We start from the raw sequence: 71,386 nt of genomic DNA, 5'->3' as shown, positions 1-71,386 counted from the left end.
GCAGGGACTTCAGCTCTACCATATATTACCTGGCTTCTCAGGGCTTCTTTTGAAATCTGGGTGGAAGCCACCATTATTGGAGACCAAGTGGTAGAGGGTTAAGTTGCTGGACACAGAGACTTATGGCTGGGTTGGAAAAGAGCATATGCATGGTGCTCTGAAGTCAAGATAGGGGCTGGGGATTTAGCTCAGTGGCACAGCACCTGCCTGGCAAGTACAAGGTTGTGAGTTCAATTCCTGCTACCAGAAAAAAAAAAAGTTTAAAGTCAAGATAACCCCACAGCTGAGGCAGCCAAGGACATGGGCTGTTGACACCCCTTATTCCAGAGCAATAAAGCTACCAATCTCAGAGATAAGACAGTTCTCTCAATTAGTAAAATTGACTGCCTTTGATACAGCTCCTCTGGCTTTGGGCTTTTGTACCCTCCTCTTCCCACACCCCCTAAATCTGTGGAATAAATATGGGGTGTCTGGAGAAGCTCCTTGTCTTTGTTCCTGGAGAGTCTTTACTCCTGAGCAAGAGTTCTGACCTTCCTGGAGCCCCCACACTGTATGATTTGTCTCTCTTTAAGCTGTTTGCCGTACACTTGTTTAGGAGGTTGTGGGCCCGATCAGTCCATGATACCCATGATCCCACAAAACTTTCACATCCTAGAACCTGCCACGGGGGCGGAGCGGGTCTGGCCAATTCCTGAGTTGTTCTCAAGGCATCTTTCCTATTGCTCTGGTGCAATGTACTGGGCTTCTTCCTAAGGGCGCTAACCTCTTCAGCAACTACACCTTCTGCGACCTCAGCTTTATATGTGTTCCTGTTCTGGACAAACTGCAAGTTTTTCAAATCCTTCTGATACGTATTTCTTTTTTTTTTTTTGTTTTGTTTTGTTTTGTTTTGTTTTTCTCCGGTACCGGGAACTGAACTCACGACCTTGCGCTTGCCAGGCAGGCGCTTTTGCCGCTGAGCTAAATCCCCAGCCCCCTGATACGTATTTCACTCCTGAGTTTCATTGTATATCTGGCTAAGGGCAACCAGCAACACCTATGTCCACAGCTGAATGATGTGCTGCCCCGAAATTTCCTCTGCTATATTAACTAGTCTGTTACCTTTGAACTCAGCCTCTACAAAACCTCAGGGCATAGACAAAATTTAGACAAGTCCTCTTTCGAAATGTAACACAAAGGGCCTCCTTGCCGGTAGAGTCTTCCTTCCCATCTGAGACCTCATGAGGACGGTCCACATTTCTATCTGCATTCTGGTTTTCTGAGCTCCTACCAGAATCACCCATTAGTCTGCTCGTACAATATTCTAGGGCTTCTCCAGCCTGCACTTCCAAATCTTTCCACAAACCAATTCCAATGGCTTCTTACCCACATGATCAGGTGTATTCAGAGCAGCACCACCCCAACACTCCTCAGTACCAATTTTCTGTGTTAGAGGTCTGTCACTGTGACAGAATACCTGGGGGGAGATTTAAAGATGGAAAGATGTAGTTGGTTCGTGGCTTCCAAACTTTTAGTCCTTAGTCGGCCCCACTGTTTTTGGGCCCAGAAGGGTGTGGTCGAACAAAGCTGCTCACCTCACAGAGAACAGAAGGAGACAGAAAGAGGGGAAAGGTTGAGGGACAAAATATACCCTCAAGGGTAAAACTGGTGACTCTCCTTTTCCAATCAGCCACCTCTTAGAGCCACCTCATCACCTGCCAATAGAACAATCAGAAGGGAACCAAGGGCTGGGGATTTAGCTCAGCGGCACAGCGCCTGCCTGCCAAGTGCAACTTCATGAGTTCGATTCCTGGAACTGGAAAAAATAAATAAATAAATAAAAATTAAAAAAAAAAAAGAAGGGAACCAAGCCTTTGTAGGACACTGCAAATCCAAACTGTAACACAGTGAAGAAGGAGAAAGATGAGAAGAGCTGCAGACGCATGTGCATTCGCTCCCCGGCCAGGTGATGCCCTGCACAACCTCGGTACTCTGCCAACAAGACCATATCCAGATGTGGCCCCTCAGCCTCGGATCAGAACCACGTGCCGAAATAAACCCGTGTTCTTTGTAGCTTACCGATCTGTGACACTGTGCTACTGGCAACAGAAAATGGACATGTACACAACCAATCCATGCAGGTAATCTGGGAGTAAATTATAAGGTGGAAGCTTGGACTTCCATACTCCAAAAGCCTTATAGATATTCTTAAGAATTTAAAAACTTTCCATCTTAATTTATTTCACCCTCCACTCCAGTTATATTTCATTTTGAAATCTATATTTCAACTTCTTCCTTTTTCTTACAAGCATGATGTTAACATCTTTGATGAATGCTGCCTGCCAATTGATGGCTTAATAGTCAAGGTTTTTGAGAAAAATTTATCTTTTAGCAAAAAAGCAATTAGTTCCACGTGTAGATGTTCAGCTATCCAGTTATGACCACTGAACTTTCTGTATCTGCAAAGCTTTACGTGTGCAAGCCTCAGAATGTCAAGTTTGAAGGATTAACTTCTAAGAAAAAGTCATCACACTGTGAAGACACGAAATTTTTCTTTATATTAAATAGAAATTTTGAAGCACTTGGAGAAATGTTACTGTTAAGGTAGATGCGGCAAAACTGGAACTTTGGTTATCACTTTTTTCTAAGTAAAAGACAACAGACAATTCCAGATGAAGGCAGTGAAGCTTCTTGTTTAATTCAATTCCACAAGTTCCTGCTGAATATGTACCTGCTGCTTGAGTGGCTTGTGTCCTTCCTCCTAGCGCGGCATTCAAAGCCCTCACCTTCATGCTCAGCCTGTTGTAGACTCCTCTGCAGCCACATCCACTATGCCTGACAGGCCTGGAAGGTGGTCCAGAAGGAGTCTCCTGCTCTGCCCCTTTGTGTTAGCTGAACAGGGTCCCTCTGTCTTGCCTTCTCTGCACAGGGGACTGCTGTTGACATGTCCGGTTTCTGCGTCAACTGTGGGCCTGCCCTCTGTCCCCAGCAATGGTGTCTGTCTTCTTCTCCAACACCAGACACAAACTCCCTGCAGTTTTTGATAACTGTTCTCTCCCACTACTTATAAGGCCACAAGGTGTGAGTTGTGTCCTTCAAGTTGTACAGAGCACGGCTGGAAGGTATAACACAGTCTGTGAATGAACAAATGAAAGATCTAGAAAGCACTTTATAGTTTGCAAAATCTTTTCACAGGATAGGCACCTGACCTATGCAGTAGAATGGTAACCATTCTATTGCAGCAGAATACGGTCTACTATACCACAATTTACCGGTATAAAACTGTCCAGACATTTATAGACTTTTGGTTTCCACCCTGAGACACAAAAATGGAGAGTTTACAAACCAGTCTAGAAGTTTACAAACCAGTGAGGGAAACAGTGATATTACAAGCACCTGACCTTAAATAAGATCCTACAGGATCAGATTTTGGGGACCAAGAAATAAAAGAGATGAATTTCAATTGAAGGGGAAAGTAAGTATTCACGTTACCTGCCCAGGAATGAAAAGTGCTAGCAATAACGTGAATACACCACACGGGGGCAGGAGAGGCCTATCATAATCAAGGCGGAGGGTTACTCTCAGGTTGGTGCTTGCTCCTACACAGGATGGAGACACAAGGAAATATGTTAGCTTACGCAGATGAGAGAGTTCATCCTCTGGTGCAGTTCACCTTGTAGGAACTTCTTACCTGCTTCCCCTCCCTCTCCCTTCCTTTGACCCCCATCCTCAGCCCCACTGTGCTGTGACTTGTCCAACATCACACACCTGGCCAGCAAAAATCTGGGATGTGAACTCATCAGATCTCAGAGCCCACTGTTTCATTTACATCCATCCTATTTTCACACCTTCCAAATTACACAAATGCAAGAATACAGTCTTGCCGCTAACAGACATTAGAGAAAAACATGTCGCTGTGACTCCCAGCCAACACCTCCAGCATATCAAAGGCTCAAGTCACCGCAGTGTGTCCTTTCCCGGTCTGGTCCAAGCAACTACAAATATACAGCCATTTATTTAAACCAACAGAGGTCACACTGAACTATCTCACTGCTGTGATATACTTGCTGACTTAAAGCATATCATAAAGTGACATTTTGTTTGAAATTCAAAGAAGCATATTATTTGTTGCAAAATATCCCACTAGGGTGGATGAACTAGGTATGAATAGATGAAACAGAAGGAACCTGTGGTAACCATTCTATTGCAGCAGGATATGGTCTATTATACCACAACTTACCAGTATAAAAACTGTGCAGACATTTATAGACTTTTGGTTTCCACCCTGAGATACAAAAATGGAGAGTAGTGTTTTCACCTTTAGCCCAAACTATAGCCCAAACAACTTTTTTTGAGCCCTTAAGAAAGCTAAGAAGCCAGGACAACCGACCTGAACTCCAAGGAAAGACAATGGCCTCAAGAAGAGACAGAAAGTGCCCATAAATGTCCCCAGATCCCAGTAAGAAAAAGTCAGCTAATTTCTACAGACAAATAGAGGCAGGCCAGCAGAGGCAGATTTGCTGGGAGTCAAAGACACAAAGGGATCTGCTCCTGCTAGCCAGATGTGCTCCAGCGCATTCCCTTGGAGAGAAGGATCGAGAAGGGGTGCACAAAAGTGATTTGAGAAAGGAAGAAACACCGCTCAGACCCTGTCCTCTGTATCTCCTAAAGAATAAATGCCTTAGGCCACTGTGGTAGGGCAATTACCTGTCACCTTGCGACCCGTAAAAACCATTCTAGCTAGGGGGAGAGGGCAGAAAATACCTCCCCTGCCCTTGGGGAAGGTGTGAGAACACTGTCCCTTGACCGAGATCTACAGTGGGAGGCAGGCAGCATCCCGAGAGGGCCCATCTCTGACACCAGGGACTGGGCTCCAGCTTCCACTGAGACTCAAGAGACCAAGTTCTGCCCAGCCCCCCCGGAAGCGATGATTCCATGGGAATGCCCCGGGCCCAGCTCGGAAGGGTCCTGCACTTGGGGTAATGTTCTGCTGCTGCCATCCTGAACTTTTTAAAAATACTTTTTGAGCAGGGGGACCTGCATTTTCATTTTTCAATTGCAAATGCATCCCTCCAACAGGCTACGACAGTGTCCACTAACAACAGGGAACAGCAGTCTACAGAAGGGACAGAGGCAGGGCGGGGAGAGAGGTCCCTCCCATCCCCTCTCCCCTCCTGGTATGATGCAAAGGAAAAGCTGAAGATGAAGGTACAGCAGACATTGATTTTAAAAACATTATAAAATCAGCTTTGATGCTAAACATTACTTCATTGGTGAATTCTCCTAAACATTCAAGGAAGAAATTCTATCAGTTATATACAGGCTTTTCCAAGAAACAGAACAGGAGCAAAATCTTCTCACTTCCTTTCGTGAGGTCAGCACCACCTGCATATCAAATCCACCCAGCTGCCATTTCAAAGACGTTGAAAGAAACTAGAGATGAATTTTATGCACAGACAAAACCATAGAATTTGTCAGCAAAATACTAGCAAATTGTACTATATACTGCATATACATACAGAGAGATAATACGTTAGCATTAGGTGGAGTTTGCTGCAGAAATTTAGGTCATTTCAATACTAAAAATCAATCAGTGCAATTAATCAAGTAGACTAAAAATGAAAAAAAGCATTATCTGAATGCATGCAGGACAATTACTCAATTAAATTCGACATCCCTTCATGATAGTACATGGAAAGGTACTTTCTTAACACAAGGAAAAATACCTGCCAAAAATGAAGGTTGCAGTTAACATCAAACTTAATGATGGAAGGATGAATTCTTTTCCCCACAGAGAAGGAACAAGGCCAGGATGTTCCCTCTCCCCATTCTTACTCAACATGATACTGGGTATCTCAGCTAATTTAATAAAGAAAAGAAAAGGCATAATAAGAAAAAGGTCTGTGTTTGCGGACAGTGTGAATTTCTATATAGAAAAGCCCAAGAATCCTTTTTAAAGCTATCAGAAATAGTCGCTTTTACACGGCCATAGGAGTAAAGGCCAACACACAAAACTTAATCACATGTCTCTATACTACAAATGAACAAATGGAACTTAGAATAAAAAAAAAAACAGCACTTTTAAAGTAGCATCAAAAGAATAAAATGGAGGCTGGGAATATAGCTCAGTGGCACAGTGCCTATCTGGCAAGCTTCAGGTCCTGAGTTTGATTCCTGGTACTCCCCTAAAAGTATAAAATAGATAAAAATCTCACAAAATATGTGCGAGATGTATATGTTGACAATTACACACAGTTAATGAAATTTCCCACAGCCAAAGCCCCACTTACGGCCACATCACACACCCGTAATGAAAACAATAAAATAGAATTTATTTATTGTTTTTGTTTTTTTGAGACAGAGTCTCACTATGCAGTTCAAGCTGGTGTTGAGCTCACTTTGTAGCCCAGGCTGGTCTCAAACTCGCAAAGATTCTCCTGCCTCAGCCCCCGGATGCTGAGGTTACAGGCGTGCGCCACCATGCCTGGCTAATAAAATTTAAATAAATGAAAATATATACCCTGTTCATGGATTAGACGACTTAATATTATTGAAATACTGATTCTCATCAAACATTTGTAGATTTAGTAGAATTCTAATCAAATGTTCAGTAGAATTTTTATTTTTTGTAGAAATTAACAAGGTGATTCTAAAATATACAAAATTAAAATAGAACAGGAGCTGGAGGTGTAGCTCAGCAGTAGAACACATGCTTGTCATGTATAAAGACCTGCGTTCCATATGCAACATGAAAAAAAAAGACAGAAATAACTAGAATGGCAAAACAAATTGAAAGAAAAGAGAAAATATGAAAGACTCACATTATTAAATTTTCAAAGAGTATAAAGCTTGTACAGTTTGCTATTAAAGAACTGAAAAAAATGGAAATAGAGCTTTTTCAGAGGGGAAGGGAATTAAGAGTTGGAAGGGTCAGGGGAAGATGCGGGTAAAGGACAAAGAAAGATTTACAGTCTGTTATGTACATGAACAAACTCCCCTTGATAAACGTAGTCAGTATGTACTGCAAAAGATTGCCTTAATAAAAAAGAAAGCATCCACATACAGATTGATGGGGAAGACTAGAACATCTGCAATACACCAATGTGTATACAGTCATTTGATTTTTGATGAAATTGCACAGGCAATTTAATAGAGAAATGAACTTGAACAATTGGATATCCCTATGTAAATAAATGGACGTCAAACCATACCTCACACAAAATACAGAAAATTCAAAATAGATCATAGGCTTAAATGTAAAACTTAAAATCACAATTCTTCAAGGAAAAATGGGAGAAACTCTTTATTAGCTTAGATTAGGAGAAGATTTCTTAGATACATCAAATGTGTGATCCATGAAAGATAGTACGACAAATAGGGCCTCATCGAAGTAAAAACTTCTTCTCTTTGAAAGATACTGTCACGCGATGAGAAGACTGGGAAAAAAATGTTTGCATATCACATGTCAGAGAAAAGACTTCTTTCCAACACACAAAGAATGTTCAAACTCAACAAATAAAACAATTTAAAGAGAGACAAAATGATTTAAACACAGAAAAGATATGCAAATGGAAAATAAGCACATAGAAGGATGCTCAACATCTTTATCAGCAGAGAAGGGAACATCTGAACTAACGTGAGATGAAACCCCATACTCTTGCAATGACTTTTTAGAAAAGCAAACCTAACAATAAACGGCAAGCTTGGGCAAAGATATGAAGCAAGGGGAACTGTCTTGCCTTGCTTTGGGGAATGAAAAATGTTTCAGCTAGGTGATAGTTTGGTATTTTCTCATAAAGTTAAACATGTTCTTATGTACAAGATAGCCATCCTTCTCCAAGGTACTTATTAAAATGGAAATTACATTCACACAGAAACTGTATGTGAATGATATCACCAGGGATGGTGAAGTGAGGGCCTTACATAATAAATTTCCACCCCACTTACACAAACAGAGCATCTGCAGAGAAGATGAACTAGGAACAAGAAGGCCTGAATGACACCGTATGGCAACTATGTCTGTCACTGAGGAAGACAAATGTCCGTAGAACCCTCCACCCCACAGAGCAAATTATCTCAAGGGTACCTGGAACATTCTCCAGGACAGATCACAAGTTAGGCTATCGAAGAAGTTTAACAAATTAAACAGAATTGAAATCATATAGTTACTTCCTCTAGTTGCAATGGAATGAAATAAAAAAATCAGTAGAGGGAAGAAATTTGGGAAATTCACAAATACTGGAATGTGAAATACTACATCTTTAGATAATTAGTGAGTAACAGAAGAAATGGCAAAGAGAACTAGGGGATATTTTGAGAGGAATGAAAACACAACATACTAAAATTTGTAAAATGCAGATAAAACAGTGTAAAGAAGGAAATTTATAGCTCTGACACGCCCAATAAGAAAGAAAGAACCCCAAAACAGTAACCCAATCTTCCACCTTCAGACTCAAAAGGACTGAGGAAGAAATAGTAAAGATCAGTATGGAAGTCAATGAAATAAAGAATATTTTTAAAAATTGAGGAAAATTATTTTTATTCTTTAAAAAGATTAACAAAATCAGCCAAGAAAGAAGATTCAAAGTACTAAAATCAGAAATGAAGAGGGAACATTATTGCTGGAAAATAAGAGTTATAAAGGCATACTATGAATATGCCAACAAATTAGTGAAGTCTTCATGACCTTAAATTAGGCAACAGCTTCTTAGATATGATTACAAAAGCACTAGCAACAAAGAAAAATAGTATAAAAATTAAGAACTACTGTGCTATAAATGATATTAAGAAATGATATTAATGATATTAAGAACGTTAAAACCCATGGAATACATGCAAGTCATGGATCTGATAAGAAGCTTGTACCTGGAATGCATAAAGAACACTTGTCATCCAAAAATAAAATGACCAGCACCCCAATTTAAAAATCAGTAAATGATCTAGGTGTGGTGGTACACGCCTATAATCCCAATACTATGGGAGGCTGAGGTAAGGTGATCACAAATTCAAATCAAGCCTGGGCAACTTAGCAAGACTTTGTCTCAAAATAAAACATAAAATGGGCAGGGGATGCAGCTCAGTGGAAAGGCCCTGCATTTATTCCTCAGTACTGGAAAAAAATGGCATAAATTTTGAACAGACATTTCTCTGATTAAAATATGCAAAAGACAAATTCATACATCAGATGATTAACACTGTTAGCCCTTAATTAAATATCAGTCATGATGGGACAACATTTCACATCTGTTAAAAGAGCCAGACTCAATAAAACAGATAACAACTGTTGGTTAGGATGTGGAGAAACTGGAATTCTCATATATTGTTGGGGGAAATATAAAACGGTGAGCCGTGTTGGAAAATAACATGATAGTTCCAAAATATAAACATTAAACGATCATATGAACAATTCTACTCAGATACTTGAAATCATATATTCATATATAAAATGTACATACAAATTCACACAAAATTGTTCACAGTAGCTAAAAAGTGAAGACAACACAAATACTTATCAGTTGATGGATAGTTAAACAAAATGTGTACTCATGCAGAGGAATTCATGAAGAGCTGCACATCCCCAGCCCCAAAATTCAAAATCTGAAATGTTCAAAAATCTGAAACTTTTGAACACTGAGATGATACTACAAGTGGAAGAGTCCAGATGTGACCTAAAGCAGTCAAAATAAATAGTGTGGGAATACAGGCTACAAATATCAATGAACTTTAAACACACTAAAACAGAAAAAAAATTTGCTCCCAGACAGGAGCCCCATGCCCTTCAGTAAGCCTCTTTCCGCCCTTCAGTAAACCCCTGGCTCTTAAGTTTCTGTTTCCCCGGAATGATGTAACCTTTTGTCCCTGTTTCCCTCCCGTATGAACAGAAGGCGCAACTCGGTGTAACTTTCTGTCCAGTCAACTAACGGCGGGCGCCTTGATTTTGTACTTCCCACTTACTTGTCAACCCAATAAAAATCCTGCTCACAGAGGGAGCGAGGCCTAGCTCTTTGGTGAGCGATTCGAGCCAGTCCCTTCAGAAATAAAGCTGTACACCTGCCTCCAAACCTCGGGTGCTGTTCAGTTCCTGGTCTCAGATTGCAGCTCTTGTGGTGACCTGTAACACTGACAGCTGTAGACTTCCTGCAACAACACCAGCAAGTCAGACAGAAAGGCCACATACTTCTTAGCCCGTTTATATGATACACCCTGTTGAGCAGTTTCTTTCCCTTTCACAAGATCTATTGTACCTTTTGGATTTATTTACTCCTTCGGTTTCTTACACTAGGGAGACAATACGATGTTTACACATGTGGGTCTGATTTATTTCACTTATGAGTATGGTCTCTAGTTGCATCTATTTATCTCTAAAAGCCTCGAGTAAAGGAAAGAACAACTGGGATAAGGGAAATGAGAAAAGAAAGAAAGAAGGAAGGGAAAAAATATATATATGATAGCTGAGATAATTGTACTACTAATTTCTATTGGTTTATTGAAAGAACAGTTAATGCCTAATTGTTTGATCAGTTTTGCATGCCCACATGTGGTAATCTGAACAATTACTCTGAAGATAACAATATGCAATATAACAACCATTGTTGGTTTCCTATCATCGTGTTTTGAAATTCTGCATTGTTTTTAATGTTTTTTTAAAATTTTTATTCTCTGTTAAATGATACACGCTGAATAGGAAAATCAATAAGGACAGAAAACAGATTGGTGGAGGCCCTGGGCTGAAAGGAGGAAGAAATCTGGAATAGCAGATTCCAGAATCTGGGTAAATAGCTGCATGTGTCTATTAGAATCTGGCTAATAGACGTGGGGTTTCTTATCAACGTGATAAGCATGTGCTAGAACGGGTGGTAATGTCTGTGCAATTCTGTGAAATATACTGTATTAAAAACTGCAGCATGATATACTTTAAAAGGGTGAATTTTAAAGTAGTGGATTTATACCTCAATTTTAAGAAACTATTATAATACCTTATTTGTACAGCTAAGGGGGATGGGGAGCAGGAACGGAGGAAGGAGAGAAAAAATTTCTAGTTGCTCAGGTGAGGAATAGGTTAAAAAGAAAAGCCTGGCGCATTCATACAGGAGATGAGCCTCAGCAGCAAAGGAAAGAAAGAAGTACAGAAACACATCACCAGGTCGCATCTCAGATGCATTCCACTGAGCGAAAGCTGCCAGGCAAGAGGCTGTGCCCCGCGCAGTTCCGTGTCTATGCTCTTCTTGCAAAGACAAAAATCACAGGCACAGGCTACAAGTCTGTGGCAGCATGTGGCTGAGGAGAGGGTGGATTACAAGGCACACGGGTCATTTGGAGGATGACAGAATTCTCTTAAATCCTGGTGAGGTGGAGGTGGGAGCTACACAACTGCTTGTGCTTGTCAAAACTTAGAACCGGACACTCCAAAGGGCCAATTTTACTCTGGGTATCGTACCTTAATTTAAAAAATACATGCAATTTTCTCTGATGTCTTGCGTTTGTATACATCAGTAGGTAAGTATGACTCATTTTCAGAGTGCTACATAGATGCTACATCAGAGATAGATTTTAGTTTATTTCTCCATTTCTTAATGAGTCTTGCTAAGGTTCTTTTTCTTTCTTTTCCTTTCCATTTCTTGCTAGTTCAGCATTGCTTCAGTAAATGGTCCCGGACCTGCCCTCTCACTTTATAAGATATCTATCTACAAATTGAACATCCGGGGTGAGTCTTACCCTAAATATGGCTGAGTCTCTGGGAATTCTGCCCAGTGGCATCGTGGACGGTCCGGCTGTAGCTGAGCGTGCGTGGAACCCAGGACAATACTGCTTCGTTGTTAAGAATTAGACACTTTTTGATTCAGAGGCTTGTCTCTAGCACCACTGCCCCCTTTGGCAGATTGAATTAGCTGATATGTATAACCCTTCTGTGGCTCCTTTATGTTATTTCCCAGAATTCCTCCCTTCCGAGAGGCAGCTGAGAAATGTGATTTTAAAGTTACATAGGGGGGCTGGGGATTTAGCTTAGCGGCACAGCGCCTGCTTGGCAAGCGTAAGGTCATGAGTTCGATTCCCAGTACTGGAAAAAAACAAACAAACAAAAATAATAAAATAAAGTTACATAGCATTTCTTTGGAAGCCATAGCAATATTTTTAAAAACAAGGCTAGACAACCTTAGTTACCATCTTTGTTACCCACAGTAATGCTACGATGCATCCCCTATATCCATAAAGGAAGAAACCATGGATAAAGTGTTCATTGTAGTATTCTCAGTGCCTGGCAGTTCCCGGCATGAAATAGATAAGCAGGGAATATTAAATAAACAATCCTCCCACATCATTCAGTCTGAGCCAGCCAGTCTGTTTGAGTGTTTTTACTCACAGTTGTTTAGAATTGGCCGGTCACAGGCTGTACCCTGACAACTCCCTCATCTCTCTCCAACACAGGGTTCTCTTCTGAGCTCTAGAACTGCGTGAGTGCCCATCAGGCATCTCCTCCGGGCTGGCCCGTCTATATACCTGCCACAGGCATGGCCATTAAACAAAGAATAATAATAGGCTATTTACAGAGTATGTCCTACATGCAAGCACGGGGACAAGCACTTTCCTGGAATCACCTCATTTAATTGTCATGACAATCCAGTGACCCGCTATCATTGCTCCCACTTTGTGAGTGAGGGAACTCTGGGTTCCACATCCTCAAATATTTTCACCCCAGCACCCACAGTTGGGCATCCTGTGCCCTGTACCGAATCTCAACCCACTGGGTGTATAGAATATGGAAAATTCTATGTGTCTTTGGGCATTCCTCTTCAACAAGAGAACTTTCCCGTTACCTTTGTGCCAGGTACACAGACACCCCCCCAACAGACATATGAACACTTTAAATGTCATATAAAAAAGCAAATCAAATCCAGGTCTGAGTTCATCTTATAAAAGTGCCCAAGCACTGGCGGGCTCTTTCTCACCTCTCTCAGTTACTAGACACCCCGTAAATTTGGGCAGATACCTGCTGTCTCCTTTGAGGCCCTCATGGTCACTATCCCTGTCCCCAGCAACTGTATGGGACAGAGCCCATGCATTGTCCACTCCGGGAACAGGCATAATTGGCCTTTTTCCCAGTTCAGGGTCACCCCATACCCTCCTTTAACGATCATAAGTAAACAAGTCCCTTTTTTATGAGAAGATCCAGCTTACTCATAATCAAAAATGTTACTACATCTTCTGTGAGGTCACCAGCCTCCAAATTAGAACTGAAGGCCTGGCTGTACATCCCACGGGGCTGTGGAGAGGACTGAGATGTTTTCACTTTGCCTGAAGAAGCCAGACATCAGTTAATTTCTCAGACCTGCGTCTGTCACTTCTGTTTGATCTGCCAGGCTTCTTCGAACAAACTGTACCACAACTAAAAGTAAAACAGTCAAAAACCTCAGGCTTGCAGTTTGGATTGTACAGATGAGAGGCTGAAAGCCACCCCAAAGTCCGGGTCTGAGCTCTCTGAGAAGCTCTTCAGAGTTTCAGATGTCGCCCAGGGCTGAAGGTGTAGCTCGGGAGCACAGCGCTCACTTAGCATGTTCTTGGCACAGGTTTAACCCGCAGTGCCGCAAAGGATGAAGGAGGAAAAGGACAAGGATGAAGAGCAGAGAGGACAAGGAGGAGGGGTATGTGCGATCCAACTGTGATGTCAGCAACTTCAGGTTCAAAAGCACAACAATGGCTAGATCTTATTGTATAAGCATAAATCTCACTTAAAAAAAAAAGCGAAGAAAGGTTTCTTGGAAAAATGACTGGTGCCCAAGCCAGGGCCCAAAAAAGCACAATATAGGTTTATATATCTAATGATGCCTCAAAAAAATATGTGCTCAGAAAAGATACTGGGAACCTATTGAGGACACTAAAAGCAACTTGAGTCCATTGGAACGGGTTGCCAAAGGTCAAATCTAAGACAATGTGAATGTAAAAATACTGATAGGTACTGAACTGGTTGTGTCTCCCTTCAAATCTTATGCTGAAACCACAACTCTTTATCATCATCATCTTTAGACATGGGGTTTAAAGAGGCATTGGATTTAGATGAAGTTGTGAGGGCAGGGTTGCTGTGATGGGATTAATGCCTTTGTAAGAAAAGACACCAGAAATCCCACCCCTCCTCCGTGTAATAGAAGACACAGGAAGGAAGTGGCCATCTGTAACACAAGGAAAGAGCCCTCAATGTAACCCAACCATGCTGCCATCTCGACCTTACACTTCCAGCCTCAAAAACTATGAGGAGTAAATTTCTGATGTTCAAGCCACCAAGTCTATGATATTTTCTTACGACAACCTGAGCTAGGTCAATAGTAACTTGATTGTTATCCACTGAATAAAATAAGGATCTGAGAATCCAGGCAGACATGAGGAAACCAAGAAGCAAGTAGAGGAGAAGGGAAACCGCTTCCTTACAGTGGAGGTAGAAAGAAAGGTGAAATTAGCAATTAGCCATTGGCCATTTTGCAACCATCATAGAAACACCTTAACCAGGCAAGGATACTTGCTGAGTGCTATCTCTGAGGAGGAGCAAGACACATTAATCAAAGCATCTCCTCAAAACTGCGTATTTACTCGGAAGGAGAAATGGTAGCTTTGCAGTGAGGAAAGCTGTGAGGTATCACCTTAGCCAAGTGTTAAATAATAGGATCAATAAGCCCATCAATAATGGGATAAACCAAGCACACTTGCTCGGAGGCAACACAACCCCGCTTGTGGGGTCACCTGTCAAAAATGTATGCCCTGCAGCCAATGGTATGGGAGCATCAGACAAGCCCAGCTAAGACACACATTCTGTACAACAAAAATGCCACAAAAATCAAGGAAACTAATGAACCCTTCCAGATTAAAGGAGATCGGGGCCATGGTAATTAAACACAATGCTTAACTCCAAGAGTGCATCACCGATTAGAATAAAATGGCCTTAAAAGACATTGTAGAACAATTGGTGAAATTTGAATAGTTTCTATACAATAGATAATAGTAGCATATTAATATTAAATTGTCTAATTTCGATACTCATATTGCAAGATGAAAATCCTTGTCAAAAATATGCAATAACTGGGAAGAGATGCATGATCTCTTCCCCCCCTCCAGTCTCAAGGGTTTAGAAAAAATAATTTGGATATGCATATATAAAGAGAATTATAAATCAAATGCAGAAAAATGTTATTAATTGATGAATCTGGGGCAAGTGAACATGGGAGTTCTTTGTACTATTTGTGCAGCATTTTGATGTTTGAAATGATATCAAAATGAAGAGCAACCTAGTAAAATCCAAAGATAATTATATTCAGCCAATCACACCCCATCTGTAGGGGGAAAAAGCTAAATATAGTCAAAGAGTGAAGGTTTCCACACCTAAGTAACTAAGTAGGTCTGCATTTCTGTTGGGTTTCCAGAGCTACAGAAACAGAAGTTGGTGCTGGTGGTTTGTCATGTCATTGTCAAGGAGAAAGAATGTCGAGAAGCAAATCCTAACCAACATTCCCAGTGCTCCCAAATCCCAGTCACCCTCACCCCAAGAATCAACTTGAGTTCACAGTTCTTTCAGCTGCAAAGGGCAGAAATTCAATTTACACCAGCTTTGCAAAAGAGACTCATTGGTTTACTTAGTGGCCAGTTCCAGGGTCCAGAGTTCCGGGATGCAGAGATGTGTGACACATCTCTGCCGCTCGTCTTCTGCTTGGAAGTCTTTGCTTTCAGGCAGGCTCTCCCACATCAGGAGCCAGATGCCCAGCAGCTCCACAATTGCCTTCTACCAGCTTCATAAAAAGAGTGCTTTTTTCCCCAAGTAGCTCCAGTTAAAGTGGCAATGGACCCTTCTTGGAAATAAATGTCCACTGCTAGGAGATTGTGACATGTGATCACCGATAGCCCGGGTTTGGGCAGGTCAGTAACCTCACAGTAGCTGAGAAGTTGGGAGGCAGAGGAGTTGTCAGGCTGGCCTCAGCATGCTTGTGGTCACTGGGAAGGTCTGTTCTCGAGGGAAAGGGAGCTAAAGCAGAAAGGCCAGGAGGGATGTTAAGCAGGAAAAACAGCAGATGCCAACCATGTCCTACCCTCACGCCACAGTCCTCCCGGGCCCTGCAAAGTCCCTGCAGCCAACACAGTGTGACAGAGCCAGGCACAATCAACACCGCCCCACCCCAAAACACAGACAGCCTAAGATCTGTGCGGACGCAGATCCAAAGCTTTATCCAGGAGGATTTCATTAACTTCTCCTACATCTGAATGGTCCAGAAACAAATGACTGAAAGATAAATGAACTCCCTGCCTAACACACTCTTGTACAACAACAGAAGAGGGAAAACAGAACAGTGGTAACAAAATTCCCCTGGGAAAGAGGGGAACAGCAGGAGACTGTCTCTTCACATTGCATGACAGCAGGGGCTCCCTTCTGGCAATGTGAGCTCCTGCTTGGCCACTGTGGACTGCCCTGCTTCTGCCTCCAGGGAGACAGCTCCGTCCGATTGTCAGGAAGGTCAGGCCTTATGCTTCAGCCTTCCATCACTGCAACAAATACCTGAGATCATCGACCTCCAGGGAAAAGCTTCTTTCGGCTCACAGCTTTGGGGTTTCTAGTCCGTGACCGAGTGGCCCCATCACAGCCGGCCTATGGTGAGACAGTTTGTCATGGTGGAAATGCAGAGCCAAGCTGCTCACCTCATGGGCAGGAAGCAGTGGAAGAGGAGAGAGACGAAGGGGTAGACAGGAGCCCCATAGCCCTCTTCCAGGGCAAGCCCTCGATTATCTAAAATCTCCCATGTGGTCCTACCTCTTAAAAGTTTTCACCTCCTCCCAATTATACCACTTTAGGGATCAGCATGGGTGGTGCTATGGGGCCATAACATGGGCGTTTGGATCCAGATCTAAACTGTAGCAGTGCCTCAGAAGCCACATGTCTTTGGCAATGCAATTCCTGTTGATGTAGGTTCCAGGCTTCATGGCTGTCTCCAGGACTCTGCAACTCTGGCTTTTAGCTTCCCAACGTTGAAATTTCTTTTCTTTTCTTTCTTTCTTTCTTTCTTTCTTTCTTTCTTTCTTTCTTTCTTTCTTTCTTTTTTTTTTTTTTTAAGAGAATAGTAAATGAGAAACAAACAAACTGTCTTGGTTACTTTTCTCTCATTGCTGGGACAAAATACCTGATGCCCAAAATTAAGGAAGGAAAGGTTTATTTTGCTTACAGTTTGTAGAGTTTTCAGTCCATACTTGGCAAGTTAGAAGGCAGACTGGCACATGGCAGAGGGCTACAGCTCCTGGTGTCCGAACACAGCAAAAGCAACAACACAAAAAGGGAGGAATGGGGGAGGAATGGCCTCAAGCAGCTTCTTCCTCTCCCTTACATATGCAAACTATCCATCCCAGGGCGGGTGTAGCTCTCACACCCATAATCAATCAAACTAAAAACCTGCCCCATGGCCGCATGAGGCTTTGGGGGGACACACAGACACAAACCATAACACAAACAAAGAAATAGAATCTGAAAATTCTTTTACAAACCCATTAAGATTCTGGTCTGTTTCAGGAAAACTCCTTGGACCAGCATCTGAAGCCAGGTCCCTGTTTGTAGTAGTGTCCTCGCATGCAGGCCATGGCTTGGGGAATTCCACAGGTGAGAACCGGGCCTCTCTGTTCTCTGGGCATCCAAATTACCACTCCACCCCTTTGCCTCTATTTTGGCTGGTAATCTAACAAACAAAGGGTAGAGAGGTGAGTGCGCATGTCTGCTCTATGTTCAGGCCAAATTCCAGTGATGTCTCTTTATATGGGACAACTCTCACCTTTATATATTCAGGACCAAAGGTGACATTTGAGAGGGATTCTGGAAAGTGAGAGGATGTCACACATTTCCAAAATCCTTACCTTCTTTGCTTTATATGGGACAACTCTCACCTTTATATATTCAGGACCAAAGGTGACATTTGAGAGGGATTCTGGAAAGTGAGAGGATGTCACACATTTCCAAAATCCTTACCTTCTTTGTTTCTGTCCCCCAAATTAACTTGATTCAGGGACAGATCTGGCATTTCTAATTCTGCTCAAAGAAAGATGGCCTGACACACAATGAACTTGGATTTTTAGGCCTCCCTTAGGAAAGCCAGATGCTATTCTCTTGTCACTGGGATGGGCCAGCTCCCACTAAAGCTCATCTCTTTCTGGTAGGAATTTATTGAAGTCTGCAAGCAGCAGCCATCAGGCTCCACTGTTCTTTTTCCTGCCGTGTCCCTTAAAGTTCAACACAGGCAGATCCACAGCCCCATCGCAGGACAGGCAAACAGCCCACAGCCAGCTGACTCTTTCCTCTGTAACAGAGACCAGCAACCTTCCAGCTGCACATGGGGAAACTCTCCTCGCTCCACTCCCTTCGCCAGTCAGCTGATTCTTCCAGGTGTTATCACTTGCAGTGCTCCACTTCTGCTACCGGATTTAGTATCAAGTCAGATCTGGTTGTAGAAACAGAACTCTTACTTTTTCTGGCAATTGAAGAGTCTAGGGTGGGTTGCCTTCAGGCTCCGTGGGATCCAGGTGTTCCAACAATGCCACTGGGAACTTTCTTTCTCCAGCTTTCAGCTCTGCTTCCCTATAGGTTCGCTTTGGCAGGAAGAAGGCTCCTTGCCGCCCCTAATTCACATTCTGCCACCTTAGCAATGCTGCAGAATGACAGATTCTCTTTCCAGACAAAAGGCTAGGGCTAACTTATTTGGCTACCTCAGGACTGAATCAAACCCCCACAGTGGTGGGGGATAGGACCAGCTTTCGCTCAGCCCACAGGCAGCTGAGGTGGGGAAATGGGGATGTTACTGGAGTGAGGAGAAGGGACCTTCAGGGACACAAACAGCACACATTGTAAGTTAACCAGCAGCTCTCCATGAAGAGCACAAAGCAGGAGGAAATGAACAGTTCTTGAACAACTGCTGTCTTCCGTCTGCTTATTTTTTCAGTCCCAATTTTTGAAAAATGTTACAAATAAAAACAGCTGATTCTCATAGCTTGTATGACTTCTGGGACTCCCAACTATGAATTCATCTGACACTCACAACTTTACAAAGTACTGTAATTGTAAGGAAACCAAAGCACAGGAAATAGGTCAGTCGCTCTGGATTGTACAGCACCTACATTTCATTTCCTTGGGCTTCTGTAACAGAGAATCACGAACTGTGTAGCTTCAAACAGCAGAAATTTGACCTCTGTACTTCTGGAAGCTTGAAGTCCAAAATCAAGGTGTCCTGAGAGCGGCATCCCCGACACCCTGGACAGGCTCCTCTCTTGCCCCCTCGGTTGCTGGCCAGCAAACCTGGGTGGTCAGATGTATCACTCTAGTCTGCTTTCCTCCTCACCTGTCTGTGCCTTAGCTCCTCTTATAAGGACACCAATTCTATTGGATTGGGGCCCAGTGGAATGATCTTATTTTAATGTGATTCCATATGCAAGACTCTTTTATTACTGACTCTCCCATCCCTGGGACAAAATGCTTGACACTGTAACTTACAGGAAGAGAGGTTTATTTTGGTTCACAGTGTCAATGGGTTCAGACCATGGTTGCCTGGTTCCACAGCAGAAGAGGCATGGTACAAGGGCACGGCAGTAAAAAGCTGCGCCCCTCAGGAAACAGAGCGTGAAGCGGGGAGCTTCGAAAAAGAATGCAGGCTTCCAGGTCACAGCCCCAGTGACCCACCTCTACCCAGGCCCCGCCTCCTAGCAGCGTAATCTGCCAACAAACTAACAAATGGATGAGTCCATGCTGAGTGCATGGTGCACCTTCCAAACACTGCTCCTTGCAGGAGCAGTTTTGATCTAAACCGTAACAACCCTACCTGCAGGTAAGGTTGCATTTACAAGAACTGCAGTTGTACACTCAGAGGTGTCTTCTTGGAGAATATGAAAGCATCCCAAAAAGGTCTGGTTCTGAGTCCTTCTTACATCCAGCCCAAGGTCTAGAAGTCAGCCTAGCCTCCCTGTGGTGAGGGAGCCAGGAGTGTCTGCCAGGGACCTCCCATGGTGGGAGACATACTCAGAGTGGTAGCAATCCATCTGCTCAGCCCCTGGAGGAGAGGACTCTCCGCCAGGCTGTGAAGAGTGAGGAGGATGAAGCAGAGCAGGCAGGAGGGGAGAGGGTGCTCCTCCCCAGGGAGAGGGAGCAGAGCTGTGCGATGGGTGCAATCATCTCAAAGAGAAACCCAAGAGGGAAAAGCCAAAGAGAAAGCTGAGGGTGTGGTGCGGGGCAGAAGCCGGAGGGTTATAAGAGCCATGCTGGGGAATGCAGACGTCAGGACGTCATGCCACATGCTCACTCGTCCTGATGTCATGAGAAGCCAGTGGAGAGCGAGTGAAGGGCTCAAACGGAGGTGCTGGTGCTTTGGTCAAACCCTCCCTGACCTGTGGTCCGCGCTATCAGCCCCATTTTGTGCCCCAGTGCACAAGAGAAACTGAGGCTTCCAGAGTTTGCGTGGGCTAGGCAGAGGCAGAGCAGAATCTTGGCCAGGCTGTCCCCTGAAGGTATCCCAAGGACTCACCTTTTGGGGCAGGGGGGGGGGTCTGTGGCAGCAGCATGACAGATGCTAGGCCAGGGCCTGGGGTTCAGTCCCCCACTGTCGCTCATTAGCTCTGCGACTTTGGGGAAGGTGCACGGGTCCTCTGGGGAGTGAGCAAAAGGCAGGCGAAGGGGCTTGAGAAAAGCATGCAGGAAAACAGGAGCGGCTTGGAGACCCCGTGCGCACTGTCATTGTAACTGTCACGTTGTTATTACTTCGAGATGATGGACACAGCTGCCCTGGTCAGACAGAGCTGCGAGAAGAAGACTCCTCCAGCGATCTCCCTGCCTCACCACTGGCCGCCCTCCCCGGGCAGAGTGGCCTGTTCCCTATCGTTCCTCCCAGTGCAATCAGTGCTTTAATTAGAATGACTTCATCAGATTCTTCAGAGGCGCAGCCAACAAAGGCATCAGAAACAGCAATTACTTTCCGAGGATGGAGCCTGGAAACCTGGAAGTTTCCAATGAAGGGAAGTGAGTGGGGGAGGCATTGGGGATCGAGGCGGGGACTGGGAGAGAGGGCTGCTTTCTGTGTGTGGGAGACACTGGCAGACACCCAGCCTGGGTTTCTGCGGGGATGTGGGATTTCTGAGGGAAACCATGGCTGGGTTTGCAGTGCCTCTCGGTTTGGTCAACCTGGGAAACAGGGCCTCATTTTGGTCAGAACTGCCTGCCTGAGACTGGCCCCCTTGCTGTAGCCCCTTTCTGTCTTCCTCCTGTTCACACACCTGCCCTGCACCTGCCATCCAGGAAGCCACTGCCCCGCCCAGACCCTGAGCACCCACTTCCGGCCTCCTGCTCCTACTTCCATGTTCCAGCTGGGCAGTCTGCACTGCGCTTGACCCTAGTGGTCTTCCATGGAGATGGAATACAAGCCACGGACACCTCTCAACATGGTTTAGAAGCTATGTTTTTTAAAAAGTAAAAAGAAACATGAAATTTTAATAATAGATTTGACCTAGCCTAATATATGCAAAAGATTGTCATCTCAGCACGTAATCAATATTTAAATTCATTATGGCTTTACATCATTAAGTCTCCAAAGTCCAGTGCGCATTCTATATGTCCATCTCAGCTCAGAGAGACTGTCTTTCTATTGCTCAGGAGCCACCTGCGGCTGGCACGCTGGACAGCACTGCTCTGCAGGTTAGGCAATGGCCTGATTTCCATGTACTAACTGGGTACATTACACCCTGACTTCCATTTACTAACTGAGTACATTACACCCTGACTTCCATTTACTAACTGGGTACATTACACTCTGAGGAGCTGTGGCCCAGGAGGAGGTATTTCCCCTCCAGGGAGCCTGATATGGTGCCTGACACTCGATAGAGCTCAGTTTTGGAGTGAATGAGTGCTTGCATGTAAGAATCCCTGTGTGCTCATGCAAAGAAATAGTCGGAGAGATGAAGTCTCTCATTCTTGGGCAGTGGCAATGCCCAGGAATCCTGTTCTAAGTTCCCTTCTCTTTCCTATGCTGCAGAAATCCTGCACCAAAAAGGAAAGAGAAGATCCAACAGGTCATTTTCTGTCCATCTGGCATTTAGTCTTTCTTTGCCAGTATCAGCCCTGGTATGTGTGGGGTGGGGGCGCGGCAGACAAAGCAGACAAGGCAATCAGGGGACCCAGGGAATTACTTCATTTCCTGTACGCTCCTGGTTATTTTGTCCATTCATTTATTCAACCATAAATGCTTATTAGTTCATTCATTTTCTCAGTCACAGAACATCCCCAGGACACTCTATCTATGCCCGGCATCTGCAGAGCACCGCTGCATTCTGTGGTAAGTGGGAAGCTGCTCTCCTCTTGCTCCGCAGCCCTCTGACACACCTGTTCTGGTGGGACTCTTGGAAAACTGGAAGAAGCCTAGGCACACGAGTGGTCTCTGTGTAAAACAAGCTCCTTCCTTTTCCCCGGATTCTAACCTTCCTCCCCACTTCCCTGGCACCTAGTGGGTGCTCAGAGCTCTATACTGAAGAGATGAGTAGGATACTTGTTGAATTAAAGAATAAACAGGTGAATGAACGAGTTCATTCTTTCTTGCTTTATAATTACTAATGTTTTGGCATTTTTGAGACAAGGTCTCGTTATGCAGTTCAGGCTGACCTTGAGCTCACTTGGTAGCCCAGGCTGGCCTCGAACTCGCAATGATCCTCCTGCCTCAGCCTCCCAAGTGCTGGGATTACAGGCATGTGCCACCATGCCCGGCCTTAATTACTAATGTTTTGGAATGGCCTGACTAAAATAGAGGTTCCTTATGATAGGGGACTGTAGCATAGAAGACATTTGGACTTTGGAATCATCTAGACCTGGATTCAAAACTGGCGCTGTGAATATTTGCTGAGAGCCCTGGGCAAGGTTAACCTCTCTGAGCCTCTTTATTGTGGTTTAGATGCAACCTACACAAGATGAGTGGGTGCTCAGTGAATACCTGTTCAACTGAATTGGAGTGAGCTGTGACTTCACAGCAGAGTCCTGGGAGCCCAGAGGAGGGAAGGCTTAATTTGGTTGGGAAAAGCTGGCACGAAAACCCGGAGAGGAGATGCCATCGCTGAGTCAGCTTGGGGAGGACTCTGAATCTTAACACGGATACAGCAGCCCGGTCTCTTTTTCAAAAGCACTGAAAGAGACCCTGCTGTGAACAGGCAGAAAAAAGCATCTCAGCGAATGAGTCCACAGAGAAGGGAGTGTTGGGGTCCGGCCTCCAAGGCCAGCAGGAGTTCCTGTGTGCTTAGCTGCTCTGATGGCCTCATTTTTCCCTGCCTGTTAGAAACGGATGGGCCCAGGCCACATGCAACCCATGACGATGTGGCTTGAATAATTTATCAGGTCACTCAGCAAGGAGCTCATGAATGCTTAAACCCTTCAGGGCTTTCCAGGGAGGACCAGCATCTACCCCAAGACCTCAGGGGCTCCCTGCCGTCTTCATCTGGGCCCCAGATGGGGCTGGCGGACAAGGCCGTGGCCCCCTGCCGTGACCTTCAAGGCTTAGAGCCTTTTTAAGGAACACCATGTTTCTTATCTCTGCCTGCCGAGTTCTGGGCACACATGAATTATGTATCCAGCACTTGGCAGAGCCGCAGTGTCCCTGAACCCAATGCCCATCCCTCACCCAGCCCCATGCCATACCATCTGGGTGGACAGCAGCCAGGCAGGCTCTGATCTCTCCCCTCTCAGCTCCCTGAGACTGAATTAAGTCACCTGGCTGCTACCGGCTTCGGTATAATCCAGTCTCTTGCCAATCTCCTGCTGATAGGTAGGAGCTGGACAGGAGAGAGTATGGGTTAGGCAGCCAGCAGTGTCTCGCACAGATCCAGGGTCCCTGTTGCTCTGAACACTTCCTCTCACATACGTACATTAGCGGCAGGGTTGACACCAGCCTGGGATAGGTGTTGCACACGGCGTGGACTACATTACAAGTTTCAACACTTTGAGACAGACAGGTGAGCCAGTCTGCTCATTGTCCAGGGGGAGATGTGACCTCATCTTCTTACAAACCATAAACAACATGCTATGGTAGAGCTACTTCAGCTAAAGTGAGCAGGGAGCACCTCCTGGCAGAGGTGGCTTTCAAAGAAAGATCTGGAAAAAGAGATTTCTGAGCAGAAGGGCAGCGAGACTGATTCCCAGAGAGAAACACACTCCTCCAGGTGTACTCCTGGGACAGAAAGAAGCCATGTGGCTGGAGCAGTGAGGAAGAGGGATGGGGGGGCTGAGAATGAGGGAGGGACAGAGAAGACCGAGGGATGACTCCCAGATCTAACACCCTACTCGGGGACTTAGCAAAAGCACCCCTTCTTCTGGGCAGATGTAGACCCGCATCTGGCCACAGGAAGGGGCATGGGTGGATTATAGCACCCACTCACTTCCCCAGCAGGGACCCCTGTGCAGTGTGCAACCTGTAGAACTGTCCTTGGAGAACCGGGGCAGGACTATCATCTACTTGAGTCAGGTGGAGACACAGCTCAGTGCTGGCCAGGTTAACTGAGAGAGTATGAGCCACTCCAGAGGCTGCTGAGCAGGCAGCTGGATGTGCCCTTCCTGAGCTCAGGACAGAGCTCTGGACGTGCTCAATGGGTCATTTTACATGTCTGGGTGAGGGACTCGAGTAGTAGAGGAAAGTGATCTGCTATTGCCAGCATTTACTAGGAAGGTGCTTGTCAGCAGTGAGGGTCCAGCAAGTGCCTGGAATCGAAATTTAAGGAGGCAATTGCTGTTAGCATCCTGCAAATATGGGGTTGGAACTAAGCGTGAATGCCACCTTAAATGTTGCACCTGCTTATATCCAGCCCTGGTCCTGTTCTCAAGTGAGAGAACAGTCATTAAACAAACATGCTTGTTTAACTGGACATCCTTTTGGGAAAGAAAAAAGAACTTCAGCCATTAATTTGCATCCTATATAAAAACAAAACCAGATCATAGCCCTAAGCATTAAAGCTATAACTATAAAACTTTTTAATAAAAAAGATGAAAAATGTCATGACCTTGAGGTAGGAAAAAAATCAACAGGATTTTACCAAAGGTAGAAACGTCTCTTTGAAAAACACCCCTACAAAATGAAATTAAAAAAAAGAAAAGAGAAGAAAAGAAAAAGAAAAAGAAAAAGAAAGCTACAGATGGGAACAGACTGGTGTTGCCAAGAATGTGGAGACAGAGGGGCGTGGACCGGCCAGGGAAGGTAGACTGGTACAGCTGCGGGAGTAAACAGTGCGGAGGCTCCTAAAGAAATTAAAACTGGAGCTGCCACGGGGTCCAGCCACGGCTCCCTTGGGGACATCCGTAACGATGGCAATATGAGATGGCCTCCTCTGCAAGGTCTCTGCACCTGCACGCTCACTGCAGCAGTGTCACCGGACCAGGACAGGGCACAACTGACAAATGAACTGGTGGGGAAATGTGAGGAGTGTCTTGCAATATTCTGCAGCTGAAGAAGAAGGGGTTCCCACCATGTGCCAAGCATAGAGGACACTATGGTATGCGGAAGAATTCAAAACTCCCGAAGAGAAAGAGGATGATCTTTCTAGAAAGCTACCAGTGAAAAACTGGATGTCTAGAAACAGCAAACACAACTGTGGTTCCTTCAGGTGGGGGAAGCAGGGGGCATACAGTCCAAGGAGCACGGAGGTGCAGTTATATAGGATGAGAAAGCCGGAGATATAATGCATAGCACAAGACTGTAGCCAATAACACTGTATCATACACTGGGAATGTGCTAAGAGAGGGTCTTAGGTACTCACACCACAAAAAAAAGGAAGGAAGAAGGAAGGAAAGAAGGAAAGGAGGGAGGGAGGGAGGGAGGAGGGAACGCAGGCAGGCAGAGAACTACATGAGATGAGATGTTAATTAGCTTGACTATAGTAATTATTTCACTATGTACATCAAGATAAATATATCAAAATATCATATATACCTTAAATATATACAGTTGAAGTTCAAAATTAACTAAATAAAATTTTTAAGTTTAAAAGAGAAAAAAATATTTTCAGCACATATCTCAGACACTGGACTTCTATTTAAAATACATCAAGGACGTTTACAACTCAGTAATAAAATGACAAGCAATCCAACATTTTAAAAAGTGGGCAAAAGATCTGAACTGACCATTCACAAAAGAAAACAAATAAATGGCCAGTAAACAAGAGCTGATGACCAATATCATCAGTCACCAGAAAAACACAAATTTACATCAGAATACTGCTTTACATCCAGGAGAACGGGTAAATTAGAAGCAATGAAAATAGTGAGTGTTGCTGAGAAAGCGAAGCTGCTGGGATTCTCATACACTGTTGGTGGGAATATAAAATATGCAAACACTTTGTAAAACCGATGAGCAGTTCCCAATAATCATACAACTAGACAAATGCCGTGTCTGTACAAAGGTTTATACACAAATATTCATAATTACCGAAGGCTTGGAAATACCACTGTACAAGAGGAGGAACAAAACCATCCATACATCAGAATACTCCTCCACAGTAAAAGCGGAACTACTGATATATACAACATGCAACGATTCTCCAAACCTTCATCAATGATGAGCGATATGGGAGTGATTGTATATGATTCCATCTATGGAAAAACCTAGGAAGGAAAATCTAGCCATGTGATAGAAGGTTGGTCCTGTTGTCTGAGGCCGCGCCAGGGATGGGGCTGGGGACTGACTGCACAGAAACAAGAGGGAACTTTTGTGGGGATTAACGTGTTCTGAATCCTGATTATTGTGCTGGTTATGTACCAAGAGTCGCCAAGCTATATATGTAAAATTCATTAATGTAAATGAGACATCAATGGAGTGACTAAAAATCCTCAGGATTCATCTTTTGTTGAATCCTCTGGGCCTCTTATTACTATGAATGTGGATGCTTTATTTCTTCCAAAGCATGATTAAAAAGTTATGTTTACTGGTAGGACATGGTGAACGTTAGAAATTAATTCAACATTGGTGGGGTCAAATCTGCTCCTTTACAAGGTGAAAGATCAGGTCCTGGAGAAGGAAGGACTTGTCCAGGGACACAAGGCGATGCAGATACTGACCACAGGGTGCTTTGAGCCTGTAGAACTGAAAACAAATGAGCAGCCAGCTTGCCTTCTACCAGTCCCTCTTTTTTTCCCCAAGCTGGATCATGAGAGATCTGAGTTGCTACTGAGTGAGGCCAAAACAGAGGACAGGGAGCTACAGGTGCACTGGGTCTGACGTGCCTTCTAGCTGAGACATCCGGCCCAGGAGTGCAGCCCTTGGCAACCGTGAGGGTCCTGAGAGCTGCCCACAGCTCAACTCTCTCCATCCTCATGGTGGTCCTTCCCGCCTCCCTGGTCCTCGGGGGAATGACTGAAATCACAGCTGTCTGTGCTCCCCACTAGGACTTATGGTGTTGGAAGTTCCAGCCAGCACAATAAAGCAAAGCAAGGAAATAAAGAGTAGTAAGATTAGAAAGGAAGCAATAAAGAGACTCCAATTTGCAGATGATAGTCTACATAGAAAATCCCAAAAATTCTACCAAAAAAAAAATTCCAAGGACTAATAAGTTCTAGGTCACAGTATACAGGATAAATGTACAGAATCAATGATTTGAATATAAGCATCCTTGCAAAACTGCTAGAACTCAGACCCCAGGAGATAGAATTAAGAGGTGATAAGCAGTAAGTCATGGATGAGATTAATACCCTTATAAGAGAAACTTCATATGGTGTTCATCCCTTGCACCCTTCCCTCCCTTCTGCCATCAGAGAAGACAGCAACTGTCCCCTCCAAGGATGAGCAGCAAGATGTCTTGGAAGCACAGTGGGCCCTTGACAGACCCAGTCCCCCAGGGACACCTTGACCTTGGACTTCCCAGCCTCCAGAACTGTCAGCAATACATTCCCATGTTTGACAAATTTCCTAGCTCGTGGTATTTTGTTATAGCAGCAGGAACAAATTAAGACAAATACCATTTATAATCACTGAGAAGGGAAAAAAGAAAGAAAGAAAGAAAGAAGAAACACATAGGTATAAATTTAACAAAGTTTTTTAGTATTTATACTGAAAACAATGTAACATTGATGGGAATAGAAGATCTACATAATTGGTCACACATACTGTGTTCATAGATTTGAAGAAGCAATACAGTAAAGATGTGATCTCTCCCCAGTTTGATATATAAAGTTAACATAATTATACATGCACACATATCCTAAGATTTATATGGGAACGATAAAGAGTAGGTTAAATAATTTTGAAAAAATAAGAAAAAGTAGGGCGAGTCTGTCTACCTGGTTTTAAGACTTATGTAGTTATAATAATTGAGCTGGCGTGGTATGTGGCAGAGTGATAGACACTTAGACCAATGAAACAAAATAGAGAACCTAGAAATAGACCAACATAAATACGCTCAACTGGTTTTTGACAAAAATATAAAAGCAATTTGGGAGAGGAAAGATTCATTCAATAAATGGTGCTAGAACAAGTGGATATCTTCTACTGAATCTGTTTTTTGTTTTTGTTTTTGGTACTGAGATTGAACCGAGGGTCTTGGTTTTGAGCTAAGTCCCCACCTCTTTTTCATCTTTTAAGGTGAACTTGGACTTGTGATCCTCCTGCCTCAGCCTTCTAAAGTGTGTTACCAGCTGATATATAAAATTAGCTATCACAACACCAGGTGCAGCAAGGACGTGTAGAAAACCATTGTGTTTTGCTCATGATGACATGAAATAGTACCATCACTGTGGAAAACTGTTGAGCAGTTTCTTAAAAAAGTGAAAAATGTAGCCACATGAGATGGCCTATGTCTATAATCCCAGCCACTTGAGAGGCTGAGGTAGGAGGATGGAAAGTTTGAGATCAGCCCCGGCAACTTGGCAAAACCCTGTCTCAAAATAAAAATAATTTTTAAAAAAGCCTGGGTAGAACACATTCTGAGCACACGCAAGGCCCTCAGTTCAATTCTCACAACCGCAAAAAACAGAAAATAAAACAAACCAAACCTCCGAAAGATGCAACTACCCTGTAACCCAGCAACTGAATTCCCGGGCATTTATCCCAGAAAAATGAGGACCTGTTCCTACAAAAACCTATACATGAATATTTATAGCAGCTTTATTCATAAGAACCAAGTGCAGAAACAACATAAATGTCCTATAACAGGTGAATGGTCAGTCAAACTGGTACATCCATGAAATAGAATCCGACCCGGCAACAAAAAGGGACAAAGTGTAGACACAGTAGCCCTTGATGAGTCTCCGGCAACCTGCGCTGACCCCCAAGGCCATGTACTGCAAGGATCCACTGTGTAACATTTGTGAAATGACAAAATCATGGTGGTTGCCAGGCACTAAGGGGTGGGGTGGAGCTGGAGTGGAGTAGGGCCGGCCCTAAAAGAGCAAGGAGAGGGGCGCTGGTGACTGAAGCACTCATTGTGCTCACAGGGTCCATGTCTGTACTCTGGCAGTGACAGTGCGCCATCGCTTGGCAAGACATCACCCCTGGGAGAGCAGGGTCCGGTGTACCAAGCTCTCTATGCTGCCTCACAACTGTATGTGAACCCACTGTCACTTCAAGATTAAAACTTTCATTTTCAAGAGCCATCATGAGGGGCTGGGGATTTAGCTCAGCGGCAAAAGCGCCTGCCTGGCAAGCACAAGGTCGTGAGTTTGGTTCCCGGTACCGGAGAAAAACCAAAAAAAAAAAAAAAAAAAAGAGCCATCGTGGAATAACCTCAGCAAAAGATTTGCAAGCTCCGCACATAAGAATATTACCATTTATTATTATTTTACATCTCAGGATTGTATTTCTTCATGCTGTTCTCTTTTTCTAAATTTTTATGTTTATTAGTACACGTTGGCAGTACATAATGATTACTCTCCTCACCATGGGGAGTTAGTGCATGTACGTAATGCATCTTAATCCTTTTTACCTCTCCTTCCTCTCTCCTCCTTCCGTCTCTTAAATAGAGATACATCATCTGCTTCCAGAGAAATATTCATGATCTTCAAGATGGCGATTATCCCCCAAAGAGTTGAGACAATGGGATCCAGTCCAGTCTATTTCAAGGAGCCCATGAAGTAATTCCAAAACATACCCAGAAGAGTACAAGGTCAAGAGTAGCCAAGAAACTCCTAAAAAAGCACAGAGTGAGGACACCTGGCTGGCTGTGCTTTGGTTAGTCTCATAGGACAGTAACTGAGTCAGAATAGCGCTAGTGTTGGAGCTGATGAACCAGACCCAGCCTTGTGCAGACACCCTGAGAACAGGCCAGTGTGCTCAGTCAGGGGTGGGAATGATGGATTCTTCCCGTGGGGAAATGGGCATTGCTTCCTGGCCCTGTACTTGAAAGACTCCGTGATAAGAGAGCTGAAGAACAGAAAGAAAAATAGTTTCTTAGGATATTACTTTTATGAGTGGGACAGGATAATATCTTTATGGTCTCAAAGATTTCTTGAACAAAGGCTAACTGTCAAGGAAAATAGTGTAAATTTTGATGAAATTAAAATTGAGAATGCCTGTCTATGAAAACATAGAGTGAAAGGAAATACAAAAACTGAAAAAGCTATTTACAACACCTAGACACAGCAAGATTAGCATCTAAACTACACAGATACTTTTACAGAGTCAGAAGAAAAATATCAACAACCGAATTTTAAAGAGCACTTTATGAAAGGTGTCTCTTACCTGAGGAAGTGTGACATTGGTCCACATAAAATGCTTAACGTCATCAGTCTTCAGAGAAACGAGGATTCAATCCGAATGAAGCACTGCTTCATCGTACCACACTGGCAAGAATAAAGAGTCTAAACACACAAGGTCTTGGTGAAGAAGTGGAGCAATAAGAACTCATGCTTGCTACTGGTAGGATAGTACAATGGGTAAAAACTCCTTGAAAATTGGAAAGTGGCTATTTAGTAAAAATGCGGATGATCTGAGCACATGCCCCAGCAGTTTTCTTCATAGCACATTCTCTGCATCAAGAGACAAGTTTAAGAATGTTCGTAGAAGCACTGTTTTCTCTAGCAGAATATCTGGAGTTCATGCACATATCCATCGAAAGGCTGGTGCGTCCACACAGCATGCTGCAGACCTTCAGCTGCACAAACACTTAATGCTGATTTAAAAAGGGGGAGCAGCAGGGAAGAATATATCAAAGAACCACTTCGCTTTTCCGTAGAGGATTAAAGCAGGTAAACTATAAGGAAAAGCAAGAGCAACAGTAAGAGGAACACTTGGGATAAAAGAGACCTTGAATAGCAGGGCAGATAGGAGATGCTTTTGGAGTCAGTCCCACCAGACTTTGAAGACTGTTGCTTATCCTTCAATTCGTTAAAATACAAGGGGCTTTATCATTATTTAAATTGCACATACATTGTGTGTATGTCCTTCCAAGTATGCGAGACGTCAGCCTAAAGCACGTCATGTTTTCACAGCAGGCAAGGAGACCCGGAAGGTCCTGTGCAGTGGCCAGGCAGGTGGCAGGTGGGGGGAGGCACAGGCCTGGCTGAGGCCTGGGTCAGAGGACTGGTGTACGGGCCGGTCTGGAAGGTTTGGATATCCCTGTGGAGAAGGAGGAGGCAAAGCAAGATGAGGGAGGAGAGAGGAGGGTAAAAAAGAAGGGAGGAGAGGGGAGAGGATCAGAAGGAAGCAGAAAAAAAAAAAAAAAAAGCCAGCAGGGGGTTAGTAAGGTTCTGGCCCTGGCCCCGGCACCATCGGGCTGCTGGATGACCTCGAACGCCTCCTCCATCTCTCCACTCAACAGCTTCGGATCTATGACAAAGTCCAGGAGTCCCTGGTTGCCTCCCTCACAGGGTGTCCCAGGCTCAAAACAAGCACACTGAGTCCTAGGAGAGCCACCCTCAGAGGGGACCAGGTAACACTCACTGAGACCCTTGAAGCACAGGGTGTGCCCTTGGAAAAAAGGGCACACTCCATCCACCTGCCTCCCAGCCTGGGGTGTCCACAAGTACGCTTGCACACCTCTAGGCCCCTCTGCTGCTCCCCCCATTTCCGCTGTGGCATCAGCGTGGCTTGGCTTTTAAGGGTACCAGTTGCGCAGGTAGTGCACGGTGCATTCCTACGGACGTCACCCACAGCCCAGCCATGTTAGAGCTCACCGTGTCCTGCCCTACAGGACATCACTTTCAATTCTTGGGTTCTGTAAATCTTCACTTTGTAGACAAGAAAATCCAGCTTTAAAGTGATACTGACTTGCCCAAACCACAAGGAGAAACTAGATTTCAAACTTTGTTCTGCCCAGTTCCAGATCCAGGAGCACACTGGACACTGGGTGCAGAGTTGGCACAGAAAGCTGAGTCCCCCTCCTCACCCAGATCCTGGTCCTCAGGCTCCAGAGCAAAGCGCGCCGGCCCCAGGAAAACACTGCCCAGGGCCCCTGGAGGGTCGGGGTCCACTGCACAGAGCGGGGCACCAACACGGAGACAGGGGCTGCAGGCTGGTTGTTGGGCCCACCCCAGTCCTCAGCTTTCCCACGAGGCCCACGCAGACAGCGGGTGGCGGCCAGGCCCTGCCCCGGGGGTGGGGTTGGGAGCGGTCACGTGGAGGGGAGCAGGGCTCCCCCCCAGCCCCGCCCCGGTCCCACCTCCGGCCCCGCCCCGGCCCCGCCCCCTCGCCCTCCGCAGCGGGAGCCCAGCGACAGCCGGGGGCACCGTGTGGGCTCGGGGCGCCGCCACGCCGGGGCTGGTGAGGTCTGCGCGGGGGTCCGGGAGCGCCTGCTCGTTGCTCGACCTGAGCCCGGCGGGCGGTGTGGACAGCTGGAGCAGCCCCAGCAGCAGGGAGGACTCGAGCGCGGGCGGCGGCCCGAGCAGCGGCGACACCATGGATCTCTCTTTTATGGCCGCACAGGTAACGGGGTTCGCCTTCTCCGCGAGCCCCGGTCGCCGAGTTCCAGGAGGCGCCAGGTCCCGCCTCCCCCTCCCGGCCGGGTCTGCGCGCCGGCGCCCGCCCTGGATCCGCGTCCTGGTCCTTTGTCCCGAGCCCAGCGGCCCCACCTGTGCGCGCGCCCGATGTGGCGGGCTCAGCCCCCCTACGGGGTGGGGCGCCGGGCCCCCTGGCACCCCGTGTGCGGGGCCTCCTGGAGCAGAAGGCTTCTAGGAACCCGGGCAGCCGCCGGCACCACCGCCTCCCACCCCACCCCCACCCGCTGTGCCCTGTGGGACCCTGGAGCCACCCAGGCAGGCGAGCGCGGCCCGGGCGAGTGGGCCACCCGGCTGTTCCATGTCCTGTGTTGCGCGGGTAGTCTGGGGCCGCCCCCTGTGAGTGAGGACCGTGGCCCCTGCTGCCTGAGGGAGGCAGTGGGAGCCGCTTTGTTACCTGCCAAGCATCGAAGCCCAGGGATCCTTTTATGCAGTTTTGCTTGGAGCCGCGTCTAACAGCCATCGGTGCCCGGCAGGACCACAGTCCTTCCCTGCGCGCAAGCTGGGGCAGGGGAACAGTTGGCCTCCCCCCACCAGCTCAGCTCGGCAGAGCTTCCCCCTGGGCTCCCAGCTCTGGTGGGTACTGCATTTCTGGCCTCAACTCTCTGGAGCCAGAACAAAGGCAGAGCCTTCGGAGCAGCGTGTGGCCCCTGGGGAGCCTCAGTGCGGACGGCAGGCGGGCTCCAGGGACAGTAAGCTCCATCTACCAATCGGGCCTTGCATCTCCTGTGGTTGTGGTGCTGGCTTTGGGAGCCAGAGGTGGGGAGGCCGCCCAGGCCCCCTTCTGTCCCCTGGGTGTATGGCAGGAACCCCACCTGCTGCTCTTTGCTATCATTGGAAGGAAGTTTGAGGGGACACTTTTCCCCAACTTCACCTGTGGTAGGAGCCTGTTTAAAATGGATGAACAACATCCAGGCCGTATGTGGGTGGCACATCCCGGTGGGGAGGCGTCAGAGGACGCGGAGTCCCCACGTCTGCCCTGGGGAGTCCAGATCCCAGCTTTTGTCTGACCCTTAAGGAGTTTTCCAAATGCTAATTGCCCCTAGGAGTATTGCTGGTCCTTTTTCTGCCTGATCTTCTGTCTCCTGTTCCTGAACCCAGGCTTATAGATATCGTCATGTAAAAAAAGTCATCATTCTTGTAGACAGAGGTGGCTTTAGCTCTGTGATAACTGGGGGTGTTTTCCGGGATTTATTTCTAGGGGGAGAGGCGCTTACCAGGTGTCTGTGGCTGGCTTCCCCTCTGCATAACCCCCTAGCATTTCCATGGTTACAGGGTAAATTGATCATTGTTCCTGGAGGATCAACAGTTGCTATGGTGACTTGACAAAATAAACACAGGGCTTTTCAGCACCGATGGGCAAAACCTACAGATAGACCGAGTTCTTTCATTATTATTATTATTATTATTTATTATTATTATTATTATTAATTTCAATTTACGCTCCCTTGGTCAATTTTTTTTGCCAACAGATGCTTGGCGTTGATTACATGCTAAGTACTGTGCTAGCCACAAGGAGCAGAAACATGAAGTGATTTACCAGTGGAAAATGTGCCAAGGTTTACTGAGCATCTACTTCTTGCCAGATGCAGGCTATTTAGCACACTTTAATGGTGTACACCCCCTCCAGTCTGTTCTTCCTATTTTACACCTTTGATGCCAGGCTTCAGCAAGATTAAATCATTTACCTAAGGACACTGTTAGTAAGGAGAACGTGTATCAGTTCTAGGCCGGAGTATCTACTCAGGGAAGTTCTGGGTCTCCACCTCCCCCCGGAAGCGGTCTTGATACAGGAGAAATGGAACTCCCAACCTGCTAGATGTCAGATGTGCCCAGTCGTGTCCCCTGAAATCAAAGAATAAATTCTGAAGAACAGTGGCGGTTAAGAGTAGGAAAGATTTATTGAGCAGTAACACCTAGATTTCCAGGAGGGGTCCCTTGGGTGGCCACCAAGGACCTTTGTCTGGGGTAATTTATGCAGAAAAATGTGGGTTCATCGTGGTCAAACTATAAACAACCTGTAGGATGACAAGCATAGCTGCTTAGCTAATATTGATCCAGTAGGGAAGCAGGTCTCCTACCAAGGGACCATGCAAAGAACAAAGGCACATTTTGGGAAAGGGGTGGGCCTGGATGCTGTGGTCATCACCTGGGTGACTGATGGCTAGCTGGACTTCCTGGACCAGGTGGGGCTCGTTACAGGATAACTCCAAGTTACTGCTGATCCTTAGGCATGCAGGCCTAACCATCACATTATCTTGAGGCCTGGTCTTCTTCAGATGCACCTCCAGCCACAGTTCTGATGTCTGTTTTTTCTGCTGACTTTCTTGAGAGCCCAGTCCCTCTCTGACTGTGTATTTATTTCTGTCTAACTTAGCTACTTATAAAAGCCTCCCTGTGGCGCCTTTCTCAAGGCCGCAGGCCACTGGGCAGTGCTAGGATGGCTCTCTGGTGGGGGACCGTGCAGTGCTTGTCCTGAGCAGGTACTCACTCTCCGCTCAGGTGTGTGCGGTGACCACCTGGCTGAGTGGCTGTCCCTGTCCCCTCACTCCGCCTCTTTTTCTGCAGCGGGGAGTTATAGAGAAAAGTCCATGTGTCCCCCAATTCCTCAGTGTTGCTTACCTGCCTTGTATAGAGCTCTTACCCAGGCACCAGGATGAGGACTCTGGGGCCCGGGGTTGAAAGGAACACAGGTTTGCTTTCCGGTGCTTGCAGATGTTGGACACGAGATGGATCAGCAAGGGCAATGAATCAAGTTCTGGGCAGGCAACACGCCTGGCTCAGAGTGGCTCCTCAGCTGGTGGGTGCATGAGGACACGATGGGATGTGTGTCCAGGAAAAGAGGGAATACGAGGTGTCCAATGGGAATGCCTGTCATCCTTAGGGCTTTGGGAATGGGGCTGGAGATCGATTAGGACTATGGGCAGGTTTCCTTGGTGGTCCTGCAGATGAGAGTGTTCTAGGAGGAGAGACGGGGAGGTGGGGAAGCCCAGGAGACGCAGAGAGCTAGTGGGTAAGGGACACAGCAGGGGTGGGAGAGAGAGAGGCCGGGGCAGGTTATAGAAGCTCACATTTAACCAGGGTGGTGGGAGCCATAGTGAGTTATGGAGCAGGGGAATGGAATATAGTTGAAGCAGTGACTTGGAAACATCTCCGCCCCATGCAGGATGGAAGCTGCAGGAATGGGTGGGGTCGGGAATGCACATTTGTGTATTAACTGATGAATGGAACGAAACCAGGTCCATGTGACTTCAAAGCCCAAGCTTCTTCTCTGTCTTCGTGTTAAGTATAATTCCTGTTTGTGGTTTAAGACGCAGAGCACAGAGCCGCTTTAGAAAGCTTTGCGTCTCCCATGCTGAACATTTAAGGGACGTCCTGCAGGGATGTGCCATGATGACAGCAGCTGCCTTCCCTGGGGGTGAAGACTGGGTGTTCAGCCACTTTTCCCAGCACCCTGGAACCACCCCAGGCTCACTGAGACCCCGGAGGGCCAGGGAGAAGTCCCACCTGCTACTCCAGGGAGAAACTGCGTGGACTCTGGAGCGGGGCCTCGTGTTCCTGTGGTTTGGTCCACACTGAGGCCGGGAGTGTTGACCCACCGAGCAGGGCTCACCCTTTTGTCTCTGCTGGATGAAACAGTCCTTGGCTCTCTGGTCTGTCCTCAGTCACAAAAAAATCACTTGGCCGCAGGAAGTCAGCAAATACAACATCAATTCAGCAACTTAAAATACAAGTCCAGAGAATGTAACCTTGGGACTTGCTCCAAAATGAAGGTCCCTGCCGGGCATGGTGGCGCTTGCCTGTAATCCCAGCACTTGGGAGGCTGAGGCAGGAGGATCGTTGTGAGTTCGAGGCCAGCCTGGGCCACAAAGTGAGCTCAAGGCCAGCCTGAACTGCATAGTGAGACCTCGTCTCAAAAAGACAAAAAATAAATAAATAAATAAACAAACAAAATTAAGGTCCCCTCCATGACCTTACCTGCTATGCATGCAGAATGTTGCATTTCGCACATTTTTAAGCAAAGACTTAAAGTAGTTGCTGTTAGTTTCCAAGGGGTGCTATGACAAATAACCACAAACCAGGGGGCTTAAGACAATGGAACTGTATTTTCTCATAGTCCTGGGAACCTGAGGTCCACACTGAAGGTGCAGCTTGCCAGGGGCTCTATACAGACCCTGGGAGTGAACGCATTTCCTGCCTGCCTCCTGGCTACAGACTGTGGCCAGCAATCTTCGGCCTGAGATGTGTTGCTACAGTTTCTCCCTTGAATATCGTGTGGCCCTCTGTGTGTGTCTCTTCTTCTGAGGACACCAGACTTCCTGGCTTAAGGCCCACTCGCATGACCTCATCTTGATGGCATCTGCAGAGACTCTGTTTCCAAGTAAGGTCATGTTCAAAGGTACTGGGGTTAGGATGGAATGTGTATCTTTTGAGGGGATGCAATGCGATATATAACAGAATCTGAGGACCATAAAGGATGAGAGCATTGGCTCTTGCATTCCTGGACACTGGTCTTAGAGATGCGTTGAGCAGATGGCTTCTCTAAACCTCAGCTTCATCATCTGCAAGATGAGAATGAAATGCTATCCAATTTGGTCATTCAGCAAATGTGCCCCTGTTTGGAGTGCTGGGGTCAGGAGGCCTTGACCTGGTCCTTGCTGGGAGGTAAATGCAGGTGCTGGGAGCCCGCAGGGATGCCTCACCCGGTGCAGGAGGTGGGGGAGGCTTCCCCAAGTTGTTTGAGCTAAATTTGATCTTGTGTAGCTGAGATGGTTTATATCCAGAAGTTCCCTTGAAGCCTCATTCAGTCATGGCGGGACCTTACTTAGGTGGGATTATGGGGGAGGTATAGTTGGCTTGCTGTTGAGAGGAGGGCTCGGTCAGAGGCCATGCCATGAGCAGCTCTCCTCTGCCGTGCCCCTGTGCCATGCCGCCCTGCCTTGGAGCCAGCTGACTCTGGACTGAAACCTCCACAAACCATGAACCAAAATAAACCTTCCCAACTTCCGGTTGTTGGTGTCAAGTACTTTGACCCAGTATCTGGGAAAGTTACTATGGTAGTAGCTGTCTGCAAACACAGGAGCTAGGGCCTGCAGCGGTGTCCTGCCGGGTGGAGAGAAGAATGGATGGGGCAGATGCTGAGGGAGGGGAGCCCGGATCATCCGGGGGAACTGAGGGATGCGGAGGTACGTGGGGGCTCTGCACAGAGGGACCTGGCCTGGCGGGGCTCGGACAGCCTGCAGCCCCAAGCTCTTCGCTCAGCCACGCCGACACACAGGGTGGAGCTCCTGGGCTTTGCAGAAAGCCAAAGTTATGCTTTCCGCTGTTCATTTATTTAATGTTGGCAATTAATTAGACATTTTTCACAAACCAAACATCCATGGCGTGGGCTGCTTTGGTTACTTACTGCTTGTTGTTCTGGTTACTTAGTGGCTTCAAGCCACCATTTATTTTATGCAGTCTGGGGGGACTCACTCGGTTTGTTTTTCTGCTCTAAACATCGGCAGGGGTGCTGGGGCTGGAGCGCGAGCCTCCGGCACGTGGCTCCTTCACGCACATGACGGGCACCTGCGGACAACCTGGCCACGCTTGCCACTTGGCATTTCATCCCCCCGGTTTCTTCGGATGATCTCACCTTCCTTCCAGGTCCTTCCTAGGGAGCTATGGCTCCTTAAAGTGAGCCTGGGAGTGCCCCGTCACCAACACTAGGGTCTCTTGTTCAAGAAAGGCCTGGGAGGGGAATCAGATTCTGACTGCTGTTGTGGGGGTGGCACGGGTGTCCAGGAGGGAGGGAAGGAGCAGTGGTGGCCGTCACCAGAGACTGGTACTGCATGGAGCAAAAGGAGCAGGTGTGAGGGCTGGGTTTCTCCTGGGGCTGCGGAGGCCTTGTGTCCAAACTGGACAGATGTGTGCAGAGCCTGGCGAAACCTTGCATGCGGTCAAGCCCAGACAGAAGTCCTTTATTACAAAGGAGGCGGGCCATGATGGTAGGAGGCTGAGCCACACGGCATTGCTGATATTCAACCCCATCTGACCTTCAAAATGGCAGTGTCATTGGTTTGACCTTACCTTGGGGAGGTCTGGGGACCCTGTCTGTGTTTGAGGAACTGGGGGTCCCCCACTTTGCCCATCAACCTGCCTCTGGGGGAATTCCTTGGCCTTGCCAGGTGGGAGGGGCCAGTCATCCCTGGGCCATCATGCTGACACTGGCCTGTCCTCCCAGAGGACACCATGTGGGTCTAAGGGTACAGAGATACTGAGCTACTCCCTACCAGTCCCACTTTGTCTCACTCCCAGGACCTTAGGAAACTCACAGTTAATTTGCATTTTAATGATTTTTCATGGAGAGGGAAAAACACCCAAAGATGCCTGGTAGCACTGGAGAAGCAATTCTGTTCTCTTTTGAATGGGTCTTAGCTACACGCAGGGGCCTGCGGGATCTCTCAGGCAGATCTGTGAGAAACTAGCAGCAGCTTCTCGTCCCTGCAAGCGTGCACCACTGCTCAGGAACAGAGTTCCAGGGAGCCTGGCAATCTGTGACTTAGTGCCTTCTCAAGGCAAGACTTATCATTAGAATACAAATCGTCTGTTACCTCAAACGGTTTTAACCAAAGGGCCTATCTTGTTTAAATCCCCATGAAAAGATATCAATATTTTATCGTTCTAATTAGATCTGCCTCTTCAGAAAAGGGTGTAATGAGCAGTGAAGGAAGAGGTGAGATTCCGGAGAAAGTTTTCTGGGCTGAGTTGCCAGCTCCTGGTTTAAGGCTCGGGATATCTGAGCTGAGACTGGGATCTCAGGGAGCTCAGAGCACCGGGGCAGCTGAAGGTGGACAATGAGTGTTCAGGTAACGCCTGGTCGACCAGCTTCACCTATCCTGAGGAGATGGGGACCCATCTCTGTTCCTTCCTTCCCTATTCCATCCCCTCGAGATGTCCCTGTGCAGTTTATCAAATGCCTGTGAGGTACTGGGCAGGCCCTGTGCTAAACAGTGCAGGAGTTCCATCTCACTTAATCCCTACAACAGCCAGAAGGATACGTCCTTCTGACACCCATTTTACAAGTGAGGAACCTGGGCCTGGAGAAGCCAAGTTACTCCCCAAGGGCATACAACCAGAATTCAAACACAGGCCTCTGCCATGATATCCTATTTTTTTTTACTTAGTTTTTCTTTGTGGATTTATATATTTGAGAAGATTTTGGTTCAGACAGTGCTTTCCCATGTACTCTCTGCCCCACACATAGAGGCTGTCTCATCTTGAGTGTCTTCCTTCAGAGTGGCACCTGTGCTACAATTGATGCCTCTGCACTGATAGGTCATTGTCACCCAAGGTCTACAATCACAATAGCATCCGCTCTCTCCTTCCTCTTAATCCCTGATAAAACATTCCGTTCATCCTTTTACTTTCTTAATAGCTTTGCCATTTCCATAGTAAATTAGAATTATTCAGTATGTAGCCTTTTCAGGTCAGTTTAGTGATGTGTACATAGATACCTGTCATGTTTTTTCTTGACTTGATAGCCTATTCTTTTGAGCAGGGAGTAATATTCCATTCTCTAGATATACCACTTTACTTCTATGTTAATTTACTGAAGGATATCTTCGTTGCTTCCAAGTTTTGGCATCTATGAAAAAAGCTGCTATAAACATCTGGGTGCAGGTTAATGTGTTGGCATGAGTTTTAAAGAACCTATTTTTAAAATCCAGTCTAACAGTCTCTGGCTTTTAATTAAAGTGTTTAAGCCATTTACATTTAATGTAATTTGATATAGTGTGGTTTAAGGATATGATTTATCAAATTGTTTTCTATTTTTCTTACCTGTTCTTTATTCTCTTTTTTCTCTTTCCTGCCTTCTGTTGGGTTGAGAAATTTTTATTTTTCCATGTTATTTCTGTTGGATTATTAGACACAACACTTTTCTATCTTAGTAGCTGTGTTCACATTTTAGCTCTCAGCCCATCTGCAAGTGATGTTATGTCACTTCAGATGTAGTAAGAAATTTACAAGTGAATTTCCCTCTCAGTTTTGTGCTATTGTTACACATTTTTTGTACATATGTTATAAGCCTCACACTACACTGCTACTATCTTTGTTAAAAGTTTTCTTTTAAATGATTTAAGTAAGAGGGGAAAAAAGCCTTAGCTCTTTTCTCCTGTAGTTATTATTTTCAGTGTCCTTCCTTCTTTCGTGTAGATCCATATTTCAGTGAAGCATCATTGACCTTATGCTTGAAAAGCTTTGCTTGTCTAGCAGTATAGAAATGTTGGTAAAGAATTCTCTCAGCTTCTGTGTATCTGTGAAAACATCATTTTTTTTTTTGCTGTCATTTTGGAAAGATGTTTTTACTGGGCATAGAATCCCAAGTTAGCAGGTTGGTTAAAGATGCTGTTCCAACTACTTTTTACTTATATTGTTTTCAGTGAGAAATATGCTGCTGTCCTCATTTTGTTTCATTGAACATAGCGTTTCTTTTTTTTCCCCTGTGGCTGCCTTTAAGGTTTTCTCCTTATAATGTGGTTTGAACAATTTGATTACAGTGTGACTTTATGCAGTTATCTTGGTGTTTTTTATGCTTTGGTTTGTAGATATATTTGTGGGTTTTACCTTGTATCACATTTGTGAATTTTTCTGCTGGTACTCCTTTACATATTTTTTCCCATTCCTTCTTTTTTCTCTTCTCCTTTGGAGGCTTTTTATACATGTATTAAACTGCCTAAAGTTCTCTCACAGTTCATTGATATTGTATTCATTTTATTTTTTTAGTCTTCTTTTTGTGTTTCATTTGGATAATGATTATTGAAGTGTCTTTATGTTCACCAACATTTTTTTCTGCATTACCTAAACTGCTAACAATCTCAGCCAACGTTAAATTGTGGTTGTCATCTGTAGAAGCTTAATTTATGTCTTTTTAAAAGTCTTCCATTCTTATCTTAATATGTGCAGTGTTTCCTTTAGCTTTTTTTTGTTTGTTTGTTTGTTTGTTTTCCGGTACCAGGAATTGAACTCACGACCTTGCGCTTGCCAGGCGGGCGCTGTGCCACTGAGCTAAATCCCCAGCCCTCCTTTAGCTTTTATTTTTTTTTTTTTATTTTTTATTTTTTTTTTGGTTTTTCTCCGGTACCGGGAACCGAACTCATGACCTTGCGCTTGCCAGGCAGACGCTTTGCCGCTGAGCTAAATCCCCACCCCTCCTTTAGCTTTTAAAAGCATGTGCAATATAGTTATAATCGCTGGTTTAATGGTCCTTGTCTACCAGTTCTAAATCTGTGTGGGGTCTGAGCTGGTTTTGACTGACTGTCCTTTCTCCAAATGTGCTGCTTTTTTTTTTTTTTCTTACTGCTTTGCATGACTGATCGTTCTTGACTGGGTACCAAGCATTGTGAATTCTACCTTGTTGCAGGCTAGATATTTTTGTATTCCTGTAAATGTTCTTGAAGGTTGTACTGGGATGCAGTTCAGTTACTTGAGAACAACCTCAGTCTTTCAGGGGTTGCTTTTAAGACTTGTTAGGCAGACCAGAGCTGTATTTAGTCTGAAAGGAATTATTCCCCACTGCCAAGGCAGTGCACACCCACGCTGAACACATTCTTTCCCGACTGCCATAGTCGCTTGGCTTTCTTCTGGGTGTCCTGTAACAGGACCTTTCAAGAGACATGAAGGAGACTGTCCATGACCAGGTGTCGGGTCTCAGTGCTGGCATTTGGAAGGGTACCAGCTTCATGAGGGGGCTGGGTTGCATTAGGCCTCTGTCCCAAAATCTGGACCCCAGGCAGCTCATTCCCTACAAGGAAGAAACAAGGGACAAAGGCAGGTGACTCCAACCTGAGTCCTGCCCAGTGGGGCAGCCTGTGCTTCAGCCAACAGGTGGGACCCTGCCTGGCCCCATGAGGCCCCCCAGTCTGTCTCCTCAGCACAGAGATCTGGAAGATGGTTAGAAATACATGAAAGCTTGGCTTCTGGCAGCTGGGAGGGAGATTTGAGGCGGTGACTAATGCTCTCTCCCAGGTCCCTTGCGCCATTGATAGCGGCACTGCCCACGTTGCCTGCCTCCTTGCTGACTTCCTCCATCCCTCCCAGGGAGGCACCGCCTGGCCCTGCTGCGTCTCCTGTCACTAGATCAATCGGGCAGTGCGGCCATGCAGAAGGGCTGTGTGGGAGTGTCAGGACGCCAGCCTTTGTCATCTCTGTCATCCCTCACCAGCACTGTGGGTTATGCACATCCCACGGAGCCTTGTCGGTGGGCAGGCAGGTGAGGCAGGAGAAAGGGTCAGATGACGTAGATGAGGCAACATTCGCCCAGGGCCAGGCCAGGTGCTGCCAACCTTGCTGTGTGGTTAGCTCTGTCTATGTGCTCATTCCAGAGATGAGATGGGGCCCGGAGAGCCCAATGGTCAGGGCCAGATCATCCAGCTAGGAAGGGGCCAAGCCATGGTCAGGGCAAGGTGCTACCCCAGAGCCCAGGGGCCAGCTGAGTGTGAAGGAGCGAGCAGTGCCAAAGCTGGGGGGAGGGGCCCGCCCCATCCTGGCTGGGGGTCCCCGTCACTTCCTTTCCTCTGCTGCCCCTGGCTCTATCCAGCTTCCTCTAAAGCAGCCTCCTGGCTGAGGGGCCCAGAGAGCACAAGTTTTCAACCCATTGATGCCAGGGCTACTGCACCCAGCCTGGTAAATATTTCATCAATGAATGAAGGGAGAGCAGGGACTCAGTCAAAGCAGGAGAAAAACTAGCCCCAAACCTCGTCTTGCATCAGTCTGCCAGATATCTCCGCTTTGCTTCTAGGTTCTAACTTTCTCCAAGGCCACCAGGCTAGCACCAAGCCACCCATCCCATCCCTCACACTCCAGCTCCCTTGCCCCATCTCCTGGTTGTCTTCATTAGGTCACTATGGTCTGTGAGTGCCCTTTAGTGCTGGAGTTGGTACTCTAGGAAAATCTGTGACCTCCTGGGATCTAGCACTGATACCTTCATTAACATGGCCAGTGAGAGCCGACTCTTGCCTTGTGCAACGCTGAACCTTCAGCTTATTGTGATGGGGGATCCTCAAGCCAAGGTCTCCCCTCTGGAATTTGTGTAACTGATATTTCTGGACCTTGACACAAACATGTCAAGAACTGTGAAGGGTCTGAAATTTTATGCTGCAGTGTTAGTGATACGGGCAAAAGTCAGGAGACCCCAGGCCTAGCTTTTCAGAGGGCTTCCCAACTCTACACACCGGCAGCTGGTCTCCTTATTCGCATTGCGTCTTTCTAGTAAAAGACGAAAGATTTATACGATCTGAAGAGAAACCAGGGTATAATCGGAGTCCTTCTAAATTTCTGTGCTCACAGTGGTGTGAGTAACAGCCGGAAACCCTCAGGCTTCGGGAAGCCCACTATTTCAAAGGGGCTGCGGCAGACCTGCCCGGCCTTTGCCTTGCAGGAGAGAGACAGCCTCTTTCTTAACCTTGTCAGGAAACAAATGTGCCCTGTGCCCTGCAGGCACTCTCTTTCTTCAAGGCTACTGACCATAGTCTCTCTTTGAACAGAGAGTCCCAAAGAGAAGCTGCTGATGCCTCTACTCAAAGGGATGCAGAGTATAAGGGACCCAAGGAGAATTTTCTCCAAAACATTTATTTATGTTTATCCTTTACAAACGCAGCTGCACTAATCTAAGCTGGCAGCCCGGCCTTCCTGCTCCTGACCCTAGCCAGACTCCTCAACCTCTCCGATCATAGTGTCTGCAGCCGAATCCCCATCTTTTAAGAAGTGCCCTTAGGCGAGGCTGGGGATTTAGCTCAGCGGCACAGTGCCTGCCTGGCAAGCGTGAAGTCATGAGTTCAATTCCTGGTACTGGAAAAAACACACACACACTCAAAAAACCCACCCCCCAAAAAGAAGTGCCGTTAGGGATTCCTTAAACTCGGGCCCTGGAGCCCTGTCCCTGGGCCTGGTGTAGAATGGACATGAAGAGAAGCAGCAGGATCCAAGGCCGCTGCGACTTGTACCCCAGCCTGATGGCCACTTGATCCTGCCATCCTCATCATCCTCCCTGACCTCCGGTCCCTGCCCTGCCAGATGGTACGGAATCGCCCTTCTGGCCCTGAGCCACGGGAGGATGGCGAGCACCTAGGTGGCCAGGTCAGGAGGACTCAGCCTGGCCCATCTGGGTTCTGAGACCTGAATGTTACCTTCTGAGCCTTTGTTTCCTAACCTATCGCTAGACCCTGCCTCCTGGGATTTAAGGACGTGTGACAGGAGATAATAAACACACAGCGTGTGGGACATCCCACCCTGTGCCACAGCTTGGGGAAACCATCATGGTGCCATTTCTGTGGCCACAGCCTCCTGGAGCACAGTGTGGGGCTGACAACAGGCACCAGCTGCTGCTCTCCAGGGGGAACTGATTAGGGAGAGCAGAGCACAAGGCACTGATGGGGAGCCAGTCTGCCAACCTCCTGCAGATGCCTCTGTGTGCCAGCAACCTCACAGGCATGGGGTTCACCCGGCAAGGCAGCCTGAGCCTCCACTGTGGGGATGCTGTGCTGTCTAGGCGCTCTTCTTGGGGTTTGAGATTGTGGGGCTTGGAACTGGGCCTCCAAAAACCTGCTTTTTGGTCTTGTAACAATGCACACATATTGTGTCGCCTTTAGGAGGTGAGGGTGACAGCAGTTCTGTCTCTGAGTCCCAGCTTGGGATTCAGCATAGCACAATGGTAAGGGTTTGAAAGTAGAGTCAGACAGACTCAGGTTTGAATCCTGACCTTGAGACCAGCAGGGAGGCTAAGTATATGATGTGGCCTCCAGACTCTCTTTTCTCATCTGTAGAGTGGGGATGATGACTTTCTCACCTTGTGGAGTCATAAAGATGAGACAGGGCCAGGCATGTGCAGAGCCAGGTTGGTGGTACCTGATGCCTGTTGTGATGCTTCCTTCCTGCTTCCTTCTTGGTCTGCAAAACAAAAGTGGAGTGCGAGGACCACAGGCTCAGTGTCTGTGCAGAGAGATGGGCAAAGTCCTGGAATCGAGCCCAGAACATCCTGATCCCAATTCTCTAGAGCCTCTTTCTGGCTTGTGTGACTGGATCGTCATGTAGCTTCTCTGCCCCTTACCTGCCAATGTTGATGGCTAATCATGCCCTTTCTGTGATGTTTGGCAAAAACACTGGTCACTGTGCCTGGCACAGGATCTTGCTGGGATCTAAGACAATCAGCTAGCAGGGGTTCTGGCCTCAAAACATAGCTCCTCTTACCATGGTCATGGCCAGTATGAAGGTGACTCAGACACTGGTTACTGGGTGAGACTCAAGGGCTACTTGGACATGGTCAGGGAGAGAGGACCGCTGTGGTTTGCACGTACGTGTGCCTCCAAGTTCACGCTGCAACTTAGTCCCCAGTCCCACAGTAGTAAGAATGGGGGCTGCTAGGTGGTGATCAAGCCCTGAAGGCTGTAACCTCAGGAACAGGTCAGAGCCTTAGAGCTGGTACAAATTTAAGAGGAGTGGCCCCAGGGGAGGATCTTAGGTCCCTAAGGCATGAGTGGAAGGGAGGCACGGGACACTAGTCGCTTCCCCTTTTTTTCTCTTCTTGGCCATGAGTGGCTTTGTTCTGCTGCACATGTACCACATGGCCCTCTACCAGAGGTCTATAGGCTGACCATGGACTGAAACCTCCACAACTGTAAGCCAGAATGAATCTTTATAAATTGATGATCCCAGGTATTTGTACAGTGACAGAAAGCTGACTAATACAACAGTTAAGCCCATGTATCAGATGAAGCAGCAGAGGCTGTAGAGGTGAAGGGTACTGAGCCTTGGGCTTGGGCCATGAACCACCTGCCAGGTGCCCTCTTTCCCCCAAGCTCTGTCCCTGGCTCACTGGCTCTTCTGTCACTGCGCCCACCCCGTCGGGGGTTCCTTCCTTGCTGTGGCTCTCCTGCCGCTCTGTCTGCACACAAACAACGGCTTACTGCTTTTTGCACACTCTGCTGACTCACAGACACAGCTTTGGCCCTGGAAATAACCCGTGCTCTTTGTTCCTCTGAAAGAAGGGTCCTTGGACACACCATTTCTACCTCCCTTTTTGCTGACTTCCAGAGCTCAGTGCCTTAGAGTTTAATGTTTTGTTCCTATTGGCCAATTTAAAATCATGCATCTTAGGGCTGGGGATTTAGCTCAGTGGCATAAGTGCCTGCCTGGCAAGCACAAGGTCCTGGGTTTGATTCCCGGTACCAAAACAAAACAAAACCAAACAAAAAAAAAAAAAGAAAAGAAAAGAAAACGAAAACAAATAAAATCATGCATCTTCTCTGGCCTCCCAGAGGATTTTCTCCTGCCTTCATGCTAGAGACCTCTTAAAAAGCTCTGATCCCTCGTCCAGCTGGAGAATATTTCCAAGCAAAGCAGGATGCATCCAACAACTTTAAGATAGATTTGAAGTTAACGGGGAAATTTTCCCACGAAGCTGGACCCTCAGGCGTGTGGTAGAGATTAACAAGCAGCATAGGAAAGTGCTTCAATGCTTCCATGGGCCCCCATCCTTCTGAGGAAAGCTTTGGGGATGAGATGCCGCAGACCTCTGGGCCCAGGCCCACATGAACGATTGGGAAGGACAGAGGTAAATGGGGACCCGGAAGGAGAGGTCTTCTCACGATTTCACTTTCTGGCCCAGCCCAAAGGTGCTGCAGGTAATTTTTCCCTGTGGGAGGCCGCAGGCTGCCCCCGGGTTCCAGTGCCCACTCTGTCCGATGGGTGTGCTGAGAAGGTCACAGCTCCTGAGAGTGCTTGCATATCCGACATGGGACTTGGTCCTGCCTGGCCCTCTGGCTTCCCTGGAACACCCAGTGTGCTAATTGTGCAGACAGCTTCGCAAGCACAGTGAACAGGGCGACTTCGGAACGTGACCTCTACCGAGCTCTGGCTGAGAGCCAGGCGCCACCCTCAGCGCGACAGACTGGGAAAGGCTCTTACCGTTTCCCTTCTACAGATGAGGAAACGGAGGCCCAAAACTGTCACTGCCCGAGTCACACATGGAGCCAGCGTGGAGCCCAGTGCCCTCTCTGTCAGCCACTGTGTCAGGCTCACCTGTCAGACCAGCATAGCTTTTTGGAGCAGTCCCCACAGGGGACCCTAATGGGGCAGGGGATTTCTTGACATGGAAACACACACATGTCCCCAAGTTCTCACACACCGACGCAGCCCTCTGACAGGACCCCTCCCACCAGTACCACTGCAGGCGCCTCTGGGTAGGCGAAGGGGCCTCCTGCTGCCTCCTGATACATTTTCCTTGCCTTGGCTTGGCTACAGGGAGCTTTCTCCTGCTCCCTGATCCATGGGATAAAGCACTGCATCCTTGGGCCACCACTCTGGTCCCAGGTCTCCAGGCCCCAGGTTCCCAACACACCTTTCCAGCCCCACTTCAGTCAGGCTGCATACACGCAGTGCATTTTGAATGTTTGAGTCCGGACTTCCAGTGCTCTGTCCTCAGAAGGACCCCTGCTCACCTCTTGGGCAGGCTCGGCGCCTCCTCTCCCGTGAGGCTAGGGTGCAGCCCCTTTCTCCCCTCGTAGCAGCTGGGCAGCAGAAGGAGCAAGTCAGCCTGTGCAGGTGCCTCCTCCTCCTGCCTTGGTTCCATCCGGGTCCCCAGCCTGTGGGATGGTGCTGCCCCACTCAGTGAATTCCCCCTTTGCTGGCCATGTGACAATTACGCCTGGAATCTCCTCACAGACACACCCTGAAGCGTGCTTTCCTACTTTCCTAGGCGTTTCTCAATCCAATCAAGTTGACAATCAAAATTAATCAGCTTGATCAGAATACCGATGGCCCAGCTCCCGTCCCCCACCTCGGATGGTTGGAGAGGTCAGGCGCTATTACGAGCTGTCACAAGGTGTGTGCCTCATCACCACCTATTTCAGCTCACACATTCACTGAAGGAGCGACCTGTTTAAGAGTATGACAGGTAGCAAACGTGTTGACCAGGACAGCCTCGGGCCACTGTTAGAGCTCCTGTGACGAATGTCCGGCTGCGGGAGTAGGTGCATTCCCCAGAGGCTCAGTTAAGGAGTACGTGTGCAGCTGAGCACATTTGCTTTTAAGTGACACTTGTTAACCGCGGTGTAACTGCTACATACGTACCACACCTTGGGTGAGCAAGATCTAAGGAAATACACGCCTCAGCACAAACCCGCAGCTCTCTCTCGAACCCTCCAGAGAACAATTATTGCAACACCTTGTCTTTTTTCTCAGCCATCACACTCTGCTTTAATGAGGTGTTCATCAAACTCCTGAGCTCCAGGCTTGCATTTGGAAGCCACAGCCCTTCTGGGCTCGCCCACAGCTCCAGTCAAGGGCCTGCTGTGTGCATTTGTCACCCTGAACCCGGCAGCTGGGATATCGTCCCACAGGTTAGGTACAGAGAGTGGGAAAGAAGAGAAGCAGCGCATCTGTGTCTGCACCCCAGAGCCCCACTTCTGTCTGAACTGTAAGAGGAGGATTGCGATCTCCAATGGCTCCCAGTTGATCAAGGAAGCAAGCAAGTGGAAAGGACCCACGGCTCTTTGTGTTTTTCTCGATTAACCTACCCCTCTGTTCTCCCTGCCTGTTGGAAAAGCTGAGGCGGAGATTCCAGCCACCCACATGTGTCTCTGCACTGGTTTGAACACCAGTGCTGTCTTTTCCAGTGGGAAAGGGAAAATGTTCCTCTTCTCAGGAAAATCTCACTGCCTTGCTCCCTGCAAGCTGTGGTGCTAATCATGTCCTCAGGAAACCTCTTCGGAGCCGCATTCCCCACAGACCCACATCGCTTTAAAATGAGGGTCATAGTGGTGCCTTCTCCCCTGGACACTCAAGCACCTCCTTTCATGAGGGGCCCTGCACCTCTCTGCCTCTCTGCCCTAAATCCACTCGGAGAAACCTACGAGCTCATTTCCAGGATAAGGTTCTCCCCTGTAGGCAGGTACCGATGGAGGGAGCAACATAGGAGCTCGATGTTGTCCAGACAAGCCAGTGGGCACTTACTGAGCACCTACTGTGTACAAAGCACAGAAGATCAAAGAGACAGTGCAGTCCTGCACTGTTCAGAATCATATAGGGGTTGGTGTCAGACCACACACACACACACACACACACACACACACACACAAAGAGGACCTTTTCATCTTTTCATCAGATGCCTGTGAAACATCTGGTAGGTGGACCAGGTAGGGAGAGTAAAAAAGTGTAAGAAGTTACCCTTCCAAAAGCCCTCTCCACCCACCACGGAGCAGGACTGTGGCTTTGTTTTGAGGAGTGACTGGTCCGTTCCCATCTGTGCTTGCCTTCGCAGCAGGTCCCCTCCACGCTGGGATTCAGATCTGATGACAGTGCAGTCAGGGCAGATGGGCCGGTGGCGCTGCAGCCTCCTTGTGGATCCCGGCCTGGCGTATTCATAACACAACAGCTCTCTTGCCCGGATGGCAGCAGGGGGCAGCTCTTTTCTGCCTTCCAACCCACATGGGTTTGCAGAAATAACAGCAGGGGAGGCCACAAGTGTCCATGTTGGCTCAGGTCAGCAAGGGACAGCCACCTCCATGCTGTGGGCCAGTGCTGCGGCTTTCCTGGGTGAAGCCCTGGCGGTTGGAGGAGGCGCTGGAAGGAAGCAGGCTTCTGTAGCTCTGATGTGCACTTCTGGTGGGGAGTCGGCTTTTTGCTTCATGTTGTGATTATTCTTGAAAATGATTTTGTAGTAGAGGAAAGGAGGATAGAAAATAACACGTAGGATCCCCACATAGGGAGGTGGCTCTCCTGGGGAGGTCTTTATCCCAGGGCACAGGTAGAATAACTCCATTTCCGGTTCATTTCTTTTGTTCTCTCCACTCTCCCTCTGCCCTCCTCCTCCCGCTCCTTCTCCTCTGTTCCAATCAGGGATCACATGCTGTTCTCTTTGTACCTCTGCCTTCCAGCTGTCCCCCAGGGCTGAGGCGGATGCTCAGTAAAATGTCTGTTCTGAATAGGAATGAACACCTGACCTGTCGGGTCTCCCGCCCATCACCTGCTCCCCGAGACTCTATTCCACGGGGGAAAGGCAATCTAAGGTGACTGCCTGCAGGTGAGTGAGTCCCTGCAGGGCTGCCCTGGAGTTCAGTGGGGTAGAGCAGGTGCTAACTTGGGGCAGCCTTTGCCAACTCTTCCCCAAGGGAAAACTTTAAAATTCCCCCCACTGTCTTGTGCTTGCTAAGCTGATGACGCCAAGAGAGATGGGAGGATCTCTGCTTGCTGAGCCTATGGGGAGGCCCAGCCAACTCCCAACCCACTGGAGGCCAGGGCCACGGCCACGGCCACTTGTTTGTGGTCAGGGCCGCCAGAAGGGAGAGCCATCTGGTCTTGGCTCTTCCTCTTTGAGGTCCTCAGCCAGTCTCCTCTAAGACAATGGGTGCTAGCTTCTCATGGTGGGCCCTGAGCTGCACTGGGGGGTGGGTCCTGGGGGCCTGGACCACCGCCATCTAGCATTTCTGTCTCGCCAGGGCAAATGTTCTCTTCCTCCTTGGTAATCAAAGATGATGCACTCTGTCGAGACGGCATTTTGGCCTACTGCCTTTGTGCTGAGTTACCATGGCAACAGTTTCAAAAGGAGTGCTTTTTTCTCTTAATTCTGTAATGGTCTCAGGTTTTCCAAAAATACTTTCATTTTCCAGGGTCCATCTGTGTTCTAAGCCTGTTGGACAGAGCTGCCTCCTGCATGTGTAGATTGTGCCCGATGGCTCCATTCATAGCCATCAATTTAGTAAACATTTTTAATATACAGTGTTCTTAACATCAACCTTATGTAAGTAGATGTGCTAGGCACTGGGGCTCCAAGAGCAATTAGACTTAGCCTGTACCCTTAAAGCATCTGCAGTGCCTGTAGACAAGGACGAGGACAGGAAGAGGTTGGAGAGAAGGGACTCAGGAGGGTGGATGCCATCAAGGTAGGAAATACGCATGCATTGAAATGTCACAAACTCATTAATTTGCACAATTAATACATATTAATAATCATAAGAAAGAGTTCAAGGTTCCTAAGAAAGACAAGTACACAGTGTGTCAGCTAATTATAAAGTAACACGACAACATAATGCAATCAATATAGTATAATGTAATGTAATTGAATAGTAAATATTTTGTCAGTGTAGGAATAAATTAGCGTGGGGCTCTGTGGGGCTATGAATTCAGTCTGGAAGTGGCAGACATGGAGATCGGTTCCTAATCGGTTACTTACAGCCTGTGCAAGCTCAAGGAAGTGACCATACCTCTCTGAGCCCCAGTTCCCCACATTGGTTCCTTTCCAACTGTGACTCAGTTTCCTCGCCTGGAGATTAGTACCCACCTTGGATTGTTGATGCAGAATACCACAGTGCCCGAAGGCACCCAGCACCAGCCTGGCCCAGAGCAGCTCTCAGTCTTACTTTTGTTTTTATTACATCTGCCTTGTTTTGAATTGAAAGCTCCGGAGCTTGGCGCCAGCCAGGTTTTGATGCTGTGCAGGGAGTACTGCTGTGAACCGCAGCCCCAGTGAGGGAAACGCAGGGAAAATCCGGTGGCTGTCCTGAGGGGACATCTTCAGACCCGGGTTTGCCAGCGCTTCTCCCGGCCCCTTCCTAGGGCCCCCCAGGGACAGAGTGTAACAGCAGGAATTGCTCGGCTTCCCGGAACATGCTTGGCCTACTGACTCCCTTCTTCCTAAGAGTGGAGCTGCCTTGGTGGGAGCTGCCTCTCCGCCCTGCACTGCACCCCAGTTGCCCCCCAAGTGGGACCAGGAGCCCGTCTCAGGGGACCCTCTGGTTTTCCACGGTGGGGTGTCCCAGCTGCCACTGGTGGGCATCCGAGCTCCTCCGATGACCTGTAAATGCCCGAAGTCCTGCTGCCCGTACCTGACGGTCCACTTGGTAGATAAAGGAGTGCCCGCCCCCCAACCTTAGGACACTGCCATTTCTTGGGTCACTGGAACTGACCTTAGCCCATCCCTCTTTCTCTGGAGCTGGTTCCGGTCACCTCCTTGCTCTTCTCCTTCTGTACCCCATGACACCCCTCTCTCTTCCTGCTTCTTGTCTTGCCTGTGCAGACACAACGTAGACATATGTTTGGACTGCAAGGCCTCAGGCACCAGCCGGCACTTAGGCCTGTCACCAGTAGACCAGGTTCCGAGTGGAGGCGGGACTGTGGATTGGGAAGATCTATTCACCATTGCATATGAAGTTCTTTCTTTACAGTCTCCACCCAATACTCATGAGCGCTCGCGCACACACACACACACACACACACACACACACACACCCTCTTCCACCTCAGCTTGGGCAAATCACTTCTCCCTTTCTGAGGACAGTTTCTGCACCCACATGTCCAAGGTGCTAGCAGAAGCCCTGCCTGTGTCGCAGGCAGGTCTGGAGAGCCAGTCTTGTCCCTGCTCTGGGCGGGGCCCTGGGGGCTGCTTGGCATCTTCTTAGTCTCTCTTCCTTGGGGTCACCCCACCTATTCATCGCAAAGTGCCAACACCATCTTTAAATCTCAGTACTGAGGGTTTAGCTTAGAAAAAACAACTCATACATTAACATCTGTTGTCTTAAAAGAAAAACACAAAAACATGTGTGCCATAGGTTCACCCCCACTGCTCGAGTGTGTTCCATTAACCTCTCTGCCTATCCTTTGCTGGCACTGGAGTCATAATAACTCTATAGAAAGTATTGAGATAAAGTAGTGTGAGTTCCCTAAATTTATTCTTCTTTTTCAAAATTGTTTTGGCTAAGCTCTGTCCTCAGCTTTTGCATATTCATGTTCATATCTGCTTGGAGGCTTCTCAAAAATATCTGCTAGGGTTTTCATTGGGATTGCATTGAATCTGCACATCAATTTGGGAAGAATTTGCATCATAGTAATATTAGTTCTTATAGTTTATGCCCAAAGAATTTCTCTGTTTATTTAGATCTTCTTTGCTTTATTTTATCAGTTTGTTTTTTTGCATCATTCAGACTGTGCACATTTTTCATTATATGTATACTAAGTATTTTATTCTTTGGTGTAATTCTAAAGGGTAGTTTTAAATTTTGAATTCCAAATGCTCACTGAGTGAATATAGAAATACAGCTAATGTTTTAAATATAGACTCTGTGGTCTGTGGCTTTTTAGGACTCATTCACTAGTTATATGATCTCTGTGTGAATTCTTTGGGCTTGTCTCTGTACAGTAATATCTTCTACAATCAGAGATAGTTTTGTGCCTTTGTTGTATGTGAGAAAGCTGTGCTTTTCTTTTTTTCTTTATTGCACTATTTAAGACTCCCAGTGTGATATTGAATGGGTATATTGGGATGACACATTCTTGCATATTCCCTAAATCTTAAGGGGAAACCTTCACTCTCTTAGTGGTAAGTATGGCATCAGCTAGAGGCTGTTTTATTTGTAGATGTTTTTCATCAAATTTAGGAAGTTCCCTTCTACTTTTACTTTGCTAAGAGTTTCTGTGATGAATGGATGTTTAGTTTTATCAAGTGCTTTTTCTGTGTCTGCTGATATAATCGTGTTGTTTCTTCTCGTGTTTGTTGGTGTGAATTATGTTGATTGATTTTTGCTTTGTTTTCATATTAGTACACGTTTACAGTACACAGTGTTTGCGCTGGTTGTGTGAAACCGCTGCACGTATGTGACACGTCTTCCTTCCTTTCTCATTCCCTTCCCTTTCCTTCCACTTCCCACCCCTCTCCATCTCCTGGTCCTCTTCCCAGTTGAGAAGGCTCTATCTCCGTATTTCCTGTTATCTATCTTTTACTTTGTTCTTTATCTATGACTTGCTATTCTCATGTAAGAGAAACCAGACAATATTTAAGCTCATGTGTCTGATTTATTTCACTTCAAGGTGCAACCATGTCCTACAAAGGATTCAAGTTCATCTTTTTAAATACCACATTTTCTTTATCCATCCGTTGATGGACATACAGTATTGAGATAAAGTAGTGTGAGTTCCCTAAATTTATTCTTCTTTTTCAAAATTGCTTTGGCTAAGCTCCGTCCTCAGCTTTTGCATATTCATGTTCATATCTGTATCCGAGATTCAACTGTTGTGAGCTGTACTGCTGTAGATACGGGTGTGCATAGATCACTGTAATATGGTGTTTTTAACTTTTTCGGGAAGATACCTAGAAGAACAGCTGATTGATTTTTGCATGTTGATTCTGCCTTACACCGTCCCTTTTATACATTGTTGGGTTCAGTTTGCTGATATCCTGTTAATGGCTTTTTATCTCTGCTCAGTTGAGAAATTGATCCGCAGTTTAATTGTCTTGTGACATCTTTGACTTTGGTAGCTCAGTAATGCTGGCTTCATTAAAGTGATTTATCGGGTGTTCTACAGAAAACAGATTGGAAAGTGTTCTTCCTCTTATTTTCTGGAAGAGAGTGTGTCGATTTGGTGTTGCTTTTTCTTACATTTTTGGTAGAATTTGTCATTGAAACCATTTGCTTATTTCCTTTAGTAGGAGATTTTTATCCCTGGATTTAATTTTTAGTAGCTATAAAGACTCCTTGGTCTGTCATTTCTTCTTCAGGAAATTCTGGCAGTGTGTGTTTTTCAGGGAAAGGGTCCATTTCATTTACACTGTGGAATTTGTGGATATGAGTTGTTTTCAATAATCCCAGTAATCTCTTATCATTCCCTTAGTGTTGTAATGTCTGTAGCACTGTCCCCTCTTCACTCCATGATTGACAATTTCTGTTTCCTCTTTTCTTGCTTTGTCTGGCAAGAAGGTGATCGATGCACTTTACTGATCTTTTCAAAGAACTAATCTGTGGGGTGATTAATTTTCCGTGTTGTGCCTGCTTTTAACTTCATTGATTTTCTTCTATCATCTTTATTATTTCCTTTCTTCTGCTTACTTGGTTTTAATCTCCATCTTCTTCCTCATTTTTAAAGCTAGAGCTTAGATTATGGAGTTGAGGTCCTTCTTTTTTTCTGATATATTTGATACAATAAAGGTTCCTCTAAGCACTGCTTTTGTTGCATCAAAACGTTTTTCGATAACTGGTATTTTCACTTTTTCTCAGTTCAAAATATTCCCTACTTTCTCTTGAGACTTTCCCTTTGACTCTCTGATGGCTTAGAAGTATAAGTTTAACTTCCATGTTTTGGGAGATTTCCCCAATGACCTTCCGCTGTGCCTTCTAGTTTAGTTATGTAAGTGTAATTCCCTTCACCTTGCTGAGGTTGGTCTCACGGCCCAGGCTACGGTCTATCTGGGTGAATGAGCTACGTGTGCTTGAGAGGAGGGCTGTCCTGCCACGTGCCAGGGTCAGTAGCGTCACTCAGCTCCTGGGGTTGCCAGTGCATTCAAGCTTTCTCTATCCGTGTCCATCCTCTATGTCTTTCTGTTGCTAAGAGCAGAGAGCTGAAGTATGATACCGGTGGACATGAGATGCTCGGTGCTGTTGGCTAAAATATGCCCTCCAAAATTCCTACGTTGCTGGGAGAGGTGGCCCACACCTGTAATCTCAGCACAGCAGAGGCTGAGGCAGGAAGATTGTAAGTTTGAGGCCAGTGTAGGCTACATAATGAGTTCAGTGCCAGCATGAACGGTATAGCAAGGTCCTGTCTCAAAAAACAAACAAACAAAGAAACAAACAAGCCAAAACTCAGATGTTGAAGTCTTAACCCCCAGCACCTCCTGGTGTAACTGCAGATAGGGCTTTCAAGGGGCAGCTAAATTAAAATGAGGTCTGCAGGATGGGCGCTGAGCCAAATATGACCATGTCCCTCTAAGAAGCGGGAATTTGGACACAGACCCACGCAGAGGAAGGAAGCTATGAGGAGACCCAGGGAGAAGATGGCCATCTCCCAGCCGGGAGCTGAGTCCTGGAGCAGATTCTCCCTCCTGACCCTCAGGGAGCAGGTTTGCTCCTGCGTTTGAGGGTCCCTGGCCACTGCATCCTCACCGCCACTGCAGCACCGACTCCTGGGGCTGCCTTGGGGATCCCCTCAAACTTCCAGCACCCAGGAGTCCCTTTGCACCTTCCATCTAGGAGGAGGGGTCTGTCTTGGAGTGCCCGCCTTTTGGGAGATGATAAAGGTAGAACCCAGTAGCCAGTCTGCCGAAACCTCACCCTAGGATCCGTTGTCAGATTGCCCCTGCCCTCTGCTTCAATGAGACAAAGCTCACCTGCTCGTTTCAACAAAGCCACTTGCACACGCATGTCCGGGGCTTCCCCAGGTGTATCTTGAAAACAGACCCGGCTGGCTGGGCAGCCTCTGATTGCGATTGTCTCTCTCCGTCTACTTCCTGGGTGTCTTTGGCCAAGTCCCTCCTTTGGCCAGCAATAGCTCTTGCTTCAATCTTCCCAACCTCCAGAGAATGGAATCGAGACTGACCTCTTGTCTTCCAGTGGTGAGATTTGGCTGTTTGAAGCACTTTGAATTTAGAATCTGTTTTACAAACGAGGAAAAAAAAAACCATAGAAGCAAGACAGGACCAAGAAACCTGAGACAGATGGATTCGGAGCAGGGCTCGGCAGCCTGGCTCAGCATAAGCAGGAGGCGTGGGGCTCTCCGTGAACAAGTGCAGGCAGAGGAGTACGTGATGAACTGATCCCACAGAGAGCACACGCTACAAATGCTGCTCCTGCCTCCCTCACTTCTGATTAAGCAGTAGGAGAAGAGACCCACGATAATATCTCGGTGTTGCATGGCTGCAAGAACAACAGAAGAAAAGAATATTAGTAATTATTAAATGAATATGGGGTTCTGTTTTCTGTTACCATAAGGAAAGAGCAGAGGCTGGGTACCTTATAAAGAGAAGAGGTTATTTAGATCACAGTGTTGGAGGTAGAAGGTCCAACAGCAGGATGCCAACTCCTGCAGGGCCCCCGACTGTCTCCCATCTTGGCAGAGGGCACCATGGTGGGACGCACGTGACAGGAAGAGGTTGCATCATATTAGACAGAAGACCAGGGGCTGAGGAGGGGCTGCCTCACTCTTCCTTACTCGGTCCTCTCACTGGAGCTCACTGGGGTCTCAGGAGAGCTACTTCCTTCCAAGAGCGGCACCCCAGTAACCTTCCACTGGCTGCCACCCCTTAAGGGCTGCACCTCCCCTCAGCGTCGCCACCCTGAAGCCCAGGCTTCCCGCACTTGGACCGTGGAGAACAATCCCCGCCCAACCACAGCGGGACCAGCTTACCCAACCCGGGCAACACTCGAGAGGCCTGTATTATCTCCACGCTCATGGGAAGGAAATGAGGCCAGGTGTGTAAATGACGCTCCCCAGGGCCACCCCATGCCGTGAAGCAAGATTCGCCCCAAATCTTTCTCACACCCAGCCCACCCTGGTACCCTCCAACCACTCCATGCTCACTGCAGCTGCGGGGCAGAGGAGTGTTTCACACAGCAGGGACCGCCCCATCCCCGGGGACCTCTTGGACTGAGGTTTACGAAGTACAGCCTGGGGGTGGGGGGCTTCTGACTTCACACCCCTGGCTTTCCCTGTCACCTTTTTATCTGTTAAGAAAGGGCCCAAGGAAGCTTGTGGGGAGCAGGCCATACCCCTGTCTTCACATGAGTCCTCTGGCCAGTGGGACATGGATGTCCATGGTGGCAGCTGTCCGAGTCCTTCCTGGAGCAGGTCTGGTGGGGCTGGCAGACTGATTTGCACACAGAGGCACTGGGTAAACACACGAGGGAGCGGAGTGCACTGGGGCAGGAGCTGAGGACGCAGGCACCCAGTGTGGGTCCCTGGGAGGGAGGCTGTGTCCCGGGCCTGTCCCCCCAGGGATATGGCTGGACAAACTCTCACACTCACCTCTGTCCCAGGCAGGATGGCAGGATCTCGGGCCCAGAGATCTCCACAGGAACGAGGGTGGCCCCGGCCCCCATGGAGTCCAGGGAGGTGCCCGTCTGGAAGCCCGTGCAGAGGCGGTGCAGGGGGGCGCCAGGTGGTCCTGTGCCTTCCTTCCGGCCATCAAGAGCACAGCTGCTTCATGACAGGGTGCCGCTTCCTCAGAGGCCACCTGCACCCAGCACGGCCTCAGCCTCGCCCAGGAAGCGTCTGTGGTGGGGGCCGGACAGAGACACCCAAGAAGTGGCCTGGAGGAAGGAGGTGCCCGCCAGTGGCGGAATCCACCGCAGCCAAGGAGAAATTGGGGGTCATTTACCCGGAAACATATTTATTAGGCACCATCTTGCCAGACCTGGGCAAGGGGTGAGGAATTCCATAAAAACAAATCAACCCGCTCCCCTTGTGAAACCTCCAGGCAACTGAGGGGGCAGTGTTGGGGACAAGCCCCGGCTGGAGTGGACAGGTCCTTTGGGCTGAGGGATGGAGGACGCCAGGCTTGACTGTTGGCTGCAGCCCCCAGGTGCCTGCCCTGCCGCAGTGCCCACAGCCTGCCTCCCTCTCAGAGCCTCCAGCAGGCTGGCGTGCGCCCCAGGCGTCGCACCCCCTCTGACCTGCGTCACCAGCTTGGGGCCAAAACGAGGCCCCACGTCTCACTTACTTCAACTTTCAGCCCTGTGTTTAGCACACACAGATCCCACTCCCCCCGACTCACGATGCTTCAGCTTAGGGTTTTTTTTTACTTTACCCGGGTGTAAAAGTGATGCACAGTTAGTAGTCACCGTCCTTCAGATTTGGATTTGGCTCCTTCCGGGCTAGTAATATGTAGTCCTGTGAGCGGGAGACCAGCCGGGGGAGACTCCCCAGGGCACTGCGCTGCGTGCTGGCCCTGATCTTTGTTAGGCAGGGTGCGGTTAGCGCATTGCCTGTGCTGTTTTCAACTTAGATGTTGAAAGTCGGGACGTAGACCCATTGTCAGTCCAGGAGCATCTGTAATCTGTTACACTCTTATTTACACCTGTCATTATATTTACCAATGTGCTCAAACCACGGTAATTTAAGTATATGCATGTCTATATGCTACCCTACACGTGCTAGAAGTACTCCTACATCAAGGGCACCCCAATAGCCCCGGTTCACATCAGCCGGGCCCGGCCTGTCCCAGGCTCCCTCTGGTGGCCACTTCCTGTCACTACACCCCAGGTTCCACCCTAGAGCAGAGTGGTGTTAGAAATAAAAATGCCAGAGCTCGTTCTAGCGGGGAAGTTGCTCTTAGCTGAAGCGGGTGCTTTTTGACCTCGTAGTGATCGTTCTTTACAAAGAAGCCCCAGGACTCGGTGAGAGTCAGGCACGGAGCCAGTTCAGCATGGCCACTCAGTATCCTAGCAACTCAGGTGCAGGTCTGACTCAGCACCGTGGAGGATACAGGCAGAGATGAAAGTGCCCAGGCAGACACATTTGGCTTCTAGCCCTGACTCCAGCACAGCTCATCACTGTGAACTTGGCCTCTGCTTATCCATCTGTAAAATGGGAGTACAACAGTCCCCTCCACCGGGATAGCTGGGTGATTAAAGCAGAGTATTTTAGTATCTCCAGCTCGGTCCCTGACCGTAGCAGGGGCTGCATCCTGATAATAGAGTGGTCAGTAAATGTGTGTCCAGGGAAGGTGTAACTTTCCTGTTCCTCCATTCAGATCCTACTCCAGAGAAGCATGTATTGTGGAGCAAACAGATGCCGAGATGAACCTGGGCTGGAGCGGGGAGGGCCCTTTTTATGACCATATCCATGGTGCCCTTAGAGTACCCCCCACAACCTCCATCCTGCAGACTGGGCAGCAGGAGGCCTTTAAAAAAACGGTGGGAGCTCTGATCTGGGGAGGTGAGCGTGGGCTGTGGTGGGCGGGGATGTGCAACTCGGCAGTAGGAGTTAGAATGCCTGTCCTTGAGGGAGCTTGTTCCTACGCCAGACACCCGACTGTCACACCTGTTGAGTCAGAGATTGTGTATGTGGGAGTCCACCCTCATCAGTAAAAATGTGTGTGCAAAGACTTATGTGCATCTGATGGGTGTGCAAGGATGTGTCTCATGATATGAGTTATAACAGGCAAAAGTGGAAATTCCTAACTCCAACCCTAAGGGAGAAGTTGCACTATTCAGATTTATAATAGAACGCTGTTTATGATAGAGTATTGCATGACTCAGATGGGACTGGTGGGCTTTTATATACAGGGATATAGAACCACATGTGTAAATGAGCCCTCTCTCTCCTTCTCCCTGCATCCTCAACAAAGAAAACAGATTGAAAAGAAAATAAATCGAAATAGTAATGGTGATTATGTGGGGATTGTGATCCTGTTTCTCTTTTTTGTCTTTTACATTTTCTTAGTATTCTACACCCATCATATAGTAGTTTATAAATTAGAAGGAGGATAAAGGCATTTACAGCCCATATTGTCCTGGAAGGGCCTGGTGTGGGGGGGTGGGCTGTGGTCCCCACAAGTTACCAACCAGCTGGGAAGTTGCTTAAGCTTTCTGGTGTGAAGGGGATTAAAATACCCACTACGTGTTACACAAAACAAAAGCAAAGCCCTGTGTAGCTGGCCCGTGGTGGTTGTGCCGGTCACCTGGCCAGGCCAGTCTCCCCGGGGCTCTGCTTCCTGCTGTGGCCCTAGGTAATTCTCTCTGTCCTCCCTTGCAGCTGCCCATGATGGGAGGCGCGTTCATGGACTCGCCCAACGAGGACTTCAGCACAGAGTACTCCCTGTTTAACTCTTCCGGCAACGTCCACGCGGCCTCCAATGGCCAGGGCCAGCTCGAGGAGCCTCCTCGGTCCTCCAATGACGCCGTCTTGCTGTGGATTGCCATCATAGCCACGCTGGGGAACATCGTGGTGGTTGGGGTGGTGTACGCCTTCACCTTCTGAGGGGACAGAGTCCCCGGCTGTTCCGGGATGGCCCCTCTGTGCCCGGCTGAGGCTTCCTTTGTGGCCATCTTGCTGTTGGCTTTTGGCCCCACCCAGGTTCTAGAACCAGGAGTTCTGACCACTTGAGTGGCCTTTCCGTGGGCAGCCGCCATGCATCTGGAATTTCCCTGCCAGTCCTGATTTCAAATATTCTGGGCCACAGTCAAGTGGATTCCTGAGTGTGGAAGCCTGGACTCAGCTCCTGGAGACGTGGCAGGACAAGGCCTCCAGAGAACTGGCTGGGGAGTCCTTGAAATGGTGGTTCCAGACCACGAGACCAGGAGGAACAGCCGGGTGGGGTTAAAATGTAGACATGATTTGGTGATCGCTTGCTAGCAGTAAAAATCACTTGTATGTCTTGGTTTTATGCAAACTTGTCAAAGTGGTGTGTGGGTACAGGGGCAGGAGCAGCCCTGAGAGCCTTGGGGTTCCTGACCCAATCTTGGTTTCTTGTCCAGCCCCTTCAAACATTAATGGTGATCTTGGAGGGCCATAGAGGGTTCCTAGTAAGACTTAGAAGTGACACTTTGTCATCTGGATCCCCCTCGGACTCACACACATCAGGAAACGCAGGGGGAGGGTTACAGTAGTGAGGTTTGTGGGTGGTTGCTAGTGGCCTTTTCTCTGCGGATGGATGTGCTGATCTTTTCAAGAAGAGGAGAAGATGCCTTCAGCAGTGAGACCTGCCAGCCCCTCTTCAGTCACCCCCTTTTTCTCTGAGGAATCACAGAACGAGTCTTCACACCCAGTTACTGCATGGATGGGATGTGAGTTGCCTGTGGTCCCAGGGTGGGTGAGTGAAAGAGAACAGAAGGCATCTCCTTACTCTGCACCCCGGCTGGGCTCTGCGGTGGGCAGGTCCCCACCTTGGCAGGTGTGTGGCAGGAACGTGAGTGTCCAGGGGCACCAACAGCCAGACGCGCAAGCTGGGCAGGTCACTCAGCACCTGTGTTTCAGATGTGGTTCTGACTAGGTGTGCGCTCGCCTGCAGCTTTGAAGGTGCTTCTGCCCATCCAGGTTCCTTAAATTCTTAAAAGGTTGCATGTGGGGGTTCCCTGCAAACAAGGAAGCTCTGCGCTCAGACTGGAGCAGAGTAGCACGTCCTGCAGCAGCAGTTTGGGACGACTGCTTTTCTTCTCTAGGAGAGGTCTCGGTGCCTCTGTGGTCTCCAGGGACGTGAGTGCTCTCAGTGACAGCAAAGCGCCTTCCTTGTCGCCAGGCAGACACTGGGCTGGGGAGCCGCGAGCTAATAGGATTACCAGCCTGGCCTCCAGACAGTGCCACGGTCGGCTGCTGGCTCTTATTAGCCCCAGCCACACATCCACGCACAAGTGCATGAGCTACAGTGGAAGCTGAGTGCAGAGCCAGCTGACCTCGGCAGCCAGTGAGAAAGGAATCATGCCTGGGCTGGGCCAGGAGCTACAGTGGCTTGAGGTTGTTCGCCCTGGGTGCCTTTGGAGAGCCCTGCACATCCCACTGGGACTCCCTTGAGCTAGAACTTTCCTAGATAGATGTCAGCATGGGGAACGCAAGGAGCTGGGCCTGGGGGAGGTTTGATCTCTTCAAGGTTACTCCAGCACAGCGCCCTCTGGCCCTTGTCCCAAGGGAGCCTGTGACCCTGTAAAGCAGCAGTCCCCTCCCCCACCTCCTGTGCTTTCCTTGTCTGCTTTTTTCTACCATCACAGATTTTTACGCCCTGCAGCTGCACCCATGGGGCTCCGTCTCAGCTCTAGGGCAAGGGAGAAATAGAGACCTGACCTCGAGCCCCAGTGTCCCGTTCAGGCACTGGTGTAGATCACAGACCCACCCTCCATCCTGATGTTGACCCAGTACCTAGGCAGCCGCCAGGCTCGGCGGAGGACATCAGTTTCCTGAGGCCGTCCAGCAGAAAGCCAGGAGCTTGGAACCCAGGCTCTGAGGCCACTGAACCATCCTGCCTTTTGTGGCTGTGTGGTTCTGCCAGGGCCTGATCTCCAGAGGCTGTTTCCTCAGGGGCCACTTCATGGGATGACCTGGGCCAGCTGTGGCTCCGCTGGGTCCCTGATGTCCTCAGAATGGGGCGTGTCGGACCTCCTGCTGCTTCCCTCTCTGCCCAGACTCTACCGCTGCATGAGACTGGCCACGTAGGCCTCCCTAGGGCTGCAGCGAGGTTCCAAATGGCTGGTTTGCTTAGCGTGCAGAGGGTCCTGGCTGAGACCGGGGAGCCCCGCAGACTGTGCACACGTGGAAGAAGCCTCCTCCAGTCAGAGTCATGGGACCCACACGACACAGGCCTTTCTCTGGGCCCCAGGCTGTCTGGAGCAGGGGACATGCGTCCTCTTCTTTCAGACCTCAGCCAGGGCCCTGTTCTGCCGTTTCCCTGAATGAGGTAGATCCCCAACCTCCTTAGATTTGAGGGTCAGTGCTGAGGAAGGAGAGGGTTTACTTCTCCAGGAGAAGGGTGTGCATTTGGTAGAAGGTTGAAAAGAAAAGGAGACCCCTCCCCGCCTACTTTGGAGAGAGGCCTGTATCTCCACGTTGAAGCCCCCAAGTCCCAGGGAGTGTGCAAGGAAGACAGGCTAGCACCAGGCAACTGTGACCACAGGCTGGCTTCCAGCCCTGTGCTAAGTGGTGGGCTTGGATATTCTCTAGACCATGTTAGTATTTATCAGGACCTGTCCCCAGAGCCAAGAGATTGGGCCACGTGTGCGTGTCATCAGAGTGGCCACTTGATCCCTTCCAGGCAAAAGGTCCCCTCTTCTGCAGGCCCGGGGCTCCCTCGTGATGAGCAGAGCTGTCACTGGCTACTGTTGCCCATGGCTGTTTTGCACATCTTCCTTGCGTTGTGTGCTCTTGTGCGAATCTCTTGTGTTGCCCAAATCTCCCCTGCGGCAGGTGTGAGGGTGCAGGGGGTGCACATTAATTCTCCTATTTTCCTGTCAAGAAAACTGAGGCCAGACCCTCTGTCTGAGAGCCCAAGGAAGGAGCCAAGACCCAGCCGCAGGCTGGTGAGCACTGCCCTGCAGCTTCCTGTGCCCGCAGCCTCGGCCATGAGCCCTCTGGGATGGCACTTCAGAGGCTAGAGCCCGGGTTTGGTCCCGGTGAGCCTGCAGCCAGATCGCCAGCGTCGAGTGTAAGTGTGAAAGGGGTAGGCGGCTGTGCACGTGTGCTTGGTCTCAGCTCTCACAGCAGAATGGGCATAGAGAGCACCTGATTGCAACCTTTAATGTTCAAGAAGAGCAGCTGAGGCCACCCAGAAAGTCCATGGCCAGCCAGCTTTGAGACGGGATTGTGTTCTCTGCCAGCTGTCCCCAGGTCCCCTTGGCTGAATCCTGCAGATGTCCACGATTGTCTCCAGAGCAAGTCCCAGGGGTGGGCTGCCTTGCTGACGGGGAGGCCTAGGTTTCTATGCACAGGAGCCCTGGAGAAGAGCAGGAGGCTGAATAGTCCACATTCACCTGTCCCAACCTCTCCCATCCCAGTGTGTTCCTCAGGCCTTGCCCAAGGCCACTCAGTGAGACAAGAGGACAGGGTAGGTAGACTGCACTGTGAACTCAGGGACAGGGAGCGCTGTTCTATGGGGCCGAGTAGCCCCTGGGTCCCCTGTGCCAATCTCCCCAGCTGTTTTTCTGCCAATATCTTAGTGAGCCAGAGAACTGGCACTTACCATTCAAAGCATTCCCCCGGAAATGGCGATCTCCGTGGTCTGACAGAGCTCTGTGAGCTGGTAGGAGGGCACTTCAACCCCAGACCTTGAGGAAATTGAGTCTCCAGGAAGTGTGAGAGTGAGGCCAGGCTGAGCTAGGGAGCAGAGGAGCAGGATCATGAACCCCGGGCTTCTAACCTCAAAGGTTCTGACTCCAACCAGCCTGTGTTCTCAGCTGCTGGCACTTGTGTCCTCCAGGAGACATTTGGCAATGTCTAGAGACCATTTTGGCCGCCATAACTTAGAGGGGCGCTAGTGACATCTGCTGGATGGAGGCCAGGGTTGCTGCTTAACATCGTATAATGCTCGGGCCAGCCCCCGCACGGAGAATGATCGGGGCCCCCAAAGCCAGTCATGCTGAAGTTGGGAAACCCTGCACTAAGTCATACTATCTTTGATTTCAAAATTATGGTTTTCCCCAAAGTTTCACTCTTCCTCATCTGTGAGTCACTGAGTAAATCAGAGCCCTTCTGAGCAACAGCAGTGATCAAGGGTTCACACATTTCCAGTGAAGAGCTAGGATCTGGAATTCCTCATGAGTTGGACTGGACTTTGGAAACCCACCTGATTCTACTCTCTGGAGGACCCCCAGCCAGAATGGAGACTGCTCCACAAAGAGAATGGATGGAGTGCTGAGGCTGAACTTGCCCCATAGTGAGGTGTCTTTGGGGGACCTCCAGAGGCAGGTCTCCATCAGCATCTCAAGGAGCGCCATTGTCGGGGAGCTTGGGACAGGGGCGTGGGAGATGATAACAGCTGTTGGACAAATCTGCATCTTATTTCTGACCCTTTCCCACCTGCCCCACCCAAGCTGAATGCGTACTAAGTACTCTTTCTACTATTTCAACTTTTACAGAATCCTTATTCTTGTAACTTGCCCACTGCGTATACCAACTCTCCATACTGAGAGAGCCAGAAATGTTTCTATGTCTTACTAACATTTTCATAATCAACTTGTAAAAGTATGCCGTTTCCTTGATATGAAAGTATTTTAACTACTCTCGTAGGCCTTTGCTACTGCAGCACCTGGTTTGACCATGTGACTACTGGCTTTTCCTACAGTGAAAAAAAAGGCTCCTTCTTAATGTGGGCCTTCCGTGTGCTCTTTAGACTAAAACTCTGTAACCTCCGGGATGTCAAAATGTGGCAGTGAAATCACTCTTTGTTAACGTTATTGCTGTGGTTGTCATTTTCTATTATGATAATTAAAAAAAGAACAAAGGAAAGCTTTCACCCCTGCCTGTCTGGATCCCAGCTTGCCTGACATTAGGGGACTATCCCCTCATCTGTCCCAGGTGACCCCTGTGCTAGCCATCCCGCCCCACCGAGGCAGGATGTCCATTCTGCTCACAAGGCCATTCCATGGTGCAAGCTGCGGAGGCCCCTGTGAGCATTCATCAGTCTTTCCGAGCACCGAGCCTTCAGGGCAAAGAGCAAAGCACTGTACCAGCTTCCTCCCCCCAGCACCTTAGGCTCATAGGAGCCCTCCGGAGAAAGGATGAATGGTTCCTCAGTGCCCAACCTGGAACAGTTCAACAGTACAAGAAACATCGAGTATGCAACTGTAGTTCTACCCATTCAGCCACTAATCATAGCAAACATTTATGCAGCACTTACTGGACATCTGGTGCAATTCTGGCTCTTTGTACACACAGCAACTATTACTATGTGGGTTTTAGTATTATCCCCACTTGAATGAAGAAATCGAGGCATGCAGAAGTCATAACTGGTGAGCAGGCCTGGGAACCTGGGCTCAGGTCTCCCACAGGCTCACGTCTTCCTCTCTTGCTCTTGGAGTCTGGCAGGGCACAAAGAGAGACCATGGCCTGGTCCTCCCAGCTGCCCTCTGCTCCCCAACAGGGAGGTGGCCAAGAGGGAGGCTGGGTAAGACAGATGGTGCTCCCGGTGGTGCTCCCGGCGGTGCTCCCGGCAGTGCTCCCAGTGTCCATACTACGGGGGCTCCCAGGCAGCAAGAAAAGCCGAAGAGGTCCCTGGGGACTACGTAGAGAGGCACAACTCACAGATTATGCAGAAATGAGTGCGCAGCAGGGGAGGACAGGCTGGAGCCTGAAGGACATGGTGGGTGATGAGACAAAGCCAGGCAGAAGGGGCCTTGGATGTCAGGGTGGGCAGTGGGCCACCATCAGCTGTCTCTAAGGAAGGGCTGGCGTCAGAGCAGAGTGAGTATGAAGTCTGGAGCAGAGGGGACTGGAGCGACTGCTATGCTGGTTAAGGGGGCCCCACCCTGGCACCCCCTGGGCAGTGCTCCTCCCGGTCACATGCCTTGCCGGGGGTGGCCCAGGGGAGCGCACAGCCGGTAGACTGCTCTCCAGATGGAGGAGCAGCGTTTCGAAAGAACGGAAAAGGCCTTCGGCAAGAGTTCTCAGGAAAAGGAGGCGTCCATCGCCCATTTCCGCTGAAAGTGTCTCTAGAAGCTACAGACGTGCACTCCGTACCGGAAGAACGTGTTCCCCTTCCAGCCCCACCCTGCCCGCTAGCAATTATAGGAAATTTTTGGCTTTGCAGATTTGATTTGTAAACACATCCATGTGTGCCTGTGCCCCAGCCATCCCGACCTTCGGTGATGCTGTGAGGTAGTTGGGTGCCCCCTCTCTGGGGGACAGGCCTGCCATCCCATTAGCCAGGCGCCCTGGAGGGCAAAGGGCCCACAGGGCTCAGTCCAGGGTGGCACAGTGTTGACTTCCACACTGGCGAGCAAGTAAATAGAAAAGCTGGGAGGAAAACACAGCCTCCCTTGGTGACTCTATCGGCAGCCAGAGCTGCCTGGGCCCCCTGGGGAGGGGAGGGACAGAGCCTCCAGTGATTCTGGACAGGACCGGCTGGCCTCTTGGCTGCCCGCTGCCCATTCCAAAACCTGCACTCCCGGGACTTTTCCATTTGGCCTCTAATTAGTCTGGGCCTCTGCGGCATGCTGGACTGCCCGCGGCCAGATTGCTGGAGCCAGTTCTGCCGTCAACAGGAAGGTCATTAACTACCACAGCAACACTCCGGGGAGGGTGCTGCCCTTGGGGTTTTCAGCCATTCCCAGTGCAGCCGCCGCCCTCTGGACAGCATATTAACACCCACCCCGTCCAGCACCGCAGGCTGGGCACCTGTGCTTTGTCTGGGGAAGGGAACAGGGAACCTTAAGTGTGGTGGTGAGAATGCTGATGGGAGGAAGCCGGAGGAGCACCTCCGAACCAGCGGAGGGTGGCACACACGAGTGGTGCTAGGGGAAGCACAGCGCGCAGGGGCGAGAGGGTGGAGGCGTGTGATGTTGGAGACGGTGGTCAAAGGGAGAAGTGGAGGCGGTGGCCCAGGCTAGGGTGACAGTTCAGAGAGGGAACAGGATGTTATACCCCCGACGGAGGGGTATATTGTAGTTGTGGCTGGGCTTTCAGGACCCACTTCTCCCTTGAGACTGATCCTCAGGAGGCACCTAGTTGCTAGCCAAGGTCCCTGCATGGTGACGTGGGCTCCCCAGCCACCCTTGGCCAGTCCCCCCCAGTGGTGTTCATCTCTCTGGGCTCTTCTGAGGGGCTTCTGCAGGTTCGGTGAGTTAGGCTTCACTGCTGGCTTTGGAGACAGATGTGGGTTGGTATTAGACTTCCTAGCATCTATCATCACCCTTTTAGGGAAGCACCCCTCTTCTTTTGGGGGTTGTACTCCTGTCTGTGTACTTTGTCTGTCCAGGCTCAATGGACATGATGCATACAGAGTGGACACGTGGCTGTAGCCCAGTCAGCTGAGACATCCCATCTTCCTGGACTAGATCAAGGATGGCCACACAGCTTAGCTGGTGGAGGCCAATTTGATGCTCTGACCTGTGTGGGAGCACCACGAAGGGGTACTTGTGTGCGAAACTCTGCGGCACCAAGAATCATGAAGATGGGACCCTTTGGTGATGGCACCACCTTGCCACTGTGAAAGGAGAACCATCTAAGAATGAAGCCATAGAGGAAGCAGCATCCAGAGATGGAAAGAAAAGATCAATTCCTAACGTGTCTAACTGGACCCCTTGATCAGGCCACACCTGAAGGCCCTGCAGAGGAGTCTCTGTGTGAGCTAATTAACCCCTGTGTAATTGAATCAGTTTGACTTTGGTTTTGCTCCTTATGACAGGAAGTCCACTGATACTCCCTCAGTGGGCACTGACCTTTGACATGCTTGGGAAGTGATCCATTTCAAGTTGAGGAGTTACAGGCTCCAGCCTGTTCAATACCACCACCTACCCTGGGCCTCCAGGCTCTCTTGACTTGCTGCTTTCTGGCTCTATTCCTGGAGTCTGCTTGCTTACCATGCCACTGGCAGCTTGACCCTAGAGTCTGGTCACAGGTTCAGCTTCTCTAGTTTGACCCTGTGTCCCTTGCCTTCTCCTTGTCTGCTGGTTCCTGCCAGCCCAAGGTACTGCCCACCACTGAGTCCCAGCACCTAGGACCAACCATGGTACCAGCCTGGCCCTAAAGCGTTAAAATGGATCAGAAAAATTCTCTCCTGGCTTTTGTTCTCTGCTGCTGGGATGGAGGTAGGAGAATGGGCAGCCCCAAGACAGCCCTGTGTAGCTACTGTCGTTTTCAGGTGCCAAACATAGCCATTTTGTGCAAAACATAGCCATTTTACAGCCTGCAGAAGTTCTTCCTTGCAGTGGAGTGAATACGTGTGCCCCCTTAGGTTCTACACAGGGATCCTAACTCCCAACTGAGGGCAACAGAGGCAGGGCCTTGAGGAGGTCAGTAGCTTATGAGGGTAGAGTCCCCATGAATGAGATTAGTGCTCTGCTCAAAGGGCCCCAGAGAGCTCCCTCTCCCTCTTTCTTCTATGTGAGGACACAAGCAGACAGCAGGCCACCACCTAGAAGGTGCTGGTCCATGATCTTGGATGTCCAGCCTCCTGAACTGTAGGAAATAAGTTGCTACTGTTTGTAAACCCCTCAGTGTCTGGCACCTGGTTATAGGTGACAAAGACGTTTCACACACATTTTCTCATCTGATCCGGTAGTGAGTCCTTCTGTGCTCTGCCCTGCAGTGCTCTGCTCAGATTCCTTCAAAAGATACATTGGTCAGCTTCACGTTATTACAACAAAATACCTGAGGCAATTACCTTATATAGACAAAGGGTTTACTTTGGCTCAAGGTTCTAGAGATTCTAGTGCAAGACTGGATGGCTCCTTAACTTTGGCCTCTGGGCAAGGCAGCACATGATGGCCAGAGCACAAGGCAGTGCACACAGCTTTCTCACAATCAGAAAGAGAAGAAGAGAACAAGGATGGCCTGGGCTTCCATGGTCCCCATTTTGGATGCACCCTCAAGGACCCAAGGACCTCTTGCTAGGCTCTACCTCTCAAAGCGCCTGGCTGACCAAGCCTTTAAATACATAAGCTTTGAGGGTGAACATCTGAATCATAGCAAGGGATATGTGCATTTGAGGGTGCCCTGCCCAGGTGCACTGTGCTTTCACCTCCATGGCACGCTGCCCTAGATGCAGGACCAGTGGAGCCCTGCCCACCCTGCGGTGGCCTTAAACCAGTGACACACTGTGCCCAGGCTGTGAGCCCAGCCCTCTGCCTTGATGAGACATTGCCACTTGCCCGCTGGGACTCGCAGCAGGTCAGGCTGCCAGATGGCGCTGCAGGACTCTGCCTGGAGCTGCTCCCCTGCTCTGCTCCCTGCCCTTCCAGCCCTGCCCCCTAACACTCTGCGGTCTCCCCAGAAGCACTTCCTTAGTAAACTGCTTGCACTGAACCCTTGTCTTGGATCTGCTTCTGGGAACGTCTCTAAGGTGGTCACCACAGCCAGCAGAGACCTAGGTACACTCACCTGCACTCTACAGACAGGGGAGCTGAAGCTCAGAGTTTTGACAACCTGTCTAACATCTCACAGCCAGTGAATGAAAGGATGGGCTTCAAACTCAGCTCTTCTGGGCCCCACAACCCAAGCCATGCCACCCACGAGGGATTGATTGATTTTTTGATTGACTGCCATCACAGTCAGTCCTCGGAAGCTAGACCTCAAAAGCAGAGCCTGGGA

At 48.4% G+C, this 71,386-nt stretch overlaps 1 protein-coding gene and 1 long non-coding RNA gene across 2 annotated transcripts; one reads left to right on the top strand and one right to left on the bottom strand.

Annotated features, from left to right (window-relative positions):
* Positions 1-29,805: 29,805 nt before the first annotated feature.
* On the bottom strand, positions 29,806-32,499 carry LOC106149144. Its single transcript, XR_001235122.1, has 3 exons — positions 32,311-32,499; positions 30,666-31,541; positions 29,806-30,347 (listed from the first exon to the last, which is right to left on the bottom strand). It is a non-coding gene; the product is annotated as an uncharacterized LOC106149144 (long non-coding RNA).
* A 104-nt stretch (positions 32,500-32,603) lies between these two features.
* LOC102015452 (chromosome unknown open reading frame, human C14orf132) lies at positions 32,604-66,593 on the top strand. The gene is made up of 2 exons (XM_013517248.1): positions 32,604-32,846; positions 61,412-66,593. The coding sequence occupies exons 1-2, from the start codon at positions 32,820-32,822 to the stop codon at positions 61,634-61,636; spliced, it is 252 nt and encodes an 83-aa protein (XP_013372702.1). The 5' UTR covers positions 32,604-32,819; the 3' UTR covers positions 61,637-66,593.
* The last annotated feature ends 4,793 nt before the right edge of the window (positions 66,594-71,386 follow it).

This window comes from Chinchilla lanigera, unplaced genomic scaffold (assembly GCF_000276665.1).
Source record: "Chinchilla lanigera isolate Chin_1 unplaced genomic scaffold, ChiLan1.0 scaffold00037, whole genome shotgun sequence".
In the NCBI taxonomy this organism is placed as follows: domain Eukaryota; kingdom Metazoa; phylum Chordata; class Mammalia; order Rodentia; family Chinchillidae; genus Chinchilla; species Chinchilla lanigera.
This window is presented reverse-complemented; position numbering and strand designations above follow the sequence as displayed.

Coding starts and splice junctions, on each gene's coding strand:
- LOC102015452 (XM_013517248.1), top strand. CDS start 32,820: ATGGATCTCTCTTTTATGGCCGCACAG. Junction 32,847..61,411: donor TCTCTTTTATGGCCGCACAG/GTAACGGGGTTC, acceptor CCTCCCTTGCAG/CTGCCCATGATGGGAGGCGC.